The following is a 72,089-nucleotide window of genomic DNA, read 5'->3' on the forward strand; positions in this document are numbered from 1 at the left end:
ACAAAGGGGCAGCGTGGCAGTGGACATCAGTCCACAATGACAGTTTCAAAAAACTTAAACAGTTTCTGTCAAGCAACACCACCATTTCTCATTACAGGGAGGACAAACCCATATCCACTGCATGCGACGCATCCCCCTATGGGATCGGAGCAGTCCTAAGCCACCTCTTAAGCGATGGGACACAGGCGCCCATTGCATATTATTCTAGGACTCTCTCTAAGGCTGAGCGGAACTACGCCCAGATCGACAAGGAGGCACTGGCCATTGTAGCGGGAATAAAAAAATTCCATGATTATCTCTACGGCAGGCCCTTTACCATATTCACTGATCACAAGCCCCTACTTGATTTATTCACTTGGGACCGTCAAACTCCCCAAATTTTATCCCCTCGAATGCTGCGGTGGACAACTTCTCTCTCGGCATACTCCTACCAATTAATCCACAAACCAGGCAAAGAAATGTGCCACGCGGACGGCCTCAGCAGGCTTCCCCTGCCCCAAGTGGACCCTGACCCTGCACCAGCGGGTCACATCTTGGCCATTCAAGAGCTCTCGGAGTTCCCCTTGACAACGAAAGAGATCGTTGCCGCCACCAGCAGAGACCCGACCCTCAGCAGAATACTAGCTTGGGTATCCTCAGGCTGGCAGTCCGTTAGCCCTGGCCCCAACTTCCAGCCATATTTTGCAAAGCGACACGAGCTGACTTCGCACTTGGGCTGTATACTCTGGGGCTGCAGAGTGATAGTGCCACCGGGTCACAGACCCAAAGTCCTTCAAACCTTGCACGACGGACACCCGGGCATCATAAAAATGAAAGCCCTGGCACGTAGCTACGTTTGGTGGCTGTCAATCGATAGGGATATCGAAGCACATGTAGCCAGCTGTTACCTATGCCAGCAGTCTAGACCAGTGCTGCCCCAAGCCCCAATTCACAGATGGGAAACAACCCGAAACCCCTGGTCCCGTATCCATATTGATTTCGCTGGCCCCTTCCAGGGACAAGTTTTCCTCATCATGGTGGATAGTTTCTCAAAGTGGTTGGAGATTCTCCTGGTTTCTAGCACAACAACGGCTGCCACCATTCAGGCTCTAAGGGGGGGTTTCGCAACACATGGCCTCCCCGACGTAATAATTTCTGACAACAGGCCTCAATTTACTTCCCGTGAATTTCAGATCTTCACGACGAACAACTATATTAGGCACGCCGTGTCGGCCCCCTTCCACCCTTCATCCAATGGTCTTGCAGAGGTCATGGTGAGGACCACCAAAGACGCCCTCCGAAGAATCGTCACGGGGGACTGGCACTGCCGTTTAGCCCGATTTCTCCTAGCTCACCATTCAACACCCTGCTCCACCACCGGAAAATCCCCCACCAAACTCCGCTGGGGCCGCAGACTGGTGACAAGGCTCAACAGACTGCACCCCGACAGACCGGCAGCCGAAGAAGCCAACAAACCCCCATCCAGGACATTCACACAGGGACAAAATGTCTGGGCCCAGGACTATGGGGGAAGGGATAAATGGACCCAGGGTGTTATCCTGGAGCAAACGGGACCCCTTTCCTACACCATAAACGTCGGCGGAGGACTCACCCTCCGCAGGCACACAGATCAGTTCCATCCCAGGTCACCTCCCAACCTTCCCCCGAGACCAGTACCCGAAGATACTGTCCCATCCAGGAGCAATTATCCTGACGAGCCGCAAACACCCCCGGACTCGCAAAACCCACCCCCGCCTCCCCAGGGGACAATTCTGCGGTAGAAGAAGGGCCCCTCCGCCGCTCCAACAGGACCAGACAGCCTCCCGCCTACCTCGCGGACTTCGATTGGGCCAGAAGCACGCCGACGAACAACATTTGCGGTTAAACTTATTTGTTAGGTTCAATTCAAGGGGGGGAAAAGGGGTGTTACATACTGACATTCTCCCGGCTGCAGAAGAACAGGGCAACTCCTCGCGGCCGCACTTGACAGTTGACAGCTGTCAAAAGGCTGCCGGAACCAAACACGCATGCGCGCCAGCAGCCGCTGACACTGACAGCTGTCAGAAGGCCGCACAGGCGCATTACCCAACAGACTGACAGCCGCGAGCTGTCAGAATGCCGGCCGAGGATGCACGTGCTACTCAGCTGGTGCGTCAGCCAGCTGATGGATTCCCCCCCGGCCGAGCTGCGCATGCGCTATCACCAGGGAGCTGTCTAAGCTGCCAGCTGACCATTGGACGCGGGTCTCGCGACAGGAGAATACAAGTTCCTGATTTGTTGTTGACGTTTACAGTTTACTACATAAAGGCATGTTTTGCCGCTTGTCAGCTCGTCCGGAGCTGAAGCGAATAAATCGTTAAACCCAAGCCAGCTGTCTCTTTCTGATCCTTGTCTGAGACAGTTCATGAACCACTCAAAACAGGTTTAAAAATAAGTTTAAAACTAAGTTTAAAAAAGAAGGGAGAATGCTGCCAATGACCCCAAGGACACCATCCCCACCATCAAACATGGAGGTAGAAACGTGCTTTGGGGCAGTGATGAGATTCAAATAATTTAACAAGTTCTCTATGGGGGGAGGTGGCACTGCCACAAGGTAGGTGGGGTAGGGGGCAGTTGCCCCATGCTGCCGGCTTACTATACTGAAGGGCCCTCACAGCCAGGCCTACCATACCCCGACACCTGTCACATCTTGCCTGTTTGGTAGTGAGTTCTTCCACTTTCTCCTTCTTCTCCTTTGAACAACCCTTCACTCCCATTGCTGCTTTTTCAGTCACAAATCTTGGTTTGTCCAGAGCCTGTGCAGAGGGTCTTTGGAAACAAAGCTCCGCAGTGATTGGGTGGGGTGGAAACATTCCCTTTATTTTTGGACCGGTTCTGAAATGGGCTGGAAGGAGTAGCCCAAGGACACTAATTTGGCTTTGCAGCAAGCAAGGGAATTGGAGGCATGTGAATGTATGCCAGTCTGGCATCTCAAAACACTGGGTTTTTTCCCCCGCTGCCGGATTTTCGCTGCCATACTCTTTAAATTTCTTTAAAGATTACTTAATGCAGAATGTGGATCCTTCCTGTTCTGCATCAGGTAAACTTTAAAGAAATTTAAAACAGTATGGCAGCGAAAAACTGGCAGCGGGGAAATAAAAAACCCGGTCTCATGCATGGGGAATTTATACCACCACCTCCCCCCATGCCTTTCCCTGTGCGCTCGGCCTACTAAACCTCATTTCTAGCCAGGTGATTGATTTAATGAAGGCAGGTGGTGCAGATTCACCATTCATGAGAAGTTGGCAAAGGAGGAAGCCAAGTGGCAGCCCCAGCAGCAAGAAGGGCCGCTGAAAAGAGTGAAGTCTGTGTTGTGATTCAGGGTCAGCCTGTGGGTTCGGCAGTTGGGTCGGATGAATCAGAGGAGGAGGGGGGTGTTGAAGACCTTGCTGAGGGGGTTGAAGATCTTGCTGATGATAGCCCTCAGGCAGGCCCCTCCCACTTGGTCATCATGGAGACCCAGCTGTGTGAGCCTGACAGTGTGGATGAAGATGACCCACAGCTGGCCCTGTTCAAGGACGCCCGACGCAGGAGGCAGTCAAGTAGGAGTAAACAGAGGAAGGCTGTGGGGCTTCTCGGAAGGAGGCAGAGAGAGGCCACGCCCTGAACTCTTTATAAAAGGAATGTTTGGGGAGGGCTGGTTTGCTGAAAGCAACCGCTCAGATAGTGTTTCAAAGCTCCTGTATCTTGGTACGTGTCTTGTTTGTTTTTTGTAGTAATAAATTTGGCAGACGTCATTCCAGCCTCTTGCCGTTTATAAAGGGGTTGCCTTTTCTGCAGGGCCGGTAGCAGGCTGGTACAGAACAGTTTGCTTTCAGCCTCCCACCCCTTACTAATATTATGGAGCAGCTACGTGCTGAGAATGCCCAGCTCACCCAGCAACTCACTTTACTGGCAGCTCAGGTGGCTCAACTGCAAGCTCAGGTTCGTACTGCACCCCCACCATCACCCCCACCCAGGAGAAAATGCCAAGTTGCAATGCCGGATAAATTTACAGGCACTCCAGAACTGTTTCCTGCTTTCCTGGGACAATGCCAGCTATTTATCAGCGTGAGAGCAGATGATTTCCCCACTGACCAGGATAAGGTGGGGTTTGTGTTAAGCCTTCTTTCAGGTGATGCAGCTCGTTGGGGCACACCTCTGCTGGCTCAACCTAGCCCATTGTTGGACAACTTTGTGGGGTTTTGCAATTATATGCGTCTGATGTATGAGGACCCTATTAAGACGCAGACTGCTACTCGACGCCTGAAAGCTCTGAGGCAGGGTCAACGCCCCCTATAGGGCTATATCAGCAATTTTCAGCTGCTTAGCCAGGATTCCGCCTGGAATGAGGCTGCGCTTGTGGATGCCTTCCAGGATGGATTGTCGGAGGAGATGTTGGATGAGCTGGCCCGTGTGGATATTCCCTCGGACCTGAATGGGCTAATCCATCTCTGCCTGCGGATCGATGCTCGGTTGCAGCAGCGAAGGAGTCGCCGTGCCACCCCACAGACCCCTGCAGCCCCTGTTGTGCGTGAGCCCCCAGTTCAAAGGGAGGAGCCAATGGAGCTGGGTGCCGCCAGGTCTCGTCTATCGGTGACTGAAATGAACAGAAGACGATCGGGGGGGGTTGTGTTTTTACTGTGGGGACCCTGGGCATTTGGCTGCTTTTTACCAAAGAAGCGACAGTGGGCATCAGTGACCGAGCCTGCCTCGAGAAAGTCCCCTACTTTTCTGTCAGGAAACGCCCTGAGCCCGATCTAGACGGTGTGATAGATCGGGCGTCCCACAACAACACTGAGCGACGTCTTTCCGATGCTGCCTGTGGACCTCCACGGCATTTGATTTTGGAGGCACGTCTGATCCTTCCTGGCAAGCCAGAGGGGATTCCAGTCCATGCCTTAATTGACTCTGGGGCCACCACAAATTTTATGGACTCAGCATTTGTGACCAAATGGGCTGTTCCCCAGTGCCCGGTGGATCCGCCCATGTTAGTGGAGACTATCGATGGTCGAGTGCTCCTGTCTGGGCCTATTACGGCCGCCACGCAACCATTATGTATGGCCATCAGTTCCCATGTGGAGGCCATCCAGTTCTATATCACCTCAGATCTGCATTTCCCCGTGGTCCTGGGACTGGCGTGGCTCCGGGCGCATGACCCACAGATCTATTGGTCACAGAACTTGGTCACCTTCCCAAGCTTGCAGTGCATGGACCACACCCGCCATATCTGTGCCGGCCAGGTGGAGAGTTCCCCAGGGGTTTCCTTGACTCCTGAACTGTCCGACTTTGCTGATGTGTTCAGCGAGACAGAGGCAGATCAATTACCCCTGCACAGGCCCTATGACTGCCCCATTGATTTAGTCCCTGATGCGCCTCTCCCAGTGGGGCGTTTGTACTCCATGTCGGACCCTGAGTTGGCTGCATTGCGGGACTTTCTGGAGAAGAATTTGGCTCGCGGTTTTATCCGGCCCTCGTCCTCGCCAGTGTCTGCACCCGTGCTCTTCATCAAGAAGAAGTCAGGCGAATTACGGCTTTGCTGCGATTATAGGAAACTTAACACCATCACGGTGCGCAATCGTTACCCACTGCCCCTCATCCCCAAACTCTTGGACCAACTCCGGGAGACTAAGATTTTCACGAAATTGGACCTGCGTGGAGCTTACAACCTCGTCAGAGTTCGGCCGGGTGATGAGTGGAAGACGGCGTTTGGTACTCGCTATGGACATTTTGAGTACATGGTGATGCCGTTTGGCCTGACCAATGCCCCCGCCTTGTTTCAGCATTTCATGAATGACATTTTCCGGGATTTGTTGGATCAGTTTGTTGTGATCTACTTGGATGACATCCTGATCTAATCCCCGTCGCGTGAGGTGCACCATCAGCATCTCCATCAGGTCCTGCAGCGACTCCGAGAACATCGGCTGTTTGCCAAGTTGGAGAAGTGCCAGTTCTACCGGGTGACCATCGATTTCCTGGGTCACTGCATTTCTCCTGAGGGCATCGCCATGGAGCCGAGTAAGGTTGAGTCTTTGCAGAGTTGGCAACCCCCGCGTCGCGTGAAGGATGTTCAGCAACCTCTTGGGTTCGCCAACTATTACCGAACTTTCATCCCTGGGTTTGCTGCCTTGACAGCCCCCCTCACCCAGCTCCTGCAGAAGAAGACTCGGTTCCAGTGGAACGCTCCAGAACAACAGGCTTTCCAGATTTTGAAGGAAGCCTTCATGAAGGAGCCCATCTTGAAGCATCCTGACCCGCAACGGCCGTTTGTCGTGGAGGCGGACGCCTCTGACATTGCCATTGGGGCGGTGTTACTCCAGGCAACGACGCCCAGTGGTACCCTCTTCCCTTGCGCGTACCATTCACGAAAACTGAACCCTTCGGAGCGCAATTATACAATCTGGGAGAAGGAGCTGCTGGCCATCAAAGCGGCGTTCGAGGCCTGGAGGCATCATCTGGAGGGAGCGCGGCATCAAATCGAGGTCCGGACGGACCATAAGAATTTGGAAAGCCTGCAGACCGCTCAGAATTTGAACCAACGCCAGATCCGGTGGTCTCTTTTCTTTGCAAGGTTTGACTTCCGGGTTCGGTACATAACTAGTGGGCACAATCAAAGAGCGGATGCTCTGTCCAGGAAGCCCGAATATTCCCGAGTGGAAGACAAGCTTCTGCCCAGGACAGTGATCCCCGTCGAGTCTTTTGCTGTGGTGCGGGAGCCGGTTGATATACGGGCTCGGATCCGGGAGGCACAGCAGCAGGAGGTGTGGGTGGCTCAGCAGAAGGAGGAGGTGGGGCCAGATTCTCCTTGGACGGTCACGGATGGACTCTTGTATTATCATGACCGGCTCTACGTTCCGGGAGGGCCACTCAGGGGACTCATCCTCAGCCAGTGTCACGATAAACCGGCGGCGGGACATTTTGGCCTGTTCAAGACCCTGAACCTGGTCTCCCGTACCTTCTGGTGGCCCCGAGTCCGACACTACGTCCAGTCCTATGTTACCTCCTGCATCCCATGCAGGCAGGCCAAGTCAGTGACAGGGGCCCCGCCTGGATTACTGTAGCCTTTGCCAACACCCAAAAGACCCTGGGGGGCTGTGTCCATGGACTTTCTGACGGATTTACCCCCATCCTCTGGTTTTACAACAGTGTATGTGGTGGTGGACATGCTGACCAAGATGGCGCACTTCATCCCCTGTCGTGGCTTACCCACGCCACTAGTCGTATGTTCATTCAGCAGGTGTTTCGGCTGCATGGCCTCCCTGATAGAGTTGTCTCTGATAGGGGGGCCCAGTTTACAGCCCGCTTCTGGCAGGAGTTGATGCATGTGTTGGATATCAAGATTTGCCTCTCGTCTGTGCATCATCCTCAAACTGACGGGGGAACAGAGAAGGTCATTGGTATCCTGGAAAAATATCTGCACTGCTACGTCAATCTGCAGCAAAATAATTGGGTGGACTATCTGGCCATAGCTGAGTTTGCATTTAACAATTCGCAGCATACCTCCACACAGATGACACTGTTCTTGGCCAATGTGGGATATCATCCCCAGTTTTTCCCCCTTTCTCCCGTGGACTCACCGGAGCCGGCAGCGAACGACTTCATGGCAGAGTTACAGGTGATCCATCGATTGGTGCGACGTCAGTTAGAGAAGGCCAAGGCCGATTACAAAAGGTTTGCTGATCGGTCAAGACGGGATACGCCTCCACTATCGGTGAGAGATCAGGTCTGGTTGTCCACCAGGAACCTACCGTCAACACGGCCGGTGAGAAAGTTAGATCACCGATATTTAGGACCGTTCCCAGTCGAGGCTGTCATCAATCCGGTCGCCTATCGCTTAACTCTGCCACGTTCCCTGCGCGTGCACCCAGTCTTTCATCGGTCTCTGTTGGTCCCCGAGCAACCGGCCTGTCTACTCCACCGAGCCGAACCTCCCCCATCAGGACCTCGTGATGGAGGCAGCACCCCCGAGTACGAGGTCGCCAGCATCAGGGATTCCCATTGGCTGAAAGGTCGTTTCCAGTACCTGATTGAATGGAAAGGTTACGGACCAGAGGACTTCACCTGGGAAGATGCGACCGCCGTCCATGCCCCTGCATTGGTGACCGCTTTTCATGAACAATTTCCATCCCGACTGCATCCGGATTGGCAGATCCGGGGGAAGGGTCCTGCGGTGCGGGATAGTGTTGTGATTCAGGGTCAGCCTGTGGGTTCGGCAGTTGGGTCGGATGAATCAGAGGAGGAGGGGGGTGTTGAAGACCTTGCTGAGGGGGTTGAAGATCTTGCTGATGATAGCCCTCAGGCAGGCCCCTCCCACTTGGTCATCATGGAGACCCAGCTGTGTGAGCCTGACAGTGTGGATGAAGATGACCCACAGCTGGCCCTGTTCAAGGACGCCCGACGCAGGAGGCAGTCAAGTAGGAGTAAACAGACGAAGGCTGTGGGGCTTCTCGGAAGGAGGCAAAGAGACGCCACGCCCTGAACTCTTTATAAAGGGAATGTTTGGGGAGGGCTGGTTTGCTGAAAGCAACCGCTCAGATAGTGTTTCAAAGCTCCTGTATCTTGGTACGTGTCTTGTTTGTTTTTTGTAGTGATAAATTTGGCAGACGTCATTCCAGCCTCTTGCCGTTTATAAAGGGGTTGCCTTTTCTGCAGGGCCGATAGCAGGCTGGTACAGAACAGTCTGCACCTGCCTTGCCCGAATCAGCCATGCTCTCCACACCGCACTACACCTGATCCAAGGCATGGAGAGCATGGCTGATGGGTGAGCTGATGGGCGCACACACAGACTCCGCTGTTTTCGATGGTCCTTCTTTCTACTGGGGCTGCCGATAGTTTTCCTCCTTATGCATGAGAAGTTGGCAAAGGAGGAGGCATGTGGCAGTCCCAGCGGTAAGAAGGGCCACCAAAAACAACAGTCTGTGTGTAGGGGTAGCTGGCTGAGCACGCAGCCCGAGGCATGGGGTGAGGTGGGCAGTGTAGATTCCTGCTAGGAACCAAGCTGGTATTAGCGGTGCCAATCTTGACTAGGCTGCTGCTGCAGTGCTTGCGGATTCTTGCTGACTGGCAGAGGTGGCTTAGCTCCAAGCCCTCTGGGTCAAGGAATGCGAAGGCAAGCTGTTGCCATGCTCCTCTTGGGTTTCCATAGGTTCCGGATTCAGACTGCCGCAGGGCTGTGACATGGGTGGAGGCACCTCCTGTTGGGTGCCGATTGCACCAGTGCAGCCGCTTGCTGCAGGATGCCTTGAGGCTTATTGTGCCAGTGGCACTGCTTGCTGCAGGAGGCCACACAGCTCAGCGTGTGATCAACGCAATAAGCCTTGCAGCCTCCTGTTGTGCATGGCAGGTGAGTGCGTAGCAGGTGTGCACATAGACTCCGCTGTTTTTGCAGCCCTTCTGTGCCTGGCCAGCTGCCTCAGGTCAGCTGTAGTGCGCCATAGAGAACATGGACATGAGGCAAGCGCAAGGCAGATATGCAAATGGACTCCACTTTTTTCAAGTGTCATTTTAACAACTAGTTCACTGAACTAAAGATACATTAGGTATCAGTTCTGCAGGGACTTGTACAGGCAGAATTGGATATGATACAATCGAACAAAACAAAAAAATGGGTTTAAAGTTGCTTAATTTTAGTTGAACTTCCCCAAATATCATATTATAGCATCTATAAGTTCTGGAAAAATTGGCCATAATTTAAGATAAAATTAAAAGCACATATTACAGCAATACGAAAATAAAATATGAATGATATTAATAACCCAAGTAGTTTTGTACTTAGGATAATTAAGATTATAAAGTGGGACCAAGGAGATTCATTCTCAAATCTTCACTGAACCAAGAACTCATTGGATGACTTTTGGTCCATCCTACTTCACAAAGTTATTGTTCTGATATAAAATATAGGGCACTTCACAAGTATTGTCAAGTTCCTGCAAGAGAAGAAACATGTCATAATACATACATAATACAAAATGATATACCAATAAAATTAAATCTATCAAATGTATGCAACTTCTAACTACTGAAAGGGAAGATACTAGCATTTATTAGGTTGGAAATTCCTGAAATTGAATCCAGGAACAAATAAACATGCACACTGTTAAGTCTAGCTGTCAGTTCCCTGTCATAATGCTGTCATTCCAGGGTGAGGAGACTTATTTGAGGAGTGAAGAATTTGATGCTTTTCCTTTGATGTATCTGTATGGGAATTTGGGAGGAGGGAATGGGCCATCAGGGCCATCTGGATGGGCTCCTTTCTGGCCAGTTCCAGCCTGTTACCAAGGTTGCAGCACCAGGGAACAACCTGTTATCATCTTCGCATCTCGGAGTTCTCATAACATCTTCACACCAGCAGATTGGCTCCTGGTGGACTGGGGCACTGGGGTAGGGTTTGAACAATGGGGAATTAGCTTAACAATTTGCACAGGAATCTCAGATTCTGCCTGGCTTCTCTGCAATCACTTTCTCTCAGTAAAAGTTACTTTTAAAATTACATTTGTTTCAAGAGTCATGCTTTCCTGAGAAGATAGCTGAGGCAGGATTTTACACCAACTTAATGAATAATTATTTCTTAAGTTATTTATTAATTATTCCTTAGGGAGCCCTGGTGGGGCAGTGGTTAGAGTGCAGTGCTGCAGGTGAACTCTGCCCACAGCCATGAGTTTGATCCTGATGGAACTCGAGGTTGACTCACCCTTCCATCCTTCCAAGGTCGGTAAAATGACCCAGATTATTGTGGGCAATATGCTGTCATTGTAAAGGAGGCAAGGTTGGTTCTCTCTTTGATCAGTTTCCAACCATTGTTTCTCGTCCTTCCCTCTGGTGATTTGGTGAATACTGTGACCCCTTCTTCTTTGTGGCAGCCCCAGATAAAAAAGATGTGTTCATATACTCTTATTAGAAGTTAACATTTTATAATTCCAAATATAATTGCATGTATACTATACACATACATTTCAGATATAAAAGCAGATTTGTTTCCAACTTACTCCTTTGTGGAGATCCATTCTATTCCTATCTACCTTTCTTTTACAATACTAAACTGATAGAAGAATCTCTGATAGAGCTCATGGTTCAATTTAAAATTGGGTGCTTACTCACTAAACCAGTAAAATAGTAAACAGCTGGAGAATTTATAAGATAAAAATCAGTTGTCAGAATCCATTTATATTTCATTTCTATCTCCTCTGAGCTAACCCCAAATCTCATCTCCCCCTGGATTTTGCCATTCCCAAGGGAGAGAGGGAACAGGCATGGAGCTTTATGGCTTTCACTTCCTCCCTTAAATGTAATCTTTGTTTATTCCGCCTGCCTGCTGTCCATCACAATATAATCAATTGCTTTCTCATCTTACGGGCAACTAGGAAAGGGGGTAGAAAAGGGAGGAATGAAACTCTGGAATCTGGTTTGTTTCTCTGAATGAAGTGTGAGGGGGGTGGAAATGATCCTGCTGCAAACGTACTGTTATCTCTCCTTTCCCACAATGGGCTTACCACCTGGAGCTTGGCTGATCCAGAACTAACTGAATGAACTGGGGTGGGGTTTGCTTTGGGACACTTTAAAAATATCGATCTCTTCCAACCTACGACCAGCCCTGTTGGAATGTCAGGGACAACCCCTTTTTATAAACAATAGGCTGGAACTAATCCAACCAAATTTATTTGCAAAAGCTAAACGAAAAAGTTCAAACAAAAGTTAAACAAATACAGACCAAGACTTTATCAGAAGCTCTTCAAATGGTTGCCTTCAGCAACCAGCACCTCCCACACATTCCCCTTTTAAGCAGCAGTCTCAAGGTGTGGCTTCTCATTGCCTTCTCCCGAGTTGCCTCACTGCTTTCCTTTGCTCAGTTCTGCTGGATTGCCTCCTGCTCCTAGTGTCCCTGAACAGAGCCAGCTGTGGATCGTCTTCTTCCAATCTTTCAGGCTCACACAGCTGGGTCTGAGGAGGAATAAGATGGAAGAGGCCTGGCTGAGAGTTCTGTGGTGCATCAGAACCTTCCTCTGACACCAAAGGCTCTCCAAACCCCCACTCCTCCACTTCAGAATTGTCCGACTCAGCTGCCGAATCCACATGCTGACTCTGAATCACAACAGATCTGTGAGGGGATTCATCAGATCCTGTCTATTATGCCTGCTATCTCCTATTTCTTAGTAAAAGTTCCTGTTTGGAAAATCTTGTCTCCAAGAGTCCTTCTTTCTTAAGATATGGGCTGAAGTGGGTTCTGACATTAGACAGGATCTGCATGAAGAGTCAACCTGGAAGGAAGAACCTTACCAGGGGTCTTTGCAATGGAATACTGGGTGAATTTGCTTCAATTCCCTTGGCAACCATAATTTAACAGTCACTGAATTATTTTCACAACTGAGAAAGGTCCTATGTACTTAGGGCTCAACGTCTTACAAGGCTGCCTTAACTTGAGATACTTGGTGGACAGATATAGTTGGTTCCCAAGCCTATAACTCTCTTGGGGAGCTCTCTTCTGATCAGCCTGTTTCTTATACGATTCCCTAGTCTTATCCAATGCCTTCAGCACCTCCCCCCATGTAAGTTTCAAGTTATCCGTCCAATCGGCTAAAGATGATGAGGAAGGGGAATCCCATAGGCACAAAGTCTATTCTTGTTGCTATCTTGAATGGGGTGAACCCAGTACTGCTGTATACAGAATTACTGTAGGCTAAAGGTAAAGGTTCTGCCCAATTTGTTGGTAGTTCACATAGCAGCATAAATATTGCTCTATCATTGAGTTAGTTTTCTCTGCCACCCCATTGGAAGCCAGAACTAAGTCCCTCTGAGGCCCCTATTACAGTTGCAAGAAAAAGTATGTGAACCCTTTGGGATTATGTGGTTTTTTGCATGAATTGGCCATAAAATACGCTCTAAACGTCACGTAAGTCACAACAATAGAAAAACACAGTCTGCTTAAAATAATACTACACAAACATTAGCTGTTGTCATGTTTTAATTGAAGATAAGATGGAAACATTCACAGTGCAGGGTGGAAAACGTATGTGAACCTTTGGACTTAATAACTGGTTGACCCTACTTTGGCAACAATAACCTCAACCAAACGTTTCCTGTAGTTGCAGATCAGACCTGCACAATGATCTGGAGTAATTTTGGACCACTCCTCTGCACAAAACTGTTTCAGTGTAGCAATATTCTTGGGATGTCTGGTGTGAATCGCTCTCTTAAGGTCATGCCACAGCATTTCAATCGGGTTGAGGTCAGGACTCTGACTGGGCCGCTCCAGAAGGCGTATTCTGTTCTGTTGAAGCCACTGTTTTGTTGAATTACTTGTATGCCTTGGGTCATTGTCCTGTTGCATCACCCATCCTCTGCAGAGCTTCAGTTGGCGGACAGATGGTCGTACATTTTCCTGCAAAATGTCCTGATAAACTCTGGAATTCATTTTCCCATCAATGACAACAATCCGTCCAGGCCCTGAGGCAGCAAAGCAGCCCCAAACCATGATGCTCCCTCCGCCATGTTTTACAGTGGGGATGAGGTTTTGATGTTGGTGTGCTGTGCCTTTTTTTCTCCATACATAGTGTTGTGTGTTTTTCCCAAATAACTCAATTTTGGTTTTATCTGTCCACGTTTGAAGTTTGCAAAAGAGCACCTGGATGTTCCACAGCACTACTGGCAAAATATACTGTGGACAGTTGAAACCAAAATTGAGTTGTTTGGGAAAAACACACAACACTATGTGTGGAGAAAAAAAGGCACAGCACACCAACATCAAAACCTCATCCCCACTGTAAAACATGGCGGAGGGAGCATCATGGTTTGGGGCTGCTTTGCTGCCTCAGGGCCTGGACGGATTGTTGTCATTGATGGGAAAATGAATTCCAGAGTTTATCAGGACATTTTGCAGGAAAATGTACGACCATCTGTCCGCCAACTGAAGCTCCACAGAGGATGGGTGATGCAACAGGACAATGACCCAAAGCATACAAGTAATTCAACAAAACAGTGGCTTCAACAGAACAGAATACGCCTTCTGGAGCAGCCCAGTCAGAGTCCTGACCTCAACCCGATTGAAATGCTGTGGCATGACCTTAAGAGAGCGATTCACACCAGACATCCCAAGAATATTGCTACACTGAAACAGTTTTGTGCAGAGGTCCAAAATTACTCCAGATCGTTGTGCAGGTCTGATCTGCAACTACAGGAAACGTTTGGTTGAGGTTATTGCTGCCAAAGAAGGGTCAACCAGTTATTAAGTCCAAAGGTTCACATACTTTTTCCACCCTGCACTGTGAATGTTTCCATCTTATCTTCAATTAAAACATGACAACAGCTAATGTTTGTGTAGTATTATTTTAAGCAGACTGTGTTTTTCTATTGTTGTGACTTACGTGACATTTAGAGCGCATTTTATGGCCAATTCATGCAAAAAACCACATAATCCCAAAGGGTTCACATACTTTTTCTTGCAACTGTAACTTAATAAATTCCCACCAGAACTTATCTTCTCCCACGGGATGTGGGGATTAGCCATAGGTTGCAACAGTCCAGAAGGTTTTCTGGCAGTCTTTTCATAGAAGCACAGGGTGGGCACCCAGCAATGTAGTTTTCTATGTCCTAGTTCATCTTAGGTCACCAAAATTGCCTCCTGGCCAAGTGGAGGGTTTTCACAAAACCAAAATGGTACTGGCTACATGTCATGACACCTTTGCAAAATTTGGGCTCTTAGGTTGAATGGCACAAACAGTTTGGAACCTTTCCAAGCCAGACCCTCTTTCATTGTTATCTTCCCTTTATGGTTTCTACACTATTCATCTCCCTCCAGGGCTTCCCTCAGTTTTTGGGTCTCGTTATTTAGCTGCCTGAGGGGGAGCTGACAGAATTGGCCCCATAGAGCCCTGAGCTGCTAGCTGCCCCAAGGGAATGATCGAGTTAACTCATTCGTCTCTGGAGCTTTTTTATTGTGGTAGGCATGATAGTGTCATGGTTCTGATGAATGAGACAATTCAAACAAGTTGCAGGCATGTTATTTATCTAAAAGTCTTTGTAATGAAATGAAATATAGGCACTCATGGAGGGATGCCAGAATCTGAAATCTCCTCCCCCCAAATCCATCGTAACACAAATACAATGCCCGCCCTTATCTACATGTCATAAATCACATTATCCAATTAGTTTTACATATGAGGTCTCTCCTCCCATTCTGTATGTGAGCTTTTCTAATCTTCTCAAAATAGTCGTTAGAAAATTCCCTCCCTTCAAGATTCAGAGTGAAGCAGTTTAAACAAAAAGCTATCTCTTATATTGTCAGTGCAAAAACATGTCAATGTTTGCAGCATTGACATCCGCCCCCCCCCCTTAGAAAAAGGGACAGATAACCTGGAATTCTGCAGATCTTCAACTGGCTCTGAAAGTTGCCCTCCACATAGACAGAAGCCTTTCTGGGCATCTCATAAAAACGTCAACATATACAATGTTCCATTAGCCAATCGGAACAGGAAAAATACAATACTCTTAATAGATTTTTGAATATATTTATTTTAATCCTCTTGTATTTCCAAATACAACTAAAATGGAACCTTGTTATCTTTTCTTTCTTTTAACTTGAATTAAAATATAATAAGAAGGATATTGCTTAGATCTCTTTGGAGACTTTTAGAGTAGCTGAAACACTGAATTCATGTAGAATTCAGTGTTTAAATCAAAAGCTGCAAGCCTCCATCTATAACCAGAACAAGGCCTGTTACATAAGGAGTTTCTAAAAGGAATGCAATACTTTGAGCAACTTCCTGTGGCTGCCCAAATCTTCCAAGAGGAATTGTTTTTTTCAGCTCTTCTTCTTTCAAATGTGTTGTCATATCTGTATGAATGAAGCCTAAAAATAGAGAAGGGAGGAGTTTATGAAATAAAATTCTCCTGACATTAGTGTCATATGGCTTCAAAATTTAAATATCACCACTGGACAACTAGGAGTCATTTCGAGAATTTTTTTGCATCCAAATTAGCACAAAGTTATTTAATCCATAGTGCACTGTAGAATTAAATAAAATTTCCTTTACATAAAGGTTTGGCCAGAACAGATATGTTATCAATGCTTGACAACATATTCAGGTGTGAAGTGAAAAAGGCACTCATACACAAATCTGAGGGAGGTTTCTGTACTTCCAAGTTTGCTACATATGCAAACATACTCTTAAAACTAAATGAAATTTCATACATGACATAGACACAAAAACATACATACATAAAAATAGAAGGCAATTCATATTCATAATCTTAATGTTTATTTGGATGCCTATTCATCAGTCTGACAGTTCTTAGTTCGGCTTGCTCCAAATACAATATTTGCAGAATTGTAATTTTAGCAGAGTATAAATGAAGAGACATATGAATTTAATAAAATCAGCAGAGACTATGGCTGAGAAATATATAATAATAATAATAATAATAATAATAATAATAATAATAATAATAATAATAATAATAATAATAATAATAGTAGTAGTAGTAGTAGTAGTAGTAGTTGGAAGGGACCTTGGAGGTCATCTAGTCCAACCCCCTGCTCAGGCAGGAAACCCTATACCATTTCGGACAAATGGCTGTCCAGTCTCTTCTTAAAAACTTCCAGTTTTGAAGGCAGGTTGTTCCACTGGTTAATTGTTCTAACTGTCAGGAAGTTTCTCCTTAGTTCTAGGTTGCTTCTCTCCTTGATTAGTTTCCATCCATTGCTTCTTGTCCTGCCTTTGGGTGCTTTCGAGAATAGCTTGAGTCACTCCTCTTTGTGGCAGCCCCTTTATATGTTTTAGTTTCCAGTCCCCTAATCATCTTTGTTGCTCTTCTCTGTACTCTGTACTCTTTCTAGAGTCTCAACATCTTTTTTACATCGTGGTGACCAAAACTGAATGCAATACCTGATTTATTTATTGATTTATTCCTCTGTTAATGCAGCCTAGCACTGTGTTGGCTTTTTTGGCAGCTGCAGCACACTGCTGGCTCATATTTAAGTGATTGTCCACTAGGACTCCAAGATCCTCTCACAGTTACTACTATTGAGCAAGGTACCCCTTATACTATACCTGTACATTTGGTTTTTCTTGCCTAAATGTAGAACCTTTCTTTTTTTACCATTGAATTTCATTTTGTTAGATAGTGTCCAGTGTTCAAGTCTGTCCAGATCCTCCTGTATCTGAAGCCTGCCTTCTGGAGTGTTGGCTATTCCTGCCAGCTTGGTGTCGTCTGCAAATTTGATGAGTTCCCCATTTATCCCTTCGTCCAAATCGTTGATGAAGATGTTGAAGAGCACTGGGCCTAGAACAGAGCCCTGAGGCACCCCGCTATATACTTCCCTCCATGTAGATACGGTTCCATTGAGGACCACATGCTGAGTATGGCTGGTCAGCCAGCTACGAATCCATCTGGTGGTGATTCTGTCTAATCCACATTTTTCTATCTTATCAAATAGAAGGTTGTGATCTACTTTATCAAATGCCTTACTGAAGTCCAAGTAAATTATATCCACAGCATTCCTCTGATCCACTAATTTTGTCACTTGGTCAAAGAATGCAATAAGATTTGTCTGGCATGATCTGTTTTTGACAAGCCCATGTTGGCTTTTAGTAATGACTTTGTTTGCCTCTAGGTGCTCGCGGATTCATTGTTTGATTATCTTTTCCAGAATCTTCCCAGGTATTGAGGTCAGGCTGATAGGTCTGTAATTTCCTGGATCCATTTTTTCCCCTTTTTTGAAGATGGAAACTACATCAGCTCTTTTCCAATCCTCTGGTAGTTCCCCAGTGCTCCAGGATCTTTGAAAAATATAGTTCAGTGGTTCTGAGATCACATCTGCCAGTTCCTTGAGAACCTTGGGGTATAATCCATCTGGTCCTGGTGATTTGAACTCGTCTATTTTTTTCTTGGGATGTAAAACTGGAGGTTTTACTCAAAAGGCATAGTTTGAAAATGGTATTAGTATGAAAACAGTACATCATGAGAAGAGGAATCTATTTATATGTACCAATATGTGTTGCTCAAGTACATACCACAGTATCTTCACTTTTTCTTTAAAATGTATATATGCATTTATATTATATATGGACATACTTTCAGGTACAGTATCAAGTATTTACTCCCGCTATCTAACACCATTTGGCAGGATCTAAAAAAAAAAACCTGTGTGGCCACTTCAAGTGCCTCCCATATGTGTGTGCAAGTACAGTCAACAGTCAGGACTGTCACTGAAGTAAATTCGCCATCATCTGGAAAAAATTGTATAACTACAAGTAACCCTAGCAACCATTTTAATTTTCTTTAACAACTGAATATCAAGCTGATACAATTGTGCAATGTGAAATTTTGGAGAAATAACCACCCCATCTTTTATATAGCTATGTGCCCATGTTTTGTGACTTTCATATTCCAAAAATACTGAATCTTATGCAATAAGGAATAAGTAACTGAACCCAAAACTCACCTGGAACAACCATGTTGACTCGAATGTTCTTTCGTGCTACTTCTTTAGCAAAAGAGCGTGAAAATCCAACTAATCCTGCTTTGCTAGCACTATATGCACTCTGACCAGCATTGCCTTTTAATCCAACAATACTTCCTAAAATAAACATAAAAGTAATAAAGCCCAACTTTAAAATTTGTAATTATAGACGTTCAATTTACAATAACAGTACTGAATGTTGATAACCTAATTTTAAAAATTGCCCATTTTATTTTATTCAATTTGTTTGAAGGACTTACAATGAAAATTCAAACTTTTATTTGGATAAAATAACACATATATCCAATATAATAATATACCAACAGTAACTGTGGTGAATTAACAGGACATAAATATAATTACTTCTCTGCAGTTTTTGTTTTTATACATACTTAAAATAATATCAAATACAATAAATAAATAAAATCAATCTATACAGAAAACAATAAAGCTAAGTCCTTGTTACATTTTCTGTTTTAAAACTGAGTGAAAAATGTGCTTAATCATAGTCGTTTTTAAAAGCAACAACAATATAAAGAATATCTTCAATGCTACAGTGGAAGGTATTATGAAACTGTTATAATGTTTGGAATTTTTTGATTCTAAAGAAATAAAAGAAGTACTTATTTGTTTTGAAATACTGAAAGGAAATGTCAGAACCCATATCTATCCTGCTTTCCCATTTCTTTTCCTTGAAACTTAACATTAAGAAAACCAAGAACATGGCATCCGGCCCTCTAAATTCCTGGTAAATAGATGGGGAAGAAATGGAGGTAATGACAGATTTTGTTTTCCTGGGCTCCAAGATCACTGCAGCCAAGAAATTAAAAGACGCTTGCTCCTGGGGAGGAAAGCCATGGCAAATCCAGACAGCACACTAAAAAGCAGAGACATCACCCTGCCAACAAAAGTGTGTATAGTCAAGGCTATGGTCTTCCCAGATGCAATGTATGGCTGTGAAAGTTGGACCATAAGAAAGGCTGAGCGCCAAAGAATTGAGGCCTGTGAACTATGGTGCTGGAGAAGACTCCTACGAGTCACTTGGACTGCAGGGCAATCAAATCGGTCAATCCTAGAGGAGATCAACCCTGACTGCTCTTTAGAAGGCCAGATCCTGAAGTTGAAACTCAAATACTTTGGCCACCTAATGAGAAGGAAGGACTCACTGGAGAAGAGCCTAATGCTGGGAAACATTGAGGGCAAGAGAAGAAGGGGACGACAGAGAATGAGGTGGCTGGATGGAGTCACTGAAGCAGTAGGTGTGAGCTTAAATGGACTCCAGAAGATGGTAGAGGACAGGAAAGCCTGGAGGAACATTGTCCATGGGGTCGTGATGGGTCAGACATGACTTCGCAGCTAACAACATTTCTTTTCCTATTTTTCCCCTGACACAATTCTTACTCTCTTTTCTTCCTGGGTTCTGCCATACTCCTAGAGGGGAGGGGGGAGTGCTTGCGGGTTGTTGCCTTGACTTCCTCTATCACTACAATGTAACACTTTGCTTTCCTGCATTATTTCTTTCTGAACTTTCTGCTCTCTTGATGTCAGCTAGTAAAGGGGGGAGGAAGAAAGGAATGTAACCTCCAGCAACTGGTTTATCTCTGCGCTCCCATCGATGCCTAAACATCGGTGCTACAACTGGAGCTGGCCTGATGTTATCTCCTGTTTCCCACGATGGACTTAACACCTGGGTATTGGCCGATTTGAACCGACTGGATGAACCATGGGGAGGGGTTTTGCTTGAGACACTTTAACCTATCGATCTGTGTGGGAAACCTTCAGATCCTGTCTAGTATGCCTGCTATCAGCTTCTCCTAATAAAAGAAGTTTCCACCACTGGATGTGAAGTTCCGAGTAGAGCCGCAGTGCCTGGGATTTTTCCTAACCCAGGTCCTGAAATACATGGAAGAATATGGCCGAGACATTCCCTCCAACCAGGCCCAGATCTGCATCACGTAAGCAGTATTAGATGGGGTTGCAGCCGACTGGATCATGGACCTGCAACGACTCTGATGCTCCAGAGCTGCAGAACTTCAACCAGTTCATTTTCTCCCTCCGATGGCATTTCGAGGACCCATTGGCGGACCGGAAAGCCCACAAAAGAATCAAAACGGTGAAACAGGGGAGACGCCCTGTAGCCAAATACACCCAGGAGTTTAGAACCATCACAAGCAAGTCGAACTGGCCAGAGGACATCCTGCTCAGCCACTTCAAGGATGGCCTAAACTACAACCTCTACGATGCCTGCCTTCCCTGGGGAGACCCTCACCACTTACATGATTGGTACGTCCTGGCAGAAGAAGCAGAGATTGACCTAGCCAAGAGACATCGCAGAGGGAAGCCATGGAGCTAGTCACCATCCAAACCATCCCGTGAACCAGTGAAATCACAGCCCACTGCAAAGAAGCCCACCGGCTGTTTCAAGTGTGGAAAAGAGGGACATCACGCTGCAGAATGCCATTTGAGGAATCCTCAGGAAAAACCTGATAGGGCCCCAGCCGGAAAACCCAGGAAGTCACCAGCCAAGCCACGAGAGCCAGCCATGAGAGGCACCTAAGCAGTAGAGTTCCCCCCTCCTCCACTCAATGTGGGAAGGGAACTCTGGCCTACACTGCGGGAGCGTCCAACTCGTCAGATGACAACTTTGAAGACGAACCCCTGGTAAGTGGACCCATCGCACCCCTCACCCAGACAGTGACTATACTACAATGCCCGAAGCTGTAAAAGTTAGAGCCCTAATAGACTCCGGCTGTACACATTGCCTTATCAGCCCAACTCTGGTGGGGAATCAGGGCATTCCAGTGAGGAGGCTGAAGAAACTGATCTCATTCAGTCAATTAGATGGGTCCATAGCAGGGGGGATGCCAGCCACATTAGCCACATTGCCAATCCACCTTACCCTAGGTGACCACGAGGAAAGTATAACATTTGTAGTAACCCCAGGCATGAATTACCACCTCACTGACCTACGGACTGTGAAAGAGAAATCAAACCAGGAGAGAAGCTCCCAAAGCCCCGGCTGTATTCTACAAGCCCTGAGGAGTTGCAAGAAATGCAGAAATTTATAGACAAGAATTTAGAAAGGGGATTCATCAAGCCAGCTTCACCCAAGGTAGCAGCCCCAGTACTGTTCTGAGAGAAAAAGGACAGAACTTTGTGTCTTTGTGTGGATTACAGGGCTCTGAATACCATAAGCAAAAGCAACCTGTATTCCCTTCCCCTCATGAAGAATGTGCTATCGCACCTAACAAAGGGGAAGATTTTCACCAAACTGGACTTAAGAGAAGCTTATTACCGTATTAGAATCAAGAAGGGGGATGAATGGAAAACAGCTTTCATTTGTCCTATGGGGTGCTACCAATTTACAGTTCTGCCTTTCGGGCTGCAAGGAGCCCCTGCAGTTTTCATGCAGCTAATAAACGAGGTGCTAAGGGAGCACTTATACAAAGGGGTCTTGGTCTACTTAGATGACATCCTCATCTTCACAGAGTCAATGGAGAAACATGTAAAATTAGTCAGAGCCGTCTTAAAAAATTTTGCAAGGCACTCACCTCTACGCTAAATTATCCAAATGTGAATTTCATAAAGACAAAATAGATTACCTTTGTTGTTGTTGTTGTTGTTGTTAGTTGCGAAGTCGTGTCCGACCCATCACGACCCCATGGACATTCCTCCAGGCTTTCCTGTCCTCTACCATCTTCTGAAGTCCATTTAAGCTCACACCTACTGCTTCAGTGACTCCATCCAGCCACCTCATTCTCTGTCGTTCCCTTCTTCTATTGCTCTCAATGTTTCCCAGCATTAGGCTCTTCTCCAGTGAGTCCTTCCTTCTCATTAGGTGGCCAAAGTATTTGAGTTTCAACTTCAGGATCTGGCCTTCTAAAGAGCAGTCAGGCTTGATCTCCTCTAGGACTGACTGGTTTCAATGCCTTATAGTCCAAGTGACTCACAGGAGTCTTCTCCAGCACCATAGTTCACAGGCTTCAATTCTTTGGCGCTCAGCCTTTCTTATGGTCCAACTTTCACAGCCATACATTGCAATTGGGAAGACCATAGCCTTGACTATACACACTTTTGTTGGCAGGGTGATGTCTCTGTTTTTAGTATGCTGTCTAGATTTGCCATGGCTTTCCTCCCCAGGAGCAAACGTCTTTTAATTTCTTGGCTACAGTCCCCATCTGCAATGATCTTGGAGCCCAGGAAAATAAAATCTGTCACCACCTCCATTTCTTCCCCATCTTCCCCATCTATTTACCAGGAATAGATTACCTAGGATATTGTACATCCCCCAATGGCATAGAAATGGGCCCCCAAAAGGTCCAGGCAGTACTAAAATGGGCATCACCTTGCACGAGAGAGCAACTACAAAGCCTCCTGGGGTTTGCCAACTTCTACCGTCAATTCATTCCCTCATACGCTCATATAGCTTTGCCCATCACGAACTTGCTAAAAACGAAAGGGAGGGGGAGAACAATAAAGCCCAGCCAATCACTAAAATGGACAGTGGAGTGCCAAGCCGCTTTTGAAAGATTAAAGATTGTTTTCGACTGAACTGGTCCTAAGACACCCAGACAAACCATTCATAATACAAGCAGATGCCAGTGACGTAGCCGTAGGGGCTATATTACTGCAGGCGAATGACAAAGGGATACTACAACCCTGTGCATATAGATCCAGAAAACTATCTGACACAGAACAACGATGGGTGGTTTTGGAAAAGGAGGAGTACGTGGTGAGGTCGGTACTCCTCACCTGGTGACATTTTTTAGAAGGGAACAAAATCCCATTCCAGGTGTGGACAGACCATAAAAACCTGGAAGCTCTCAAAACACCAAGGAAGCTCTCCCCTAAACAAGCCCAGTGGTCGCAGCACTTTCACCGGTTTAATTTCACCATTAAACACCTGCCGGGGGGAGGGAAGAATTTCCTAGTGGACGCCCTATCTCGCATGCCTCAATATAATAGTACCCGACCTACCATCTCTACACCACTCATGCCTGAGATGCAGATGGCGGCTCAAGTAACCACCTGAGCCCAAGCAAAACTAAAGCAACCGTTAGCCAGCCAAGCAGGGATTGAATTTAAAAAAGCTTTAGAAACTGATGATTGGTTCCAAAGCCACAAGAACTTGTGCACAATTACAGATGGATTACCATCTGTAATCCATACATTCCAAAAAGCCAAAGAATTACATTCATGCAACTGTGCCATGATACAAAATCAGCAGGTCATTTTGGATTCGTGAAAACACTGCACTTAGTCAAAAGACAGTTTTGGTGGCCCTCCATTAAAAAGGACATTGAAAGTTATGTGGCCAGTTGCCCAACCTATGAAGCTGCCAAGAAACTGCTGCAACCAGTAGCAAGCCCCTCAGCACCATGGAAGGAAATTTTATTTTTATAGGGTGATTTTCTATTTATGTAAGCTGCCTTGAGTCATTGTAAGCTGCCTTGATTTTCTATTTATGTAAGCTGCCTCCAGCACAAGTGAGAGTGGTGCTGGACTGGCGGTTTTTGACTCATACACTCCTTCTGATTTGACATCATCTCTCAACATCTGACTGCCATTTCCTGAACTCACACGGCGCTTATGTTACTCAGGCACGGACTTATATGCCCTGAGGGGTGCTCCCCTCTCCTGGGTGCATCCCGCCTTCTTTTCTACCTCTCCTCTTGATGACGGGCCCAATTGTTGGGACCCTGAGAGATGGCTAGGTATGGATTGGGGTCTCTGGTTTATTATTAGGAAGAGACCCCTGATCTGTTTTTTAGCAAAAAATTTTCAGGGGTTAAGGGGGAGGGTTGGATTGCGGTTTGGGTTGGAATCTGGGGGGCTTCCACCAACCGAGTTTCAGTCCAGGCTTGTGACAGGTCGCGGTGGGACCGGGCTTGGGTTGGGCGCCGGAAGGAGGGGTGGGGTTGCAGATCCCCACGATGATTGGGAATGGCAACAGGTGGTTGTACGGGGGGCCGCATCAACATTCGGGAGCACGCCCCCGCTATCTTCAAGAGGTGGCGTGCTCCGACCCCCTGGATTTACCCTGTATTCCCGGGAGCAGGGATGAGCAGGCCCCTGAGCTCAGGCTGGTGTACCTTAACGCCAGATCGGTAGTTAACAGGGCTCTCCTTATCCGAGAGCTGGTTGAGGAGGAGCATGCCGATCTGGCTTGCATTACTGAGACCTGGTTGGGCTCAGAGGGAGGTGTCCCTCTGACTGATCTTTGCCCACCAGGTTTCCGTGTGCTTCACCAGCCTCGGGCTCAGGGAAGGGGTGGGGGTGTTGCGGTGGTTGTAAGGGAGACCTTGTGTCCGCGGGAGGCTACCGTTACTCAGATATTCGGGTGTGAGTTGCTCCTCCTGAGATTTGGCCCTGGGGTTCAGTTGGGCTTGTTGCTGGCGTATCTTTCGCCTACCTGTGTAGCAGCAGCCCTGCCAAAGCTCCTCGACACCCTCTCTGGGTTGGCGGTTGAGTTCCCCAGACTTATGGTTCTGGGGGACTTTAACCTGCCATCCTTGGGAGGTTTGTCGGGGTTGGCTTGGGAGTTCATGACCTCCATGATGGCCATGGACCTGACCCAGGTAATCCAGGCCCCGACTCATTGGGGGGTCACACACTCGATCTTATTTTTCTATCTGGACGGTGGCTTGATGATCTGGGAGGGGGATCTCCATCTATTATTCCCCTGTCATGGACCGATCATCATCTCCTGTGGCTGGCCTTCCACTTCACCCCCCCATCACGGGGTTACGGAACCGACCAGGTGGTTCCGTCCCAGGCGCCTAATGGACCCTGAACGGTTCCAGGAGGCGCTTGGATCTGTGCCTGCCATCTTCACTCACAGCCCAGTCGATACCTTAGTGGAAGCCTGGGAAAGGGCGGCCACGGAGGCACTCGACCGGGTTGTTCCCATGCAGCCCCTGACCCGGCGCAGATCCCGGCGGGCACCATGGTTCTCCATGGAGCTCCGGGAGATGAAGCATCGGAGAGAGCTGTTGGAGGTCCAGCCGGTCTGAGTCTGATCGATTGCAACTAAGAACCTTCACGAGGTCTTATCTCGCAGCGATAGAGGCAGCGAAGTCTAATTACTTCACTGCCCTCATCGCGTCCACAGATAATCGCCCGGCCGCCCTGTTTGGGGTGACGCGCTCCCTCCTGAATCAGGAGGTGAGAAAGATAGTGTTTTAATCGCCCTGTGCACCGCCCCGAGTCCCTTCAGAGAGGGGCGGTATATAAATCCAAATAAATAAATAAATCATGTGTGAGTAGGCGGCAATACAAATTTTCTAAATAAATAAAAATAAATAAAATTTTCAAAACCAACAGACGGCAGTGAGTCCTTGATCTCTTATACCCAGAAGACCCATGAGCATCAGCTACAAGGTGACAAAGTTTACAACTGGTAAGGAAAGGAAATAAAGACAGAAACTTAATGTAACACCCTAAAGGAGAATTAACCCATTCTGACACGCAGAACAGAGAAATGATCTACTGTACATGAATTAGTTGTTATTCAAATAGCTTGATCTGGCATACTGCAATTAATAAGGATGGTTGTAATCAGCATCCTTGACAGTCTTATAGTTTCTTAATGCATCAAAGAAAAGGAACAAAGATTATTAAGGAACTGGAGGCTAAAACATATTAAGAACAATTGCTGGAATTCAGTATGCCTAGTTTAATGAAAAGAAGGACTAGGGTTACCATGATAGTACTACTCTAATATCTACAGGGCTGTCATAAGGAAGAGAGGGTCAACCTATTTTCCAAAGCACCACAAGGCAGGACAAGAAGCAATGGATGAAAACTAATCAAGAAGAAAAGCAACCCAGAACTAAGGAGAAATTTCCTGACAGTTAAAACAATTAATCAGTGAAATGACTTGACTCCAGATGTTGTGGATGCTCCAACACTGGAGATTTTAAGAAGATATTGGACAGCCATTTGTCTGACATGGTATGGGGTTTCCTGCTTGAACAGAGAGTTGAATTAGAAGACCCCCATGGTCCCCACCACTGTTATTCTATTAAGTATCATTTTATGCTGAAATGTAAAGCACTTTCTGTAGGTAAAAGATACCACATACAAAGAATTTTAGATCCAAAATATTAGGGATTTTTATAATAACTTCCATATATATTAACTTATACAAAAATATTTTTAAACACAACTTACATTATTTCCAGAAAAATAATGTATTAAACATAGTACTAAAACAATGAATCCAAGTTTGTTTAGCTAGACATACCAACATTAACAATAGCACCACCCTGCTGTTGAATCATACTCTTTACAGCAGCTTTAGATGTCAGCATGGTTCCCAAAAGATTGGTCTGAAGCTGGGATATCATATCTTCAGATTTGGTTCGCAACAGTAGTCCATCCCTGGAATCAAGAAAAAAACTTAGTTGTATATAACTGATTACACTTGGGTCAATTCTGAATTTATTCTAATAATTTCATTATGAAGTTATGTACTTAAACTCAACATACTATATTTATAAAAGGAATGTTGATGGTGAAGAATTATCAAGCTTTGTATGTTTCCATAATATTTTACCTATGTATCTTTGCTTAAACTATCATTAAGCACATTGGTTTGTGCTTAAATTGTAAGCCGCCCTGAGTCTTCGGAGAAGGGCGGGATATAAATGGGATTAAAATAAAATAAAAATAAATTTTGTAAATACAATATATTTGAAGTTCTGAAGTCTTACAGAAGTTTAAATATCTTTTAATATGAAACTGATATACAGAAAACTCTATACAATTCTGTTTAGCATTTTATCAGTTTATAGATTCATAGGAATTAAGAGGATATTTCAGGATTATGTAATGATCTTCAGTTAAGTCAAGTGTGCTGTGGAACAATGCAGTCTGTCAGAATCTATTTACTGTATATTCCATTTCTAACCCCCTATCTGTGCAAACCTAAATCTCACCCCCTTACTGGATTCTGCCATTCCCAAGGAGAGGAAGAGAAGATGTTAATTGGCCATCTCTATCCCTTAGACCACAGGTTGGCAACCTGCGGCTCCGGAGCCGCATGCGGCTCTTTGAGCCGTCTCTTGCGGCTCCCAGCCGCCCGGTGCACGCGCACCTCTTCCAACGGGCAGTGGTGCGCGCGCACCTCTCCAAATGGAGAGTGGCACCGCCCGTTTGGAGAGGTGCACGCGCACCTCCCCGAATGGGCGGAGGTGCGCGCGCACCTCCCCAAACCTTTGGAGAGGTGCGCGCGTACCTCCGCGCGAATGGGCAGCGGTGCCGCTCTTTGAGGAAGCTGCTGCGGCCCGTCTGTGAAGCTGCCGAAAGCGGCAGCTTAGCAGACGGGCCGCGGCAGCTTCCGCAAAGAGCGGCGCCCCTGCCCATTCCGAGAGGTGCGCGCGCACCTCTCCGAACGACCGGAGGTGCGCGCGCACCTCCCCAAACCTTTGGGGAGGTGCGCGCGTACCTCCGCGCGAACGGGCAGCGGTGCCGCTCTTTCAGGAAGCTGCCGCTTTCGGCAGCTTCCTCAAAGAGCGGCGCCGCTGCCCCTTCGCACGGAGGTACGCGCGCACCTCCCCAAAGGTTTGGGGAGGTGCGCGCGCAACTCCGGTCGTTCGGAGAGGTGCGCGCGCACCTCTCGGAATGGGCAGCGGCGCCGCTCTTTGAGGAAGCTGCCACGGCCCGTCTGCAAAGCTGCCGAAAGCGGCAGCTTTGCAGACGGGCCGTCGCCATCGGGCAACCGGGAACCGGTTCCATCTCATTTTTTAAAAAAATGGCAGCCGCGTGCGTCCGCGCATGCGCAAAAAACCTTTTTGCGCATGCGCGTGCATGGACACACGCACGCGGCTCCCTCTTTTTTTAATTTGTGATGGAACCGGTTCCCAGTGGCTCTTTTTCTTTTTTAGGTTGCTGACCCCTGCCTTAGACGCAAGGTTGTTTATTCAGCCTGCCTGGAGGCCATCACAAAGACCAGGGAAGAAAACCTTTGAATTAAGAAGAACAAAGAAAGAGGGGGGATTCTGGTTTGTATCTCCGACTGGAATGTGAAGGGGAGGAAGTAACAATGTTGTAAATGTACTGATGTTTCTTTTCTCCCATGAGGGGTTTTGACACATGGAACCTGATTGATCCGAGACTGACCAAATGGTCTGAGGAGAGGAGTTTTTACTTGGAGACACTTTAAAAGTATCGATCTGCAACACAGTTTCCAGATCCTGTCTAGATTATCCATTGTCAACCATGTTTTATTAAAAGTTCCTGTTTGGACAATCCTGTCTCCAACACAGTTTCCAGATCCTGTCTAGATTATCCATTGTCAACCATGTTTTATTAAAAGTTCCTGTTTGGACAATCCTGTCTCCAAGAGTTCTTCTTTCCTAAGATATGGATTGGGTGTGGGTTCTTTGGCTAATTCTGAATCTAAGGATCCAGGAACAGGGCTGTGACATCAAAAGAGATCATGATTTCATCCTCATCTATAGTCACATCCCTGATTGTTCGAAGGCACTGTAGTGGAGAGTTAATGGAGTGTTTGCTTCCTCTTGTAAGGTGCCCAAGATTTTGTGTTGATTCTTTTGCAATGCTGTATGTAGGGGTCCTTGGTAGTAATATGATTGGATGGAGGGATATGCTAGGTTTGTGTATTTTGGGGCATCCATAGAAACATGGGAAGATGGGTCTGCTGCTTCTTATCCATTCCACAGTACACCTGACTTAACTGAATATATGAAGATTGAAGCACCAAGGATTATGGATCTCATAAACCTCTGCTTAACTACATATTTAATGAATAAATTTATCAACAAATTAAAGGTACACTTATGGGATCACTGCTTTGAGGACTTATAGTGGAGGTCATCATGTAATGCCTAGAAGCCATAGCACTTCCATAAGTACACCCAAAAATATGGATCAGATATGTAGACCACACCTTCACCATAATAAAAAAGACCAATTAGTATACACCCACAGAACTATCAATGTTTTTAAAGAAATTCAGTTGACTAGAGAAGAAGAAAACAACAATTCGCTACCCTTCCTGGACATACTGATTAGAAGAGACCACAATGGCAAACTAGAAAAGCATTTGTACAGAAAAATCACCCATACTAATTAGGTGCTACAATACCAAAGCAACTGTCAAGACTGATACTCACTTTCACCCACACTTCCTCTTCACTCACATGTTGACAATAATAGGGAGAGAATGATTAGAATACAGGGGAGGGAGAACGGTACTCAAGCATCCACCTGCATGTACCATGAGATCTTGATGGCATCCAAGGGCACCCTGAGCAGATATCCTGGCATTGCAGACTATTTCCCATACCAAAATGAAGAGGCGTGATTGATGGACGTTTTGGACTATGGGTGGCCCGAAGAGAAAAGGGGGGATTAAGCTGGTTTCACTTCTTCTGTGCCAACGTGGCTTATTCAGTAAAGTTTTATACTCTTGGAAAAACAATGCCCTAGGAGTTCCTTTTTTTAGATTTACCAACTGTGCAGTTGACATTAAACCAACTCTCTGTCTAGTAGCCTACCTGGACTCCACCAGGATGTTAGCAACTTCAAGATATCGGCAGCCAATCAAGACACAGATGGGGAGAAAAAGCTGGGGGGAGCCCCCTCTTGAGAGACTCCAAGGACTCAAGCCGAAGCTGGAATGCAAGCACCCGGCACACACCCCAATCACCCACGTTCAAGGGGGAGAGAGTGATGAAAGGAATCTACCTGGGCCTCAAGGTCTGGTGGGCAAGCTACATAGGGAAGGCAGCAGAAGCCCAGGACCAAGCAGTCCCCCCAGGTGAGCAGCTGAATGGAACAACCTGGCTGAGTGGAAGTTCCAAGCCAGGGCTCGCAACCCATTGATGGAACAGCTGAAAGTTCAGCAGACTGCAGGTCTAGGGAGCCACCTCACTGACGGCAGGAATCGCAGGAGCTAAGATGGGTGCCATGAAACCTCTGCCTACCCCATCTTCTCCCCTCCTGCAGCTGATGGTGCCAACCCCCCTTGGGGTGATGGAAGCCCCCACTAAGGGATGGCACTTCCCATCCCTGCTGTCTCCCCACCAGTGGATGCAGCCCCAGTGGCAGCTGGGGTCCCTGCTCCGGCCCCCCTGGCAGCAGTGGGGTTGCCACCTGGATACGTCTTGGTGTGAGAGGACCCACTGCCGCCTCCCCTGATGGTCCAGTTTGATGGGTGACCCAATAACCTGGCCTATTTCCTGACCCAGGTCTAGAACTAGATGGAATGCTATGGAGCGATGAACCCGGATCAGCGCGCTTGGGTCAATGCCATTACATCTAACCTAGAAGGGAGTGCCACAGGGTGGCTGATGTCTCTCCATGACAAAGGAGCTCCAGAGCTGAAAAATCTGGACACTTTCATGTAGGCCTTGCAAGACAGATTCAAGGACCTCACGTCAGCCCAGCGATCAGAGACCTGCATCCACTCCCTATGGCAAGGCAAGCAGCCAGGGGCAGAGTACATCCAAGATTTCCACAGCCTAGTGGCTCATTTGAGAGACTGGCCCAAGCATATGCTGGTCTACCAATTCCAGAAGGGGTTGAACAAGGAGCTGTATCACAACTGCCTATACTTGGGGGTGGGGGTGCCTTGCAACCTCCAAGCATGGTACTAGCTAGCTACAAATGTGAAGCTTGAACTGATGGAACACATTGCACATGAGAACCAGCCCCATTGAATGGCCATGAGACACCCAGTACCCCATGGAAGGAAATGGGGAGCACCCCCCACCATAGGGGAGAAGCCCCACCAGAGCCCAGGAACATGTTTCCGATGTGGGAAGGAAGGTCACCGAGTGGCCAACTGCCTTGTACCACAACTGGCATCTGCATAAGCCCCAGCCCAGGCAAAGAAAAAAAAACACCTGCAAAGCTGAAAGAGAAAAAGGTGGTTCAACCAGTCATGCAGGTCTTTCCCCAATCCAGAGAAGGGGAGGAAATTCCAATCCTGGCTTGGTCTTCTACAAAAGAGACAGTGAAGGAAAAGATGACCTGATGGTAAGTGGCACTATTATCCCTATGATGATTCAGGTGGAGATTTTGGTGCCCTGTTTGGGAACAAGATGGGGTCCTCATGGCCTTATTGGATTTGGGTTGCACTTGATGTCAAATCAGCCTTCAGACAGTGGAAAAACTAGGACTGAGGCTAAGGAACTTAACACAGCCCATGGGATTCTCCCAGTTCGATGGTTCCCTTATGGGAGGGGTACCTGCAACCATGGTCCTACGATTGGCCTGGTTGAGGAAATGGAATCTGTCAGTGGATTGGGACAGCAACAAGCAGTGTGTGCTGGACCAGATTATAGCTAATTTAGGAATTAAGAACTGTATTATAGTATTTTAGCATTTACAGGGTTAATACTGTATCCTTAGCAAATTGTATGTAAGAACATGTAGCATTTACAGGGTTAATGCTGTTTCCTTAAGAGATGGCTTCTGGGAAATGTAGTCTAGTTGTTAATCCTAAAGTTTATCTAGACAGTGGGAGGAGTTAAAAGTTTATTGCAGGACATTCTGGCTATGTGCCAGGGTGGTAAAAGCCTTTGCCTAATCAACCATGCTGCATGGATCAATCAGCATCTGTAACCAGATGGGGAATTCTTTTTACCTACAAAAATGGACAGATATGATTATGACCGGACGAATCTACTGCAAAGTAAGTCTGCTTAGAGTTCTTGGACAATAAATGTTTGTTTAAATCCATTTCATTGAGTTATACTTTCTGGATTCTGGAGCTACAAAAGCATTTTGGTTCTGAGAGCCAGAACAGTAAAAAGCGATAAAAATTCCCATGCCTCAGTCTTCATCTGGCTGAAGTAAAAAGGATTTAACTTGTCTTCTAAGAAAATACCTGCATGCCAATTTCGTCTGCTTGCATTAGTGAAGGAATATTGTGTTTTTCCTCTCCTCTAACTTCTGGAAAATTCCACTTCCTCTATTCTAAGAAACTCACCATTTCAATGAACTGCAGCCCCCCTGTCTTTCCTATCGCATGGAGGCCAGTGCACTTAGAAAGCCAGTATGTATGTTTTAAATCTCCCTGCCTGTTAATTTGCCAAAATAGAGGAAAAGGTTGCATCCTTGCTGAAAGTTCAAAAGAATTGTATCTGTGTCCTTCTTCCTGCCCACACAAAACAGCTCAAGAAAAGCGGGGAACTGCATATTAGCTAATTGCTTTAAAGAATCCTGTTCTTTGTCTCAACGAGCCAGCATAAAACACGTTGATCAGAGCAGTTCAACAAACTATTGGGGCCCTCTGGCTGGCCAAAAGAGGGCAATGAAATAATTAAATGTCATGGCAACCAGCTTGTAAGCCAAAGCATTTCAGTTTGCATTTGAAATAAATGAGTGAAGCTAACATCTTGCATGCCAGCTTGCAAACTTTTCATCTGGGATGACTTTAAACTACACTCCAGCTCACTCTTTTGTGTCAGCAAAGAAACAGTCCAAAAGTACTCCTCATAGAATTTGTCTCCTTTGTCTGCACATTACTCAAGGCAGCTCAGCAACTTTTGAGGCCTCTAGCTGGTCAATAAAGTAATAAACTGCCATGGTAACCAGGCAACTGGTGGGAAGAAGCTGACTCCTAGCCCAGTCGACCCCTCCCTTTGGAATGAAAGGAATGCAGACAGAGAGAGAAGGGCATTGATCCAGACTTATGTTTAAAGATATAAAGCCAGCCTTTCTCTGGGAAGAAAATAAAGAACACTCAGAAATATTCCTTAACTGCTAATGGATTTAGCACCCATTCTTGGAAAGCATATGTTCAAGATATCAAAGGACTTATAGCTCACTAAAGGGAATCAAAAAGCAAAAAGCCTATTCCAAGCACAGTCTAAATGCAGCACCACCCTCTGGTGGCAACCTGCAAACAATAAGCCTACATTTATGCTGTCTGCATACAAACACCTTAACATTTAAACTGTTTGTAGCAATGCGCTCTGGGAAGCCCATGCGCAGTGCCCTCTGGTGGCAACCTGCAAATAAAGCCTGAGCCAAGCTAAGCTACCCAGTCCCTACTAGATCAACTCAAGGGAAACAAAGCTGCAAATTAACTTTCATTAACTTTCATTTCATTCATACAAGTTTCACAGCCCGTGGTTGGGATTTTGACTTCGGACAGGCAGATCCTTAGCAGTTCTAGACCAGCTTATAGCTTCATGGTTCTAAGAAGAAAAAATTTGGCTGACCTTTGTTTCCAAGTGAAGTCTAGGAGCAGTGCTGTCTGGTAGCAACTTGCAAACAGCAGGCTTGCATTTACCCACACAGAACAGCGCACCCCTGGTGGCTGATCTGCAAATAACAGGCTTGCATTTTCCCATGCAAACAGCGCCCCTAGTGGTTAAAGAAGGAACTTTGCTGAAGCCTTTACTCACAGAGAGCATCCCCTAGTGGTAAAGAAAGAACTTTGCTAAAGCCTTTACTCACAGAAGGTGTCCCCTAGTGGTTAAAGAAGGAACTTCGCTGAAGCCTTTACTCACAGAAAGCGTCCCCTAGTGGTAAAGAGTGTCACTGAAGTCTCTAAACACACAGACAGTGCCCCTAGTGGTCAAAGAGTGAACTTCGCTGAAGTCTCTACTCATGCAAGCAGCGCACCCCAGTGGCTGCTCTGCGAATAACAGGCTTGCCTCTACCCACACAGACAGCCCACCCCAGTGGTGGATCTATAAACAACAGGCTTGCTTTCCACTCACGTAGACAGCACACCCTGGTGGCTGATCTGCAAATAACAGACTTGCATTTGCTCATGTAAATAGTACCACCTGGTGGTCAAAGAGCAAAGTTCACTGATTTTGTTCAAAATAGCTAGGAACCCTACAACTTCAGGCAACAAAGAAAGCCAACAGATGTCATGCGGTCATGTCTGATGGAAAAATGGAATGTGTTCCATCAACGCCATGAAAGATACTGGGAGAAATTACAGAAACTCTGCAAGGCATCCAAGGAGGAGCTTTTCCCCGAGCGCACTCTCTCATAGAAAGAGTTTTTCTTCAAATGGAAAGACTACGAGCGCCGTCTTGAAGAGGTCCAGTCGCAGCTAGGGGATCCAACACTCAAAAAGAAAATGCAACACCTCAAACTAAAAAACAAGGAATGCAAGAAGTTCCTAGAAAGTGTTCTGTACCAGCCTGCTACCGGCCCTGCAGAAAAGGCAGGGACAACCCCTTTACAAACGGCAAGAGGCTGGAACTAAGCCTGCCAAATTTATTAACATAAAACAGAGCAAAACAAGACATGAACCATGAAACAGGAGCTATGAAACGAACTATTCAAGCGGTTGCCTTCAGCAAACCAGCCCTCCCACACATTCCCCTTTTATACAGTTCATGGCGTGGCTTCTCTCTGCCTCCTTCCGAGGTGGCCCATTGCCTTCCTCTGTTTACTCCTGATTGACTGCCTCCTGCGTCGGGCATCCTTGAACAGGGCCAGCTGTGGGTCATCTTCATCCACGCTGTCAGGCTGACACAGCTGGGTCTCCGTCATGACCAGGTGGGAGGGGCCTGGCTGAGGGCTCTCATCAGCAAGCTCTCCAACCCTCTCAGCAAGCTCTCCAACCCCCTCAGCAAGCTCTTCAACACCCCCCTCCTCCTCTGAGTCATCCAACCCAACTGCCGAACCCACAGGCTGACCCTGAATCACAACAGAAAGTAAGGTTGAACTACACATGAAAGTCACACCGCTCGAGAAGGCCAAGTCCGAAGTATCCCGTCATTTGCATACGTCATCCCAGTGGGCACATGAATCTTCTCATTCATCCAAGAAAGCTTTGCCCTTGAGTCCCAAGTCACCACGGCCCAAGGCGCACAGCAGCATTTGAAAGCAAGCTCATGCCTCAGGCACCTCCCGTTACTCTAAAACAGGGGTGTCAAACTCAATTTCATTGAGAGCCGCATCAGCATTGCGGTTGCCCTCAAGGGGCCGGGTGGGTGTGGCCTGGGTGGGCGTGGCCTGCTGGCTGGGCATGGCCAGAGTGCCTATGGCCTACTGGGTAGGCGTGGCCAGCTCTACATCGTTCACATCAAGGGTGCCTATGGGGGCCTGGGCAGGAGTGGGACAGATCTGAGGGTCTCTGGCAGGAGGAGGGTCTCTGGGCCAGGGCCAAGGCAGTGGGGGCCGTTCCCTCACTGTTTCCAGGATGGCTTCGCGGGCCGCATGAAACCACTTCGTGGGCCGGATCCGGCCCCCGGGCCTTGTGTTTGACATGTCTGCTCTAAAACATCTCCTTGTCATAGCCACTCATCCCGAGTCTCCAGGGCAGTGCAAGCACAAGTTGAAGCCGCAGTAGCCACAGCAGGTTTATGCATGGCAAAGGAAGAGCAGCTGCTCAAGTTAGAAATGGCCAAAGCAGCCTGGAGTTGGATTGTTTATGGTCCGTGTTGCTGGCTTTTGGGTGGCACAGGCCATCTTCGCGTCGCCCGCATTCTGTGAAGCCAGTCAGACCATGTTTGTGGCCTGGCGGAAGATTCGTGGGGATTTTTATTTTAATTTTCCCCCCCACCTGCCCTAAGGAGCCTTGGTGGAGCAGTGGGCTAATGCCTCCTTAAGTAACACCAGCTGCCTGCAATTAGTGCAGGTTCACATCCCACCAGGCTCAAGGTTGACTCAGCCTTCCATCCTTCCGAGGTAGGTAAAATGAGGACCCAGATTGTTGGGGGCAATTAAGCTGACTTTGTAATAATGCCGCCTGGGTGTGTGTGTGAAAGCCCTAATAAGCAGGCTTATACATAGAATGAAGGCTACTGCTAAGCTTGTAAGCTGCCCTGAGTCTTCGGAATCTTATTAAAAAGACTTTTGTTGATTTTTATTCTACGTTGTATGCTAGAGATAAGATTAGAGATGTAGATATAGATAATTATTTGACAAGAGCTAATATTCCTGTTCTCACGCAAGAACAAAAGGAAGGGATGAATCAATTGATAACTGATGAAATTTTTTTAGCAATCAAACAACTGAAAGTGGGTAAAGCGCCGGGCACTGACGGATTGACTGCTGTGTATTATAAAAAATTACAGTTAGAAATGGTGAAGCCTTTAAGGGAATTGTTTCAGACAATTGGGTACCTCCATCTTGGAAGACTGTTTTTATTTCTTTGATCCCGAAGGAAGATCAGGATGTCACCCAAGCCAAAAATTATAGGCCAATATCACTTTTGAATACGGACTACAAGATATTTGCAAAAATTTTAGCTAACAGATTAATGAGGGTAATACAACATGGTGATCGAACTGGATTTATAAGTGGTAGACAAATGAAGAACAATGTGAGACATATTGTAGATTTATTGGAATTTTTGGAAAGAAACAATCAGATCCCTGCAGTGCTGATCTTTTTGGATGGTGAAAAAGCCTTTGATCAATTGGATTGGCAATTTTTGATGAAAGTATTAGAGAAAATGGAATTTGGGGATAAATTTTTACAACCAATTAGGGCAATATATCAAAAGCAAACAGCCCGTATAATAGTTAATAATAGGCTGACTGAATTATATAATATTGAAAAAGGTACAAGGCAGGGGTGCCCATTGTCACCTCTATTATTTGTTTTAACATTGGAAATATTACTGATTAAAATACGTGATTCGGATAAAATTAAGGGAATCCAAATAAGAGATCAGGATTATAGACTGAGGGTGTTTGCAGATGATCTGGTTGTTACGGTACCTCAGCCCGATTATTCAGTTGTAGAATTGATGGAGATAATAACGCAATATGGGAAAGTTTCTGGATTTAAGATCAATATACAAAAAACTAAAATATTGTCTAAAAATATGACAGTATCACAAAAGGCTGTTTTAGAAGAGGTAACGGGATTTGAAATAGTTAAAAGGGTTAAATACTTGGGGATATATTTGTCAGCCTCAAATGTGAAGTTGTATAAAAATAATTATGAAAAGTTATGGGGAAAAGTACAAAAAGAATTAGATAGTTGAAAAAAATTACAATTATCTTTACTGGGAAGAATCGCAGCAGTGAAAATGAATGTTTTGCCAAAATTTTTATTTTTATTTCAAATGATACCTATACTTAAAAAGGATTTAAATTTGGAGGAATGGCAAAAAGGAGTTAATAAATTTGTTTGGGCAGGGAAAAAGTTACGAGTTAAATTTAAGATAATGCAAGATACGTGTGAAAGAGGTGGTCTTAAAATGCCTAATTTCAAATTATATTATGAGGCTGCTGCTTTGTCAGCGATAAGTGACTGGTTTAATTTAACACAAACGAGATTATTAAATCTTGAGGGTCATGACTTGTTATTTGGATAGCATGCATATTTATTGTATGATAAGAAGGTGGATAATGTGTTTAAGATACATATTTTAAGGTATGCTCTGTTGCGAGTCTGGAAAAAGTAAATACCTAAACACGCAACAGAAAATATAAATGTTGGATTTAAACATGATGTGACTACATATAAGGAAATTTTAAGTTTTGAGAGGAATGTATGGCAATTAAAGTCATACAACATTTTAAAAGAAGAAAAGATTGTACAAACCTGGTTTCAGTATGGGCAATTACAGGCTAGGTGGAAAGAGGACCAGAAAACTGATTGATGAAAATTTGGTAAAGCAAATTAGAGATCAAGGTCAAGCACATATAAAAAGGATATATCTTGCATTGATAGAAATTGATTCAGAGACGGAACTTGTTAAAGATGATAAAGTGGGCTTAGAATTTTCAAGAAGTTATTACAATGGATATTTGGGAAAAGATCTGGGTGAGAAATGTAAAATTTACACAGGCCCAAAATTTAAGAGAGAACTTTTACAAAATGTTTTATAGGTGGCACTTAGATCCTTATAAATTAGCAAGTATGTATCCGAACTGCCAGCCCAAATGTTGGAGGTGTGGTTGTGAGGATGCAACGTATTTTCATATATGGTGGACTTGTAAAAGGGTTAAAGCTTTTTGGATTAAAATTTGGTGGAATTTGCAAAAAATATTCAAGAAAAGGATAAAGTTTTGTCCGCAACTGTTTTTATTGGGTATTATCACAGATACTACCGTTGTGGACACTAAGTTGATGTTGAATTTAATTACGGCAGTGAGACTTTTAGTAGCGCAATATTGGAAGAAGGAAGAACTGCCGACTATAGAAGAATGGACTTTAAAAGTTTCCAACTTGGCGGAAATGGCAAAGATCTCAGCGTATTTGAAAGACCAATCGCAACAGAGATACATTGTGGAGTGGAGAAGATGGATTGATTATATTCAGAATAAATATGGGACTAAAAAGTTTCATTTAGCATTTGAATAAGTAGCGGATATAATGTATAACTAGCTTGTAGTCATTTTATTAAGAGTTAAAGTGTGATAGAATTTAATATTTTATAGTTGTTTGCATATTTTAGATTATGTTTGTTTGTATTTTTATACCCTGTATTTTGCTCTGGGAAGTTGGGGAGGGGGGAGGGGAGGGGAGGTTTGGGGGGGTTGGGGAGGGGGGGTTGTATTTAAAAATGTATTGTAAAACTTTTCAATTAAAAAAAAGATACACACACCTTCAGCAGCCTCTGGCTGCAAGTAGTTTCACAAGTTTTTAACTTTTCAGGCAGGGAGAGTGTGTGTATGGAACAAGCCGTTCTCCTTCAGGTTTCAACTCATACACACTTAGATTAGAAGAATAATTAACTCAAGGCCACATAGGTAACAAGGAAAGAAATAAACATCTAAAATCTAATGAGTCTGTGGAAATGCAAGCTTGCCTGAGCAGGTTCAGAAGAGAAGCCAAAATTCAATCCAAGGTCTTTGAACACCAAATCAACTTTGTTATAATGGTCAGAGTTTCAGGGTTTCCAAGCAGAAATCACAACACAGAACAAGAGATCATAGAGTTGTTTCCAAGATCAGCAACGGCACACAAAATTTCAAGCATTCAACGTTTGTTCCCGACAAATGTCCCTCCCCACAGCATCTCCTTAAGTCTCAGTCTCCAGATGTGCCTTGTGGAGAGGAGCAGGGCGCTCTCCTCCCAAGTAGTTGAACCATCCTGCATTGTTCCCTCCTTCTCTCCATTCTCTAGGATCAGGAGGGAGTGGCCTTTGTTCATTACCTGAGCTCTGTCATGTTCATCCTGTCCCAATCCTGAAAGGCCCTGGCCTGCCTCGGCCTGCTTTTCCCCACATTCCTCTGAATCAACAGACACCTCTCCCTCAACCTCCATAGGCTCCAGTTCCAGCTCATTTTCCTCAGCAGATTCAGGCTCTGATGGAGGCATGACAATATGTTTACTACTGTTTCAGGTCTATCCTTCAGATCTGTTTCAGATCTATCCTTCTTCTAGGGCAGGAGTCCCCAACCCCCAGTCTGTGGATCGGTACTAGGCCACAAAATGCTAGCAACTGGGCTGCACGAACAAGCAAAGCCCCCTCTCTAGGATGCAGGCAGCACACGAAACCACGCACTCTCCAGTCCATGAAAAAAACCTTTCTCCAGAGAACCAGCCCCTGGTACCCAAAAGGTTGGGGACCTCTGTTTTAGGGGGCGGTCGGCATATCAAGACTGATTCACACTTTTACCTACACTTCCTCTTCACTCACAGCTTGACAATAATAGGGAGAGGGTGGTTGGAATGTAGGGGAGGGAGAGTAGTATTCAAGCATCCATTGGCACCATAGGACATTGCTGGCATCCCAAGGACACCCCGCGTAGATGTCTCAGTTTTACAGACTGTTTCTCATAAAAAAATGAATAGGCATGATTGATGGATGTTTTGGAATGTGGGTGGCCTGTAGGGAAAAGGGGGAATTAACTATGCTTGCTTTTGTGCAGGAAACCCAGGGCTAATTTCCCTGGTTTCATTTGTGCCAATGTGGTTTATTCAGTAAAGTTTATATCCTTAGAAGAACAATGTCCCAGGAGTTCCTTTTTCAGGATTCACCAACTGGACAGTTGACAGCAACAATCCAACCTCCCACAAGAGAAGCTGAGTAACAACTTTATTTAGACAAGCCCAAATGTATTGCAGCAACTCAGAACAGCAGAAAAAGGAAATGGAGCATCTATACAACATATTCCAACAAAATGGATATCCATGCAACTTTATCAAAAAGTCTCTGATCACTCAACACAATACAGCACAACCAACACAAACCCTTAAAAGAATTACATTGCCATACATCAAGAATATCTCAGAAACCACCAATGGACTACTACAACCACATGCAATTAGCATAGCACACAAGCCAACTAAAGCCCTTCAAAACATCCTAAGCAAACCAAAAGACCCAGCAATCCCAGAAGAAAAAACAGGAGTCATCTACAACAGTGCTTTTCAACCTTTTCACAAATTTAGGATATAGCAATACTTGACTACCACCAGTCATCTAGCAAGGTGTCAAAAACCTGATGACCAAAAAAAAGAAAAAAATGATAAAGAACAGGTAGTCCTAAAAAAGAAAAAAATGATAAAGAACAGGTAGTCCTCAACTTACAATAGTTTGCTTAGTGACTGTTACAATGGCACTGAAAAAGTGACTTATAATCATTTTACACACTTATGACCATTGCAGCATCCACAGGGTCATGTAGTTTATATTTGGATACTTGGCAACTGATTCACATTTATTATGGTTGCAATGTTTCAGGGTCATGTGATCCCCTTTTGCAACCTTCTGATAAGCAAAGTCAATAGAGAAACCAGATTCAGTTAACAACTGGGTTACTAATTTAACAACTGAAGTGATTCACTTAACAAATGTGGCAAGAAAAGTTATAAAATGGGACAAACCCATTTAATAAATTTCTCATTTAGCAACATAAATTTTGGGCTCAATTGTGGTTGTAGGTTGAGGACTATCTTTACACCCACTTACCATACTTTAATGGGAAACTTGTGCCTGTTTCTCTGACATTAATCTTTGCACTGTTCTATCCCCTCTCTCCCTCTGCTTGTCTCAAAGAAGCCTCTCCTCTTCTCCATCTCTCTTTCTCCATCCTCTTCTCTTTCCCCGTCTTTTTTTTCCTTTCCCTTTCCCACCAAAACCTCCTCTTTTTACATCCTCTCCTCTCTCCCCCTCCTCCTCTTCTCTTCAGTGCAACTCCAGCTGACTCCTCTCCCCCAGGCTGTGTGCTGCTCCATCTTTCTCTGTCCCCTTATCTTTCCCCATCATCTTTTTTTTCTCTCTCCCACTCCTGCCAAAATCTCCTCCTTTTATATACTCTCCTCTCTCCCTCTTCTCCTCCTTTTCTCTTTGGTGCAACTCCAGCTGACCCCCCTCCCCCAGGCTGTGCTCTGCTCCCAGAAGCGACAATCAGCTGGCACCCTGCACCGATCAGCACTTTTTTTTAAATCCCATTTATATCCCGCCCTTCTCCGAAGACTCAGGGCAGCTTACAATCTAAGAAGCACAAATCAATGTGCTTAGCAATAGCCTTCATTCTATGTATATGTCTGCTTATTAGGGCTTTTGCCCCCCCCCCCCCCAGCGGCATTTTTTTACAAAGTCAGCTTATTGCCCCCAACAATCTGGGTCCTCATTTTACCTACCTCGGAAGGATGGAAGGCTGAGTCAACCTTGAGCCTGGTGGGACTCGAACCTGCACTAATTGCAGGAAGCTGGTGTAACTTAAGGAGGCATTAGCCCACTGCTCCACCAAGGCTCTTGGGTGCTCAGCAGAGCCCCAGCAACACCAAAGCTCCAACTGACTCACCCACAGGCCTGTGTAGCGCTGCTGCCACTTTAGCTCATCCCCCTGCTACACTTTTACACTTTTTATATACTTTTTTTCTACAGTTCTTTTCAACCCATCATACGCATACCACCTGCAAGGTGCCGACCTACCACCAGTGGTATGCATACCACAGGTTGAAAAGCACTGATCTACAACATACAATATAAGAACTGCAACAACCATGTAGGACAAATAGGCAGAAGATTGGCAGAATGCATCCATGAACACCAACTGGCAGTCAAAAGGCATGATGATTTTTTTTTAATTTTACAACATATAGACAGATTTAACCACAGTTTCAATTGGGAAAATATGACAACCCTACACCAGGCCAAGACAATCAACCAGCCCAAAAGGGAACAAAAAGACTCAAGCACCTCTCCACCAGCAATCAGGACCCAGATAAGCATAGATTAACTCCAAGGTTAATATCAGACCAACCAAGTAAACAATACCCCAATCAAGAAATTGCCAAAGAGCCAACAGTAAAAAGCCCCAACCAAAGAATCTCTAAGACTCCCCCCACCAACACTGACAGGTAAGCCACTAGAATATAAACTGACAGCAAACAGCACTCCTTACTAGAACTGATGATATTACCTAGTTTGGGTAATGAAACATCTGCAAGAAAACAAGCAAGCTCAGAGAACACCAAAGACCCCTCAGTGTTAACTATTGGAAAGAAAGTATAATTATTCTCTCTGTGTGCGTCTCTATGTCTTTATCTATATTTCTTCTATAATTTATGTATTTTTATTCTGTAAAACAAAGTAAATTGCATGCTGCTTTTTATACAAGGTATTTTCATGTTACAATTTAAATGTGAAACTAACCTGTTGATACCTGCAGAATTAACCAGATAGCGTACATGACCTAATTTGTTCTCTATTTCTTTAAATGTTTTTTGGATGGCTTCTTCTTTGGTGATGTCACAACTCAGTGCAAGATGACCTGCTGTGTTTAAATGAAATCCATGATGACATGTAAATTACTCAAAATCAGGTTTGCAATTTTTAAAGCAGAACTATTGTAAAAAGAAGTAGTAATTTTTAGATAACTGAAAACAAGGCACAGTAAGGGTACAAGTTTCTTTCTGAACAGTATCCATTACTGAAAAATATTATTTTGTTAAAATATATCCAGGCCTTCAGCTCCTGATCAAATGGCAGAATATTAATCCAACAACTATTTCCCATAAAAAAATAAAGTGATTTTACAAGCGTCTTCAGTTTAAAAGAATTTAGCAAATTTCTATTAGATAATGTGCTGTTTAAGTAGTTCCATATGCTTTCTAAGGTACTGTATATGTGAAAAACAAATATCAACACTTACTTACCTCCTAATCTATCCACAGTAGCTTGAGCTCTGTCCAGATTTCTTGCTATAACAGCCAGGCAATATCCTTTCTGTGCTAGGAGCTGTGCAGCAGCCTGACCAATTCCCCGAGAACCACCAAAAATGGCACAAACCTTTGACATCTCCAAAACATAACTGACAAATAATAATTATTATTGATAGACATATATTGCTCCTGCATATGAAATAAAATCTTCCTCTGTTTCTACTTCTGCAACTATTTAGAATATATATTATAAAATCTCTTCCAAAAATGGAGTAAAAGGGACTACATGCAGGTAGCTGACAGTTTCTCTGACTATTGAGCCTAATGGACTCTGATTCCATTCAGATTTAGAAATATTGCCACATTTAATTTCTAATGTACCAAAGGTACGGCACTGAATCTTTGAGATAACATTTAAGTAAAAGATTCCTGTTAATCCATATTTTATGTCCAAGTCTTTTTATACTCTGCATAAATTCTTCCTACCAAAAGTTTACCTGAAAAGTCAGTTTTCATCTGCACTGTAAAGATAATAGCCACAATTAAATATTACCCATTTTAATAATATAGGTGGTTCTTGATTTATGATCACAATTGAGCCCAACATTAATATTGCTAAGTGAGACAGTTTTTAAGAGCCCCATTTTAGGACTTTTCTTGCCATAGTTATTAAGTGAATCACTGCAATTGTTAGTGGTACTATTGTTAATCTGACTTCTCCATTGAATTTGCTTGGGCCTTATCTAACAAAATGAAATTCAATGTAGAGAAAAGCAAAGTCTTACATTTAGGCAGGAAAAACCAAAGGCATAAATATAGACTGGGCGAGACCTGGCTCAAAAACAGTAACTGTGAGAGGGACCTTGGAGTCCTAGGGAACAATCACTTGACTATGAGCCAGCAGTGTGCAGCAGCAACTAAAAAAGCTAACAAAATTCTGGGTTGTATAAACGGAGGCATAGAATCAAGATCATGAGAAGTACTATTACCGCTTTATAAAGCCCTAGTAAAACCACACCTAGAATACTGAAGCCAATTTTGGTCACTATACCACAAAAAAGATATCGAAAGTTTGGAAAAAATTCGAAGAGCAACTAAGAAGATCAAAGGCCTGGAGACTAAAACATATGAAGAAGGGCTACAGGTTTTGGGTCTGGCTACTCTAAGGAAAAGAAGAAATAGGGGAGACATGATAGCAGTGTTCCAGTATCTGAGGGGCTGCCACAAGGCAGAGGCGGCCAGGTTGTTCACCAAAGCACCAGATGTAAGAATGAGAATCAACGGTTGGAAACTGATCAAAGAGAGAAGCAACCTGGAACTAAGGAGAAATTTCCTTACAGTGAGGAAAATCAACCAGTGGAACAGCTTACCCCCAGAAATTGTGGGCGCTCCATCATTGGAGATTTTTAAGAAGAGACTGGACAGCCACCTGTCTCAGACAATATAGGTTCTCCTGCTCGAACAGGGGGCTGGACTAGAAGACCTCCAAGGTCCCTTCCAGCTCTATTCTATTCTAAATGAGTCAGTCATATGTTGCAGCCACCAAAAAACCCAATGCAATCTTAGGCTGCATTAACAGAGGGTTAGAATCAAGATCATGAGAAGTGATACTACCACCTTATAATGCCTTGATAAGACACACTTGGAATACTGCATCCAATTTTGGTCACACAATATAAAAAAATGTTGAGACTCTGGAAAGAATGCAGAAAAGAATGACAAAGATGATTGGTAGGACTAGAAGCTAAAATGGTTACAGGAATTGGGTATGTCTAGTCTAGTGAAGAGGGACGCGGTGGCTCAGTGGGTAAAGACGGTGAGCTTGTCGATCAGAAGGTTGGCAGTTTGGTGGGTCAAATCCCGAGTTCTGTGTAACAGTGAGCACCTATTACTCGTCCCAGCTTCTTGGGTAAAGATGGTGAGCTTGTCGATCAGAAGGTTGGCAGTTTGGTGGGTCAAATCCCGAGTGCTGTGTAACAGTGAGCACCTATTACTCGTCCCAGCTTCTGCCAACCTAGCAGTTCAAAAGCGTGTAAAAATGCAAGTAGAAAAATATGGACCACTACGGTGGGAAGGTAACAGCGATCTGTGCGCCTTTGGCATCTAGTCATGCCGGCCATATGACCACGGAGACATCCTCGGACAAGCGCTGGCTCTTCGGCTTTGAAATGGAGATGAGCACCAGCCCCTAGAGTTGGAAACAAGTAGCACGCATGTGCAGGGGAACCTTTACCTTTAATCTAGTGAAAAGAAGAATTAGGGGTGACATGATAGCAATGTTCCAATAATTGAGGGGCTGCCACAAAGAAGGGGTCAACCTATTTTCCAAAGTATCAGCTGGCAAGAAGCAATGGATGGAAACTGATTAAAGAGAGAAGTAACCTAGGAGAGATTTCCTGACATTAAGAACAATTAACCAGTGGAACAGCTCGCCTTCAGAGTTTGTGGATGCTCGAACACTGCAGGCTTTCAAAAAGAGGCTGGAGAGCCATTTCTCTAAAATTGTATAGGGCAGGGGTAGGCAACTTTGGCTTTTATGGCTCGTGGACTTCAATTCAGTTGAAGTCCACGAGTCATAAAAGAGCCAAAGTTGCCTACACCTGGTATACGGTCTCCTGCTTGGATTGGACTAGAAGCTGTCTTTGAGAACAACTAGCCCGCCCTGTGTTGGTTGCAGCGATGGAACTCAGATCGATCTCATTCAGAGAGCCCCAGGTTGAAAGCAGCTGGTTTGGAAAGCGACTGAACACGGGAGTTATGACTTAAATAGCAAAGTACAGTTAAGCGGTTCCTGCAGGACCGCACAACTATTTCTAGTAAAAGTACCATCTTCTTTGTTGTCAGTCATGGAATGAAATTTAAGGCTAGCTTTTCGAGCCCAGATGCTCTTTTCGCCCATGAGGTGTCCAAGAGTGTTTTTACATCTTGCTAGCCTACAATGCAACACGCAAACACGTCACTTCCACAACCCAAGAATCGCATTCTCCAAACGCAGCGTTCCACTCAGCTGCAATAACATTAAGTCGCAGCTTGGGACGCTACAGGGATGCAACCCGGCAGCAAAGCCACAACCCTGAACCACGCGTCAGAACACGAACAGCACGTGATCACCGACCGTAGTAATTGTACCTATCCGAACGCGCGCAGGGCGGACGAACGGACAGGGGGGGGGGGGGGGGGAAAGGCCGGGAGGGAGTGGGCGAGGTACTCACGTGACCGAGACACGGCCAATGCTAGCTGGCTGGGTCTCGGATCGTTTAATTGCCCTTAACCAGCGAGTACGTCTCTAATCTGCTTCCTGGAAAGCGAAGAGTCGACTGGAAGCCTTCTTGAACTCCCTTGGCCGTGTCTGAGTTCTTCCACCCAGAATGGGCGGTCTTTAGCCTACTAGGGGCGTGGCCATCATTTGAGGGACTTCCCTTTTTATCCCTTTTTGGCAGTTGCAGTTGTTTTCTTTACCTTGTATTGAACTGATATTTTGTTTAACTTTTTTTTAAAAAAAATGTCTTTTTGTGGAATTAGCAATTATTCTGCTTATTGACAATGTCAAGTGCTTCTCACGTTAAATGCTCTTATTTATGTTTATTATCGTTAGTATACGATATGCGATTTTAATGAATTATTTATTAGATTTATATTATACGTTTCCTTCTGGACCTCAGGGCAGCGTACATGATATTTCTCTATCTTATTTTCTAGATCACTTCAACCCAATGGCATCTACTGAGTTTTTACGTCCAAGGATGAAGTAGAACCTTTTAATCTTTATAGAATCCAATGGTCTGACCATTACATCCCAGCTTTTTTGGGGGGGCGGAGGGGGAATAGGACCTTAACAACTTAAAAATCTGATCTATAATCCTAATCTCACCCACTTTTAGAAGATGGTCTTGATATAACTTGCAAGCCTGCTGCAGTCTTCAAGCAGACAAAACTTCCATTTGGCAGCATCTGTAAAACAAGCCTTTTTAAAATGTATTTGTATCGTATTAGTGCATCAAGCTATCAATTAAAATCAAGAGAAAGATTTCTGATTAAAATGTGTATGCATTTTCTCATTATTATGGCGAACTAATACCAGTTATCTAATATTAATTCTGATGTAACATTTTGTTCTAACAATTCTGTTAAAAATACCTGATAAAGGATTTTCATTTGATTCAGACAAGATTTTTAAACCATGATAAGTAATAATGGCTCTTTAAGTTTACTGTTAGATGCAAACACTAATCCCTAAAAGAGTGAATTTAAAATAAACACATGACTTGCTATTCATTGTGACCTTAGCAAAATAGCAATACAGTAAATGCTAGAGTTCCTAAAACTATTTAAAACTACATAGTATGTATGTCTGTATAAGTATATGTGTATAATAACTGATAATTGTTATAGCCATTAAATGATATGCTCATATTTCATGAAAAATATCTTTTTAGGTTTCAGGAAGCTTGAAGAACTTGCTGACATTTTCCAAACATGATAGAAATTGACGATAGAAATTTTGGTCATACAAATAGTTAAAGAATTGTCACTAGCTTTCAGAATATGTCAAATATATATTCTGTTAACTAATTATGTGGTGCTGTGATTTAATAAGCTACTGTATAAGTAATTCTGTCAATTTCATAGGGGGTCTTTGTCATCAGTTTGTTAAATAATTTGGCTGTAAATAGAAATTTTCATCAAAGAGAAGAAACAGAACCAAGATAACTTCAGAGCATGGATTCATTTGTGCTAGAAAAGGAAATTGTTAATTTATTAATGCTGTGGGAATAATAATAGAACCCAGGATTTTTCCTATGCAGGCAAAAACTAAACAAAATTACTTAATTACACTTTAATTATACTCCACCATGCTTTGTGAAAACCTTGTATGCAAAATTAACATTTTAGAACATCTGTAAAATAATGTCTGTTGCCATTCAAATGAAACAACTACAGAATCAAAAGGAACATTTCATCTGATTTTAAGAATTCCCTATTAAAAATAAGGCAGTAAGCAAAATATTTTAAACTACATAATATAATAAGAATATAATGCCAATTTGTATAATAAATGTATTTTAGTATTCAAACACATTTTGCCACAGAATACAGTTGATCCATGTACTGTGTTTGAAATGTTTACTTTGAGTGTAGTGCAGAGGAATTTTGTGCATTTATCAATTGATCCTAAGTGTGTTTACTTTGAAATAAATGTTATTTAGAATTCTAGATTAGATTAGGTTAGATTAGTTTATTGACCAAGTCTGATTGAAGACACAAGGAATTTGTCTCTGGTGCATAAGCTCACAGTGTACATAAGCACATTGATTTGTGCTTTAAATTGTAAGCCACCCTGAGTCTTTGGAGAAGGGCGGGATATAAATGGGATTAAAAAATTAAAAAAAATATAAACAAGTGATAGGTCATAGATCATAATAAACAATTGATAAATCATAAGAAACTAATAGGAGAAGACAGTAGGAAAGATGAGAGGATGAGAAAGGAGACTGCTTTGGAAATTAAATGTTCCGCAGAGTAATGGCACGGAGGGAAAAAAAATACCTTTGTATCTAGTAGTTTTGGTGTCCTGAGAGAGAAGTTGAAATAGATTATCTCCAGGATGTGAGGGATCCTTAGATGTTTTCTCAGCCCTCTTTCTGGTTCGTGGAGAATCCTCAATGGAAGACAGGCTGTTTGCAATTGCTTTTTCTCCAGTCCTAACTATCTGTTGAAATCTGTATCTGTCCTGTTTGGTTGCTGTGCCAAACCAGACAGTTATTGGGGTACATACATACAATTATTTGGGCTAATAGGATTCTGGTTTATAGTACTGTTAGCGCAACCCTCATAATCAAGACTGTAAAGCTTGTGTTAAGTCCAAATAAGCATAAGATCACACTAAAGCTATGGTATTTTTATTAGCTGTTTTTATTCTATTGTAATTGACTTGTACATAATTGTTCTTTTAAGGCAGAGCTTTTCAACCTTTTCACCCATTGTACCACTTTTAGGATATGGCAACATCTGAGTACTTAGCAAGGTGTCAAAAACTTGATGACCAAAAAAAAGGGAAAAAGTGATGAAGTACAGGTAGTCCTTGACTTACAACAGTTCGCTTAGTGACTGTTTGAAGTTACAATGGCACTGAAAAAAGTGCCCTCCAAGCCACAGACGAGCAAGACACCTGCCTGCCGCCTGCCCAGCAGCACTCTTCCTCCTGTCCAAGGTTTTCCTTGTTGTGAGCATTTCTGTTGAGGATTGACAGCAGGGGTTTGGGGGGGGGTGTTTGGTTTTTATTTCCCCCCTCTGCTGGGTGGTTGCAGCAGGTTTTGGTCACTTCACATGACCCTGGGACACTGTGACCGTCATAAATATGAATCAGTTGCCAAGCATCTGAATGTAAATCACAAGAGTCTGAAGATGCTGCAACATTCCAGCTGATTGGTGCTTCTTCTGGGCTCAGAAGCGTCAGGATTAGTGCCGAGGTCCAGCTGGAGCCTGGCGCTGATCCTGGCGCTTCCACTGAGCCCTGACAGCCTTGCAGCTCCAGTCATCTCTCGCTCAGGCTTGTGCGGTGCTGCCACCGGTTCAGCTCATTCCCCTCCCCCACTACCACTTTTCTAGGATGTCGCATACCACCTGCCAGGTGCCAATGTACCACAGATGGTACCTGTACCACTGGTTGAAAAGCCCTGTTTTGGGGATATTAAAAAGGCAGAATATTATATTTCCCCAAAGGAATAATGGAGAAAAATTTTAGGCAGAAACCAGCCCCCAGTCTCCTTCCCCCAAACAGGTCAGCCTTTAGAAATTCAGATTTGGGGCCACCAATTCATAAGCAAAATGCCTTCAGCCACACCCTGAGAGAAACAGGACATGACCTTTAGGACATAATAGAATTAGCCTGTTATATATTGGGCTTGCTTGTTAACACCACGTGGTAACGGCTGGTAGGTTGCGAGAGCAGGGAGCTAGCTAACGGCTCCCAGCATCTCAGACAACCCATCTCCAGCGCTGCTATTGGTTGCCCCTAGGCAGAAATAGGTTGCTTCAAACCTATTGGCCGCTGCCAAGGGGCCAAGGTATAAATTGCTGCAGCTGCAGCCCTGTTCTCTAGTTCAGATCCTGCAAGAAATAAACCATGTTCTTTGCTGAACTCACTCGCCTCGTCTTCATTCCTGCGCAATGAACTCAGTACACAACATAGCCCACCACCATTAGAATACCAAAGGGCACACTCAAGCTCAGGTCAAAGTACATTGCACAGGAACAACCTCAAATACAAAGCCCAAGAAGGTATAAAAACCCACCCACTCCCAGCTCCGTTTTGTCAGTCACCCCAGAAACATGCTGTGTCACTGAACTTTCTGGCATCTAAATAAACAAGAACCTTCTTCCAAAGCCTCCATTTTATTTATTCCTGGCTTGGACTGGACCTGATTATTTTTCTTTTTACAGTGCCTTTTGCAGAATACAATACTATTGTATACCATGTGTGCATCATACCGTATAACTACATTATATCATATCCCCATCATATTACTAGACCCTGGATGGGACTGCCAAAAGTGATAACATATGGATTTAAATTTCTGATATTTATTGTCAGTTACATGCAATTCTGTTATGATTTTTTTAAGTACTTGATGTTTTATTTTCTTATTTCTTATGGTTGGTTAAAAAAATTATTTATCTATTTATATTTTCTTAGATCACTTGAATAGCATGCTGGACCTAATATGAAATCTTTTTTTTTATTATTAAAGAGTTTTACAGATACATTTTAAACATAAAAACCCATTCCCCAACCCAATTCCCCCTCCCTCTCCCTCCCCCCCGACTTCCCAGAGCAAATACAGGGTATTAACCCTAACAATCTTAAACTATAATATGCAAACTAACTATAATAACACTTTAAGTCCTATCGCACTTTAACTCTCCTTAAAAATAACTAAATAATAACAAATCTTCTAAATCTAATACTCATTCAAATGCTAAATGAAACTTTTTGGTCCCATATTTATTCTGGATATAATCAATCCATCTTCTCCATTCCAAAATATATCTTTGTTGCGAATGGTCTTTCAAATATGCTGAGATTTTCGCCATTTCTGCCAGGTTCGAAACTTTTAAAGTCCATTCTTTTATAGTAGGCAAATCCTCCTTCTTCCAATATTGCGTAACCAAAAGTCTTGCTGCCGTTATTAAATTCAGCATAGTCTAGTTTCTATAGCAGTAGAGTCAATAGTAATACCCAGCAAAAATAATTGTGGAGAAAATTTTATCTTTTTCTTAAATATCTTCTGCATATTCCACCAAATTTTAATCCAAAAAGCTTTTACTTTTTTACAAGTCCACCATATATGATAATACGTTGCTTCATCACAACCACACCTCCAGCATTTAGGCTGATAATTTGAATATATAGATGCCAATTTCTTAGGATCTAAATGCCATCTATAAAACATCTTATAAAAATTCTCTCTTAAATTTTGTGCCTGTGTAAATTTTACATTTCTGACCCATATTGTTTCCCAAGTATCCATCATTATTGGTTCTTGAATATTCTGGGCCCATTTTATCATACAATCTTTAACAAGTTCCGTTTCTGAATCTAATTCTATCAATGCATTATATATCCTTCTTATATGTGCAGGACTTTGATCTCTAATTTGTTTAACCAAATTTTCATCTACTATAGAAATACCATTTTTCTGATCTTGTTTCCATCTAGCTTGTAACTGCCCATACTGAAACCAAGTTTGTACTATCTTTTCTTCTTTTAAAATATTAAATGGCTTTAATTGCCAGACATTTCTTTCCAATCTAAGAATTTCTTTATATGTACTCACATCATGCTTAAATCCCACATTTACATTTTCTATCGCATGTTTAGATATTGCCCAAATTGGAATTTTAAAGTTCAACTTATTACGATATTTTTTCCACACTCGCAACAGGGCATATCTTAATATATGTGTCTTAAAAACATTATCCACTTTTTTGTCATACAATAAATAAGCATGCCAACAATATTTTATTTTTATTTATTTTATTAAACTTATATAACAAATCATATCCTTCAATATTCAATAATCTCTCTTGTGCTGAATTGAACCAATTATTAATTGATGCTAATACCACAGCTTCATAGTATAATTTAAGATTGTGCATTTTAAGACCACCTCTTTCATGTGCATCTTGCATTACCTTAAGTTTAACTCTCGGTCTTTTCCCTGCCCAAATAAATTTATTAATACCTCTCTGCCATTCCTCCAAATTTGAATCTTTTTTAAGTATAGGTATCATTTGAAACAAAAATAAAAAATTTGGCAAAACATTCATTTTCACTGCTACAATTCTTCCCAATAAAGACAATTGTAATTTTTTCCAACTATCTAACTCTTTTTCTATTTTCAACCATAACAGTTCATAATTATTTTTATACAATTTCACATTTGAAGCTGAAAGATATACCCCCAAATATTTAGTCTTTTTAATTATTTCAAATATTGTTAATTTTTCTAGAACAACCTTTTGTTCCATAGTCATATTTTTAGACAATATTTTAGTTTTTTGCATATTTATCTTAAATCCAGAAACTTTTCCATATAACAATATTATCTCCATCAGATCTACAACTGAGTAAGTCGGTTGACTTAATGTAATAACCAAGTCATCCACAAATGCTCTCAATCTATAATCTTGATCTTTTATTTTAATTCCCTTAATTTTATTTGAGTCACGTATCTTAATCAATAATATTTCCAATGTTAAAACAAACAACAAAGGTGACAACGGACACCCCTGTCTTGTACCCTTTTCAATATTATATGCTTCTGTCAAACTGCCATTGATTATTATTTGAGCTGTTTGCTTCTGATATATCGCCCTAATAGGTTGTAAAAAATAACCCCCAAACTCCATTTTCTCCAGTACCTTAAATAAAAATTGCCAATCCAATTGATCAAAAGCTTTTTCAGCATCCAAAAATATCAGCGCTGCAGAGACCTGGTTATTTCTTTCCAAAAATTCCAATAAATCTACAATATGTCTCACATTATTCTTCATTTGTCTACCACTTATAAATCCTGTTTGGTCACTATGAATCATTTGCCGCATTACTTTCATTAATCTATTTGCTAAAATTTTTGCAAATATCTTGTACTCAGTATTTAGGAGCGATATTGGCCTATAATTTTTGGTTTGGGTAAGATCTTGATCTTCCTTCAGAATCAGCTATATAAAAGCTGTTTTCCACGATGGAGGCACTTCTCCAGATTGGATTGTTCTAAATAATTCTTTTAAAGGTTCCACCATTTCTAGCTGTAAATCTTTATAATAAATGGCAGTCAAGCAATCTGTTCCTGGTGATTTCCCCACCTTTAATTGTTTAATTGCTAAAATAATTTCTTCAGCATTTATCAATGGATTCATCCCTTCCCTTTGCTCTTGTGTAAAAACAGGGATATTCACTTCTTGTAGATCTATATCTATACCTTGAATTTTATCCCTAGCATATAACTTAGGATAGAATTCAACAAAAGCCCTTTTAATAAGATTTTGCTGAAACACCTCATTTCCCTTATATTCTATTTTATCTATGTTACGTGACCTTTGTTTTTTCCTTAACAAATAAGCTAGCCACCTACCCGGCTTACAAAAAGTATTATTTATTTAGTTACATTTATATACCGCCCTTTCCCTGAGGACTCAGGGCGGTTTACAGGGAATTAGAAAATCCACCATACAAACGTTAAAAACCAAATTAAAAAATATTAAATTGACCCTGTACTCTTAAAACCCCAATTAAAAATTTCTCCTCAACCTGGGCCCGAGAGCTCAAAGAGCCAGGTCTTCAGGCCCCGGCGGAATGATCGGAAGTCGGGGGCAGTTCTCAGCTCCACCGGCAGCTGGTTCCAGAGGGCAGGCGCTCCCACTGAGAAGGCCCTATCCCTGGGTGTCACCCGCCGGCAATCTCTTACCGGCGGAACCCTGAGCAGACCCTCCCTGTGGGAGCGCACTGGGCGAAGGGCGTTTGATGCCGGCAGCAGGTGTTCCCTCAAATAGCCCAGACCCAGGCCATGTAGGGCTTTATAGGTAATAACCAGCACCTTGAATTTCACCCGGAGGGCAACCGGAAGCCAATGCAGCTCGCGGAGTAGAGGTGTTACATGGGAGTATCGGGAGACCCCCATTACAACTCGCGTGGCTGCATTCTGCACCAGTTGAAGCCTCCGAGTGGTCTTCAAGGGCAGCCCCATGTAGAGAGTGTTACAGTAGTCCAAACGGGAGGTCACAAGCGCATGATTAACTGTGCATAGGGCGTCTTGGTCCAGATAGGGACGCAACTGGCGCACCAGGCGAACCTGTGCAAAAGCCCCCCTGGTCACGGCTCCTATATGGTCTTCAAAATTGAGCCGTGAGTCCAGGAGGACGCCCAGGTTGCGAGCCCTATCAACGGGGGGTAACACCTCACCCCCCATCGTTAGAGGTGGAATAACCTGCTTAACCCGAGATGCCGATATGCACAGGCACTCAGTCTTGGCGGGATTGAGACGAAGCCTGTTTCTCCCCCCATCCAGACCTGAACCACCTCCAGGCACCGGGACATCACGGAGAGGGCATCACTGGGTTGGTTCGGGGTGGAAAGAAAAAGTTGGGTATCATCAGCGTACTGGTGATACCCCACCCCAAAACCACGAATGATCTCACCCAGCGGCTTCATATAGATGTTGAACAGGAGAGGCGAGAGGACCGACCCCTGAGGAACTCCACAAATGAGAGACCTCGGGGCGGATCTCTGCCCTCCTGTCAACACCGACTGCGAGCAGCCCTGGAGGTAGGAGGAGAACCACCGTAGAACGGTGCCTCCCACTCCCAACCCCCTGAGACGCCGCAGCAGGATACCATGGTCGATGGTATCGAAAGCCGCTGAGAGATCTAATAGGACCAGGACAGAGGAGCAACCCCTGTCCCTAGCCCTCCAGAGATCATTCACCAGCGCGACCAATGCCGTCTCCGTGCTGTGTCCGGGCCTGAAGCCCGATTGGTATGGGTCCAGATAATCAGTTTCCTCCAGGAACAGAGGGAGCTGATGCGCCACCACACTCTCAACAACCTTCGCCAGAAAGCGAAGGTTGGAGACTGGACGATAGTTGTTTAAAGCAGCCGGGTCCAAAGCAGGCTTCTTGAGAAGGTGTCTCACCACCGCCTCCTTCAAGGTGGCAGGGAAGACACCCTCCTTCAAAGAAGCAGTTATTACTGCATGAAACCAGCCTCGTGTTCCCTCCCGAGCCGCATAAGCTAGCCATGAGGGGCACGGATCCAACAAACAGGTGGTGGTGCTCAGTCTCCCCATGATCCTGTCCCCATGATTATGTTTAACATACCGTAGGTTGGTTGTCACTTGATCTGCCATCAACATATTAAACTGACCACTTAACAAAGTAATTGCTTCTTTCATCCTTTTGTCATATGGATTCAAAATTAGAGCCTTCTCTTTCCTCTTAATTTCCTCCTCTAACTCTTTACGCTTATATTCCAATTTATGCCTATGTTTATTATTCAAATATATTAACACTCCTCTCATATAAGCTTTACTTGCATCCCAAACCATTTCAATAGAGGTACCCTTATGCATGTTTATATTAAAAAATTCTTTCATCTGTTTTTTACATTCATCCACATTTTCTTGATATCTAAACAGATTTTCATTCAATCTCCAAGACCTTTTATCTCCACGCTCTTTATCCAATTCCAACCATACTGGACTATGATCTGATAGTATTCTTGGACATATCTTAATCTTCTTAATCCTGGAAAAAAATCATTAGTACTTAATACAAAATCAATCCTGGAAAAAGATTGATGTCTATCAGGAAAAAAGGTAAAATCTTTTTCCTCTAAATTTCTTTCTCTCCAAACATCTCTCAATTCCAAGTCATCTTTCATCTCAAAAAAAGATTTAGGCAATTTAGCATGATTTGAAAAGGCCTTTTTTGTCTTTCTGTGTGTCCAGGACTCCATTCCAGTCTCCCATCAAAATACACTATTTATAATCCCATTGAATTATCTTACTATGTAAAAGTTTATAAAAATCTCCTTGCTGTTGATTAGGTGCATATAATCCAACTGAAAGTATTTTCTTGCCTTCTATTAAAAGTTCAATTATAACTTTCAATTATATCTTCCTTGTTTATCAGTTTCAATTAAGTTAGCTGTTAAATTCTTCTTCACATACATAACTACTCCATTTTTCTTATCTGAAGCAGACGCGCTGAACTGTGTACCCAATCTAGAGTTTATCAAATATTTTTGATCTGATGCACAAATATGCGTTTCCTGTAAAAAATAACATCATTTTTAAATTGTTTCAAATACTGAAATACTTTCTTTTTCTTTTGCGGGGAGTTTAATCCATTAACATTCCAGGTTAGAAACTTTGTCGCCATCTTTTGTGACCTGAAGCTTTCGGAGCGCATCTTGCAAAACCACCTGCACCTGCCTCTTCGGTCTCGCTCCTCTCACTGCTTCACTATAGGTAGATTCTTGAGATATGATTGTAGCTTTCTGTTGTTCTTGTTCTTGTCTCATTCGTCTGATTGCAGCCTGTGTCACTCTTTGTTCCTTAACCTCTTCTGACGATGTCTGGGGCTGCTCAGCTTCTAAAATTTGCTGGGATTCTTTAACCATCTACAAAACAACTTCTTCATCTCCTTGTGTAGTCTCCATTTGAGTCTGATGCACTCCTTCTTCCTTCCTTCCTTTAAATTCTGGAGATGGCGGAGGACCTGCCTTCAATACATTAGAATAAAAATCTCGTGCCTTCAAAACTGTATTAAGATGATATATCGTGCCAGCATAATTCACCACCAAGCCTGCTGGTATCTCCCATCTAAACTGAAGCTGCCGTTTCTTTAATTCTTCTGCCAAAAAAGCAATTTTTTTCTTTTCCTTAAAATTCTTGGTGGAATCTCTTTCAAAATTAAAACTTCTTGCTCAGCCACTTTAAATCTATTATTGTAAAAAGCTTGAAAAATCACATTTCTAATCGATCTCTTTGTAAAGTAGACCACCACATCTCTAGGTAATTTTCTTTGTCTGGAAATCCAAGAATTGACACGAAATATTTTGTCTATATCCCCCATAATATCTTCCACTTGACACTCCAAGATTGGTTCGAGAGCTTGTGCCAATAAATCTTTCAAATTTTCCTTTGGGTCCTCTTTCAATCCTCTAATCCTCAAAGCAAACTCCATATCTCTATATTGTATCATAACTACATCATCATCAATCTTTTCTATCTTATTTTCAGCTTCCAACATTTTAGCATCCAATCTCAAATTATTTTGATTCACCTCTTCCACTCGCTCATCCAGACACTCAATACAAACTGCAAGCCCCTGAAATGCAGTCAAAATGTCTGCTCTTATTTCAGTATTCTTCTCCTCAATAAGTTCAGCTATTTGCTGAGATTTTATTTTTAAAGCATCTTGTAAATCTTTTAATGTTAATGCAGGTGTGGGTGCCACAGGAGGAGGCATCAAAGCCTGTAATGAAGAATGCTGAACTGGTAAAACACCAGCACTTTTAGTAACAGAAGCTTTAGTTGATTTAGAAACCATTTTAACACCCAGTTAATTTTCGTTGCACACTTTCACTTTCCACCCTGCTTGCAACTTTGTTATTTCCCTGTGAAATGTCCAATTCTTTAAAATCACTTATTAGATCAGTTCCAAATATTTATAAGGGGTGATTGTAAAAAAAGGCACAATTTCTTTCTTCTCAATCTTCTCAACCTTTGCCCAGGTTTGCCTGGTGCGCCAGTTGCAACCCTATCTGGACCGGGATGCCTTGCGTACAGTCACTCATGCGTTCGTGACCTCTCGTTTAGACTACTGCAATGCTCTGTACATGGGGCTGCCCTTGAGGACCACTCGGAGGCTTCAACTGGTGCAGAATGCGGCCGCGCGAGTTGTGTTGGGGGTCTCCCGTTAATCCCATGTAACACCTCTACTCCGTGAGCTGCATTGGCTTCCAGTTGCCCTCCGGATGAGATTCAAGGTGCTGGTGATGACCTATAAAGCTCTAAATGGCCTGGGTCCAGATTACTTACGGGAGCACCTGCTGCGGGCATCAACTTCCCTTCGTCCAGTGTGTTCCCACAGAGAGGGCCTCCTCAGGGTGCCGTCGGTCAGAGAGTGTCGGCTGGTGGCCCCCAGGGGGAGGGCGTTCTCTGTGGGCACGCCAGACCTTTGGAATCATTTACCGGTTGAGCTCCGGACGGCTCCTGACCTTCGCTCCTTCTGCCGTGACCTGAAAACTCACCTATTTGAACAAGCCAGCCTGGTCTGATGGGTTTGGGGTATTTTAATTGTAATTTTAATTAACTTTTACTGCAATTGGGCTATTCTATTTAATTCTTATCTTAATTTTTGTATATTGTATTTTTATTGCATTTTATTGCCCTGTACACCGCCCTGAGTTTTTCGGGAGAAGGACGGTATAGAAATTAAATAAATAAATAAATAAATAAATAAATAAATAAATAAATAATATTTCTCCTGTCCTTTTATTCTTCCCGTTGTCGCTAAGAATTCACTCCTGCGTCATCTTACTTTTCTTCCAAAGTAAACCGGAGTTAAAGTTCAAATACTTGCTGTTTCAATATTCTCCTGCACAGCTCTGCCTGCATCCAAGTAATCCAAAGTTAAATGTTGATTGCAGGGATGGTTGCAGCATCCTGCTCTGCTTGAAAGCCTTAGAGCAGAGACTTCCGGTAGCACTGCAACGCCGAATGGCGGTGCTTTGAAGCCGCCCAATCCTGGGAAGCGTCAAAGCGCTCGGAGGCAGCAAAAATCAGCTGTCCCGCGGCGCTGGAGCTTCTCCCTTGGGAGAAGAGGGAGAGGCGAGCCTGCCTGGGTAGAGGTAGAGCTCCCCTTTGATTCTCCCAAGTAGTTTGGGGGATAACAGGGTGAGCCCCCTCGGAGCCCAGGCTTTCTCTGCTCTCAGGACGTTTTTGCTCCAAAAGGAGTGGAACCAGATGCGACAACTGCACCTGCTACTTAGATGGGACTGTGAGTATTTTGTTCTTTGAGAAGCAGGCAGAGCAAAGCAGGAAGATCTGAATTTTCAAGTTGGATTTTAACTTTAACTCAGTTTCATTATCTTCTTCAAGTTTCAAGTTTAAAATGGAGTAAAAATGGCGCTGGAATGTTTCTCTCCTGTGTGAAGTGACTGTGTTGGAAAATTGTTATATTTTGCTACAAAGCAAGAGATACAACAAGGGAATGATTGGCAACTTTAATCATTAGAGGAGTTAAGACAAGAAAACATAAGTTACTCTTGGTTTCAATATACCCAATTGAAAGCTAGGTGGAAGTCAGATCAAAAGGTTGGCATCGCAATTACAGATCAAAATTTAGTAAAACAAATTAGAGATTTAAATTGTGCACATATAAAGAGGATATATAATGCTTTAATTGAATTGGATTCGGAAACGGAACTGGTTAAAGACTGTATGATAAAGTGGGCACAAAATATTCAGGAACCAATTTTGTTGGACACCTGGGAGATAATTTGGGTCAGAAATGTTAAATTTACTCAGGCTCAAAACTTAAGAGAAGATTTTTATAAAATGTTTTATAGATGGCATCTGGATCCCAAGAAGTTGTCCAACATGTATCCTAATTTACAGTCTAAATGTTGGAGATGTGGTAGTTTAGAAGCTACCTATTTTCACATGTGGTGGACTTGTAGAAATATAAAAGCTTTTTGGATCAAAATTTGGTGGAACATTCAAAAGATTTTTAAGAGAAAGATAAAGTTTTCTCCGCAATTGTTTTTATTGGGTATTGTTGTAGATTGTGATGTTAAAGAAACTAATTTGATGTTGAATATAACAGCAGCACGGTTACTGGTGGGACAATATTGGAAGAAGGATAGTTTGCCTACTATAGAAGAATGGGTGTTTAAAGTTTTGAATCTTGCAGAAATGTCTAAGATTTCTGCTTATTTGAAAGATCATTCACAGGAAAGATATATTTCAGTTTGGAGGAGATGGATAAATTATATTCAGAACAAATATGGGACTAAAAAGTTCCATTTAGCTTATGAGTAGATTTTAGTGGGATATTGTTATTGGTACTTTGTTTGTAGTTATGTTAAAGGGGAGTTAAAGCACATTATGAATTTGGTTAATTGTATATTATGCATAATTTTTATTTAGAATATGATTATTGTAACTATAATCCTGTATTTAGCTCTGGGAAGTGGGTGGGAAGTGGGCGGGTTTGGGGTGGGGGGATTTGGGGATATATTGTAAAACTTTGTTTTTGTAAAACTTTTTAATAAAAAAGAAAGAAAGCCTTGGAGCAGAGGAGTCCCCGAGTCCAGAGCAAATTCAGGCTACGGGGGGGCTTTCACCCTTCAACCCCCAGAATTTTAACTCTGGGGGTCTAGGGGAGCTCTACCCCTACCTGAACGCTCACCCTCCCCTCTTCTCCCGAGGAGAGGGTTTCCGAACCACAAAACAGCTGATCGTCACTGTTTTGGCAGTTCAAACGGAAAGCAACAGGGCTGACGGCCAAAATGGCCACCATCAACGGAGTCTTGCCACCCGGAAGTCAACCTAATTTGAAATCTTAATTGCTGTGAGAAAGTTAAAGAATAAATGGCAAAGCCTTGTAGTAAAATCTAAAAAGTAGTCAAATTAGAATTGAGAAACTCTTAAGATGCTATTATAGTCATTTTTCAAATAATATTTTGTAGAGATATTGCATGGTTAGTATTTCTTTTAAAATAAGTTTGCAGTAGATGGTGATATCAAAGGTTTTGAATGAACTACATGATATTGGCACAATGATTGTATCATAAAGGGAGTAATCATACATCATTTTGTCCTGCTATGCTGATATATAGGGAAAACAGAATTAAAGCAAGTTTAGCCTTCACTTTCAATGGTTTGATAATATGATAAGGCCTTATATGAACAGTGCTGCCATTGCAGAATATCAGAGTTCAGTTTGTGCTTCATTCTTAATCCAGCAGAGACTGAGAACATCATGGGAGCAATTCAGTCAGTCCATGGGAGCATAGTGCCATGTGCCATTGACTGCAAGAGCAATATTTATGAACAGCAGAAGGAGCCATGGGTAGCCTCTTATCTTGCCAGGTGACAATTCATGCTGAGATGTAGAATGATTACAAAAACTTCCAACACTGTTTATTTATCAGCTCTCCATGCTGTCTTTATTTTTCATGCATTAGAGAGACATTTTTGTTTTACTTAACCATCTATGAATAGAAAATACGTAACAGTGCCAGGTTCACTGCAGGAAATCTTTTAGGACTGCTGCTGCCAAATTTTGGAGTTGCTATGACCAGGGAGGGGTCTGTATTGTTTGTTCCTTTACATGATTGTTCATTTTTCTTGTCCCCATGTTATGATTTTGGAATACCTCCCTTCAACCAGAGAATAATCAATATATTCCCATCCAATTTGTATTTTATATCTATCAAATGTCTAGCTTATGTTAGAATTATCTGGAACTTTGGAGAAAGGAATGTATCTACTGTGGATTGTGCAATCTGCTCTAGACGGGGCAGCCGCAGACTGGATGGTGAACCTGCATGATTTCAACGCCCCAGAGCTCCACAACTTCAACCGCTTCGTGTCCTCTCTCTTTTTTTAAAAAAAGATTTTTTTATTTTTATTTTTTCCAACTCTCCCCCATACATATCAACAAATATCCCATAATACATACATACATGTAAATTTTGGTGTTCCTTGTCCATTTCCCCTTTCACTGTATCCACACTCTCCCTTCCCTCTTCTCTACCTTCTTTCTCCCTTTCTTCTCTCTCTTTCCTACTTCCCTCTTCTTCCTCTCCTCTCCTCTTTCCTTCACCACTCCCCTCCCATTTCTCCCCACTTCTCCTCCTCTTTCCCTCCAACCTTCCTACTTCCTTCCCCACTCCTCTACTCTCTTCCCTCTCTCCTCTCCTTTCTTCCCTCTCATCCCTTTTCAGATACAATTCAGGGGTAATGTTCGAGCAATTCTTCTCCCTAGATTTTCAATATCTATATTAGATATAATAACATTAATTTTCTATTACATTAATACTTCTATAATCCTGACCTTCCCGTTATACTTCTTTAAATATTTATACTATCTCCGGTTATCCAATACTGTGTCGCCTGGGTCTCCCTCCTTATCTCCTCCTTTTTTTCCCATCTAAATTACTGTTAGCTATCTTTTAGGCATATTCTCTTTTTCACCCAATCATAAAAATTTCCCCAGATTTCATAATACTCTGACTCTATCTTATCTTTAATTATCATTGTTAATCTATTCATTTCTGTACATTCTAATATTTTCCCAATCACCTCTCCTTCTGGTGGGGGGGCTTTCAGTGCTTTCCAATTTTGTGCACATACAATCCTAGCTGCAGTGGTTATATGCATAATCAAATATGTTTTCTCTTTACTATATTTCTCTGATAAAATACCCAACAGGAATACTTCTGGTTCTATACGTTGTTGTATCATCTTTTCTATCCATGTTCTAATTATATTCCAATAAGTATTTATTTATTTATTTATTTATTTATTTATTTATTTATTTATTTATTTATTTATTTATTTATTAAATATTGGGGCTTATATGCCGCCCTATCTCCCGAAGGACTCAGGTCAGCTAACAACAATAAAACACAATAATAGAAATGTTTAAAAAAAGATTAAACTAACAAGCCCCAGTAATAAAATATTAAAAACATTTTTTTTAAAAAAACCCCTATCGTCAGTCCAGGTCAGCCTGATGGAAAAGAAATGTTTTGAGGTCGCAATGAAAGGACCGGAGATCCAGGGCCATCCGGAGCTCAAGGGGAAGCTGATTCCACAGGGCAGGTGCTCCCACTGAGAAGGCCCTCCCCCTGGTGGTCACCAGCTAACATTGTCTAGCTGACGGCACCCTGAGGAGGCCCTCCCTGTGTGAGCGCACTGGGTGATGGGAAGTCATTCCTGGCAGCAGACGTTCCTGCAAATATCATGGGCCTAAGCCATGTAGGGCTTTATAGGTAAGAACCAGCACCTATTGTGATTCAGGGTCAGCCTGTGGGTTCGGCAGTTGGGTTGGACGACTCAGAGGAGGAGGAGGGGGGTGTTGAAGAGCTTGCTGAGGGGATTGGACAGCTTGATGAGAGCCCTCAGCCAGGCCCCTCTCATCTGGTCACGACGCAGACCCAGCTGTGTGAGCCTGACCGCGTGGATGAAGATGACCCACAGCTGGCCCTGTTCAAGGACGCCCGACACAGGAGGCAGTCAATCAGGAGTAAACAGAGGAAGGCAATAGGGCTCCTCGGAAGGAGGCAGAGAGAAGCCACGCCCTGAACTGTATTTAAGGGGGAATGCGTCGGAGAGCTGGTTTGCTGATGGCAACCGCTTGAAAAGCTCCTGTTTCTTGGTTTGTGTCTTGTTCTATTTGTTTTTGTAGCAATAAATTTGGCAGGCGTAATTCCAGCCTCTTGCCTTCTTGTAAAAGGGGTTGTCCCTGCCTTTTCTGCAGGGCCGGTAGCAGGATACTCCCATCACAACCCGCATGGCCGCATTCTGTACCAGCTGGAGCCTCCGGGTGGTCTTCAAGGGCAGCCCCATGTAGAGAGCATTGCAGCAATCTATATGGGAGGTAACGAGCGCATGAGTGACTGTACATAGAGCATCTCGGTCCAGATAGGGGCACAACTGGCGTACCAGGCGAACCTGGGCAGAAGCCCCCCTGGCCACAACTCCTATATGATCTTCAAAACTGAGTCGTGTATCCAGGAGGATGCCTACGTTGTGCGCCCTATCATCGGGAGGCAACACCTCTCCTCCCATAACCAAAATGGAACTTGGACTAAACAAAATGCCGGTACGTAGAGCCACTCAGTCTTGGCTGGGTTGAGCTGGAGCCTGTTCTTCCCCATCCAGATTCGTATCACTTCCAGGCAGCGGGACATCACGTCGAGGGCATCACTGGGTTGGTTCGGGGTGGAGATGAAAAGCTGGGTATCATCAGCATATTGATGATACCTCACCCCGAAACCACAGATGATCTCACCCAGTGGCTTTATATAGATTTTGAACAGGAGGGGAGAGAGGACCGATCCCTGGGGTACCCCACAACTAAGGGGCCTTGGGGTTGACCTCTGCCCTCCTGCCAATACCGTCTGCGAACGGCCCAAGAGGTAGGAGGAGAACCACCATAAAACAGTGCCTCCCACTCCCAACCCCCAAAGACGTTGCAGCAAGATACCATGGTCGATGGTATCAAAAGCCGCTGAGAGATCTAATAGGACCAGGGCAGAGGAATAACCCCTATCCCAGGCCCGCCAGAGATCATCCACCAGCGCGACCAATGCTTTCTCCGTGCTGTACCTGGGCCTGAAACCAGATTGGTACGTATCCAGATAATCAGTTTCCTCCAGGACCAAAGGGAGCTGCTGTGCCACAACGGTCTCAACAACCTTCGCAAGAAAGCGAAGGTTGGAGACAGGACGAAAGCTATTTAAAATAGCTGGATCCAAGGCAGGTTTCTTAAGGAGGGGCCTCACCACCGCCTCCTTCAAGGCATCAGGGAAGGACCCCTCACTCAAGGAAGCATTAATAACTGCCAGGAGCCAGCCTCGTGTAACCTCCTGAGCCACATAAACCAGTCAGGAGGGACACAGGTCCAACAAACACGTGGCAGCATTTAATCTCCCCATGATCCTGTCCACTTTTAGCTTCTACACACGTCTACCACATATGATAAAAAGAGCCTGGTATTTGATGACATTTCCAACATTTCATAGATCTGCCCTTAAACATTTTAGCTAGTCTTTCTGGAGACATGTGCCATCTATAAAACATTTTGTACATATTTTCTTTATACACTGTTGGCATTGTCAGTTTATAGTTTCTTTCCCATAATTCTTTCCCTTCATTCCAGTGTTGTAATTCTGTAATTCTTTCTCAAGTGTCTTATATTCTTCCTCCAGTTTTTCCCTATTTTGTCTTCCTCCAGTTTTTCCCTATTTTGTCTTTTCTATTTATTCTTTTTCCCCAAATAAGTCATAGCAAGTCCTTTCATCTATGCTTTTGCCGTGTCCCAGACATTTTGGAGTGAGGTATCTTCTTTTTTGTTTTACTTGAAAAAGAAAGTCATTTCTTTTTCCATATATTGCTGAAAGTCTTTTTTATTCAATACAATTTGGTTTAATGTCCATTTTTTGTCCTTTCCATATAATTGTGACTGGGTTGTGATCCGCCCATGTGCTTGTTTCTATGGTTATATTTTGTGTATTTATAAATAAGTCTGTTGACATCCATATCATATCTATTCTCGACCAGGACAGGTGTCTGTTAGAGTAGAAAGTATATTGCTTCTTTTCCAGATATTTTTCTCTCCAAACATCTAATATATTTAATTCATCCACCATATTATGAAAAGATTTTGGAAGTGTTCTCCTTGGGGTCTTTTTTTTTTTTGGTCGTATTATAATCCAGCTCAGCCTTTAAAATAGCATTAATATCTCCAGTCATGCATATAATTTCATATTCTAATTCTATTATTTTCTGGTGTAATTTTGAATAGAAATTTTCTTGGTTTTCATTTGGAGCATAAATCGCTACCAATAATGATTTTTTACAATTCATTATTACTTCCACCATTAAAATTTGTCCTTCTTCATCTGAATATATCAATGTAGTTTGTATTGCTTTCTGGATATATAATGCCACACCTCTTTTACTCTGATCCACAAGTGAAGTGTATAATTCTCCCAATTTTGGATATTCTAATAGATTTTTATGTTGTTTCTAATATGAACTTCTTGCAAACAAATTATGTTCATTTTTAATTTCCCCAGTTTATTTAGTGTTCTTTTCCTTTTTATGGCCAAATTGAAATTGCTTTTATCTCTTCTACCATGATTATTTGTTTAAAGTTTTAACTGATCTCATCATTCTCATCTCTCTTTGCTCTTTTTCCTCTTTTGTTCTTGTCCCTTCTCAACACCCTTTCCTCCTGTTCTTTGCTATACTCACTCCGTTGCTTCTCTGTCTCATCTCCTTGATGCCTGATTTCTCTTTTCCCTCTCAGTCTTTCTTCTTCTTGCTGCCCAAAGTAGTGGTCATAGAAAAGTACTGCTTTCTCGAATGTGTCCAAGTCTATGTCTCTGTTCTTGCCAATTTACCATTACTCCTTCTGGTATTAACCATCTAAAATTTATCCCTTTTTTAATTAAGCATTTCATCAAAAATTGATACTCCTTTCTCAAATCTCTCACTCTTCTTGGGATCTGTTTTAATATCACTATCTCTCTTCCTGTGTTTTATTGTAGCATTTCTCAGCTTCTATAATATATCTGCCCTTAATGTTTTTTTAGTAAATCTTATATGAACCTCTCTGGGGAGATTATTTCTCATTGCATATCTAGTATGTATTCTAAATATCTTGTCTATATCATTGATTATCTTTTCCTTGCTTTCCTTCAATGCTTCTAATATTTCCACCATTACATCTGCTATGTTCTCTCCCTTTTCTTTTTCAACATTTTCAAGTCTTAAGTAATAATCAGCTCTATCCATCTCTAAAGAACTAATCATTTTTTCCTGATTCCTGTCTGTTGATGTAAGTCAGTTATCCATCTCCTCTAGTCTCTTACCTGTTGATTCAATTTTTTTCTTCCACTTGCTGCAGTCTTTGTTCATTTTTCTCCATCAGTTCTTTGACCTCTTTTAGTTCTTCTTCTAGTTTACCTATCCCTTCCTTGAAGTCTGTGTGTAGTGCCTGTATCATGTTTTTCAATTCCATGTTGGATTTATCTTGCTGTGCTGTAGTGTCCAGTGTTTTCTGTGCCACAGGACTCTGTGATATCAGGGCAGCTGTTGCTAAGTGTGCTGTAGTCTTCTTCATCTTCTCCAGTGATTTTTAATCCAAGTATCAATGAGATATTATAATCCAAATGTGCTCCAAAAAAGGAAAGAAAAAGAAAAAAAGAAAAATGTCCCACATCAAAATTTCAAAGGCAGGAAAAAAGGAGAACAAAGGAAAGAGGGGGAAAAAGGAAAAGGAAAACGCCAAATATACTTATGTCTGGATAAGAAAAAAATCCATACAGGTTACATTTCTTTATTTCAGGCTCTTCGTGCCTTAATCAAAAAAAAAAGAGGAAATCAAAAATAAAGCCTCCAAAGTAAAAACAATCCACCATTCACCAAACCAAAAAACAGACTCTGTAATAAATGTCTAACCTCTTATCAGTAAGTCCAACAGATGTTGTTCAAGGTCACTTATTCTCCTTTATTTATTTAGTAAGCCTACCAAGTCTACTAACACCCACGTGCCTCTAGGTGGCACTGCAGCTTCTAAAGTACTCCCAGCTGAGATACGAGAAGAAAAAGATGCAAAGCAAGAAAAAAGAGGCAAGTCACGTAAAATACCTCCAGCAGTCATTTACTCTAAAAATCAGTTCCATCAATCCAATTATTTTCAGCAGGCTTTTCAAATTCCACACTGTTTTTACCTTGATTTATTGCCTTCTTTTGCCTTCCACTGTTTTCTGCCACTACAGTTCCGGAAGAGGAGCAGCTTAAAAGCCTGCTCCCCCCCTTTCTCCATGGCTTCAAATTCTTCTTATTTCTCCCCTCTGCAATTTCCAGCATTTAAAAAAGAAAGTTTTTCCCTTCTACGATCTCTTAGTCGTCTCACCCAGGCAATCTTCCAATTTTACTTTCTAATTCTTCCAAGTGGCCGCCTGGCTTGTGACGGCTCGCAATGGCCATCTGACAGCTGTTGGTCCTGGAAGCTTCTGTCGGTTCTCCAGGAGGTTGTGATCCCTCCTGTGCTGCCAAACTGTGCTTCCCTTCTTTACCGTCCCTACAGGACGGCTCTGGTCTATCTGAAACCCAGACAGACCCCCCCAAACAGCTGAAAAGTGACAATCCTTCAGGAGCCCCCAAAGGATGTGTCATCCCGCTGCGGCACTGCCCTTGCACCCACACACACACTTCATGTCCTCTCTGAGATGCCCAGTAGCCGAATACAGACAAGAATTTCGGGCCATTGCCAACAAGCTGAACTGGCCGGAAGACATCCTCCTTAGCCATTTCAAAGACAGTCTAAATTACAACCTGTATGATGCTTGCCAGTGTAGAGGAGACCCATGCTGACTTGACAAATGGTATGTCCTAGCAGATGAAGCAGAGATCGATCTACTGATGAGACACTGCTGAGGAAAACCGTGAGGCCGCTCGCCTCCTGAGCCATCGGGCAAAGCAGCAAAAACATCAGCCATGGCCAAGGAATCAACAGGCTGTTTCAAATGCAGGAGAGAGGGGCATCGCGTCTTAGAGTGCCGTTAAATGAATGAATGAACCTTTATTGTCAAAGTACAACCATGTATAAATTGAGATTGGCTGAGCCTCCCTTTGTGCCCCCACCCCCAACTTACAGTGACACAAACCCTCCATCTTATTACACCCCGTGAGCTAATTGCACAATGCACCGGCCTCATAAGTCAATTATGCATAAAGTTTATATTATTAAGATTATATTATATTATATTATATTATATTATATTATATTATATTATATTATATTATATTATATTATATTATATTATATTATATTATATTATATTATATTATATTATATTATATTATATTATATTATATTATATTATTATATTATATTATATTATATTATATTATATTATATTATATTATATTATATTATATTATATTATATTATATTATATTATATTATATTATATTATATTATTTCCCATTCAAAAGCCTAACAGCCCATGGATAAAAGTTGTTCTTCAGTCTGTTAGTATGGCTGGCTATACTCCTATATCTCCTACCCGATGGTAGGAGAGTAAAGAGATATCGTCCAGGGTGTGAGTCATCCCTGAGAATTTTCCTCACTCTTCCAAGACAGCGAGCCCTGGCGATGCCATCCAGTGGTGTCAGGGGACAGCCCACAATGTCTTGTGCTGTGCTCACCACCCTCTGTAATACTTTCCTATCCGCGGCTGTCAGACCAGCATACCAAACCACAATACCATACGAGAGGATGCTCTCTACAGTAGACCGGTAAAAGAGGGTTATAAGCCGTTGTTCTACCCTGTTCTTCCGCAAGACCCTGAGAAAGTGAAGTCTCTGTTGGGCCTTTCTGGCCACCTGGGTTGTATTAACTTTCCAGGCCAGATCTTCGCAGAGGTAGATGTCCCTCCATGCAACCCAGACCAATCACCAGCCAGAAAATCAGGGAAGTCACCAGCCAAGCCACGAGAACCCACCATGAGGGCAACAGAGGTTGTAGAGTTCCTGTCTGCCACACGTGGGCAGGGAACTCCAGCTTACACCCCAGGGATGGTGGATACCTCGGACGACAACTCAGAAGGTGAACCCCTGGTAAGTGGACCCATCACAACCATCCTCAACACAGTGACTATATTAGCCCCTTCCATGCTCGAAGCTGTCAAAGTAAAAGCCTTAATAGACTCCGGCTGTACCCGCTGCCCTATTAGCCCGACACTAGTGGGAAACCTGGGCATCCTGATGAGGAGGCTGAGACAGCCAATTTCATTCAGCTAGTTAGATGGGTCCATAGCAGGGGGAGTGCCAGCTACCCTAGCCACTTTACCAATCCATCTATCCCTGGGGGACCATGAAGAAGACATAATATTTGTAGTGACCCCAGGCATGGAATGCCCAATGATGCTGGGGTTCAAGTGGCTAAAGAGATGGAACCCCTGAGTAAATTGGAGGATGGCAGAGTTCAATTTCCTGGAGGAAATGTGAACTTAACACCCTAAAGGGCCCCACCAATCCTAGGAGTGGAAAAAGCATCAGTGGGAGAAGAGAAGGGGTTACCAGAAATACTGGAAGAATACTGAGACCTTGCTGAAGTCTTCATCGAAGAATGGGCAGATGAGCTCCCTCCTCACTGACCCACGGACTGTGCTATAGAAATCAAACCCAGGGCAAAACTGCAGACTGTACTTCATGAGCACTAAAGAGACAGAGAAGATGGAAAGATTCATAAATAAAAATCTAGAAAGGGGATTTATCAAACCTGCCAAACCCAAAGTGGCCACCCCGGTCCACTTTAGGGAGAAGAAGGACAGCACTTTGCGTTTGTGCATGGATTACCATGCCCTGAATGCAATCAGTGAAAGTAACCTGTATCCCCTACTCCTCATGAAGGACATGTTATCCCATCTATTGAAAGGAAGGATTTTTTACCAAAGTAGACCTAAGAAAAGGGTACTGCCATATTAGGATCAAGGAAAGGGACAAATGGAAGACCGTATTTAATTGTCCAAAGTTTTGCCGAGCGCATATAAAGAGAATTTATAATGCTTTAATAGAATTGGACTCGGAAACGGAATTGGTAAAGAATTGTATGGTATAGTGGGCTCAAAATATTCAAGAACCAATCCCATTGGATGTGTAGGAGGTAATTTGGGTTAGAAATGTAAAATTTACTCAAGCCCAAAATTTAAGAGAAAATTTTGATAAAATGTTTTATAGATGGCATTTGGATCCTAAAAGGTTGTCTTGTATGTATTCTAATTTACAGCCCAAATGTTGGAGATGTGGTAGTTTGGATGCTACTTATGTTCATATTTGGTGGACCTGTAGAAATATAAAAGCTTTTTGGATTAAAATTTGGTGGAACTTTCAAAAGATTTTTAGGAGAAAGATAAAGTTTACTTCACAATTATTTTTATTGGCTGTTATCACAGATTGTGATACTAAAGAAATTAATTTGATGTTGAATTTGATAACAGCTGCGAGGTTATTGGTAGGGCAATATTGGAAGAAGGACTGTCTGCCTACTATAGAGGAGTGGACACTTAAAGTGTCAAATTTAGCAGAAATGGCTAAGATTTCTGCTTACTTGAAGGATTATTCACAAGAAAGATACATTTCGGTCTGGAGAAGATGGATAGATTATATTCAGAATATATATATATATATATATATATATATATATATATATATATATATATATATATATATATATATACACCTTTGGTCATTCGGGTTTTTTCCCGCGTAGAAATGAAGGTGTAGGCGCAACGTTTCGACGGAATCCCATCCGTCATCATCAGGCTGGTGGCTTCTGCTTCCTTCTTCTGGGAGAAGCATGTGGTAGTGGCTGTTTGTTCCTCTTTTTTAAACTGCCAGAGGGGGTGTGTTCTGTGGGTGGAGGTGCGCTCTGATTGGGGGGGGATTAAGTGTGTTCTGATTGGGTGGGAGTGTGTTTTGAATGGTGGGTGTGTTCTGATTGGGTGGGGGTGTGTTTTGAGTGGATGGGCTGGATGGGCTGCCAGCCTTAGACCTGAGCTGGTGAGTTGTGCTGCTTTTGTTTGGCTTCGTGTTTGTGGTGGTGCCATGTTTTTATAGAGGAACAAACAGCCACTACCATATGCTTCTCCCAGAAGAAGGAAGCAGAAGCCACCAGCCTGATGATGACGGATGGGATTCCGTCGAAACGTTGCGCCTACACCTTCATTTCTACGCGGGAGAAAACCCGAATGACCAAAGGTCCACATACAGACACCCGCGAAAACCTCAGAAAACAAATATATA

At 43.4% G+C, this 72,089-nt stretch overlaps 1 protein-coding gene across 3 annotated transcripts; it reads right to left on the reverse strand.

Annotated features, from left to right (window-relative positions):
- Window positions 1-15,515: 15,515 nt before the first annotated feature.
- CBR4 (carbonyl reductase 4) lies at window positions 15,516-47,700 on the reverse strand. 3 transcript variants are annotated; one of them, XM_083367992.1, is made up of 6 exons: window positions 46,684-47,700; window positions 43,466-43,620; window positions 42,963-43,083; window positions 26,697-26,833; window positions 18,434-18,568; window positions 15,516-15,838 (listed from the first exon to the last, which is right to left on the reverse strand). In XM_083367992.1, exons 2-6 carry the CDS (start codon window positions 43,605-43,607, stop codon window positions 15,660-15,662), a joined length of 714 nt encoding a protein of 237 aa, XP_083224118.1. In that variant the 5' UTR covers window positions 43,608-43,620; window positions 46,684-47,700; the 3' UTR covers window positions 15,516-15,659. The 3 variants fall into 3 exon arrangements, with proteins under 3 accessions (XP_083224118.1, XP_083224119.1, XP_083224117.1); XM_083367993.1 differs by lacking the exon at window positions 46,684-47,700 and having other exon boundaries at window positions 42,963-43,080; window positions 43,466-44,456; XM_083367991.1 differs by lacking the exon at window positions 46,684-47,700 and having other exon boundaries at window positions 43,466-44,456.
- Between the last annotated feature and the right edge of the window lie 24,389 nt (window positions 47,701-72,089).

Source organism: Vipera ursinii (genome assembly GCF_947247035.1).
Source record: "Vipera ursinii genome assembly, chromosome: 7".
Taxonomy (NCBI): Eukaryota; Metazoa; Chordata; class Lepidosauria; order Squamata; family Viperidae; genus Vipera; species Vipera ursinii.

Excerpts from the sequence above, each read along its gene's own strand:
- CBR4 (XM_083367992.1), bottom strand. The coding sequence starts at position 43,607 with ATGTCAAAGGTTTGTGCCATTTTTGGTGGTTCTCGGGGAATTGGTCAG. Across the intron at positions 43,084-43,465 it reads TACTGTGGATAGATTAGGAG|CAGGTCATCTTGCACTGAGT; the intron begins GTAAGTAAGTGT and ends ATTTAAACACAG. Across the intron at positions 26,834-42,962 it reads AATTCTGCAGGTATCAACAG|GGATGGACTACTGTTGCGAA; the intron begins GTTAGTTTCACA and ends TCTTGATTCCAG.